We start from the raw sequence: 60,948 nt of genomic DNA, 5'->3' as shown, positions 1-60,948 counted from the left end.
GTCACATGAATTTTAGTGAAAAATCTTAGCTCTCAATCTGGGTGTTGTGGTACATTAGTCAGAAGGCTGAGACAGAAGGATCATGAATTTGAGGCCAGTTTGACTTATGGAACAGACTCTGTCTCAAAAACGACCCCCCCCCAAAAAAAAATAAAATGACTCTAAGGACTGTGTGTAAAGTATACAATACCTGTCTATATCATATTAATTTTTTTTAAGTGTTAACTCTGTGGTGAGCTACCTCTTCAGTTCTCAAAATCAAAGTCACTTCTTCAGAAGGAGCACCTCAAACACTCCAAGTGGTAAAGAAGCAAACCTTGTCATAACATCTGGAAGGGAACATTCCAGGCAGGCAATACAGAGAGGCAGGGCTACCTATGCTTCTTAAGTTACGGGGAGAACTTTGGCTTGTCTTTGAGACAGGAAGATGCTGGAGATTTTCACTTTCATTTTAACAGAACTATCTTTGCTGTTATGTTGGGAATGCACCTAAAAGAATACAAAGTAATGGTAGACAGCCAGTTTTTTGGAAGCTATAGCCAATTACTAGGTAAGAAGTAATGGGGACTGGAAACACGATACTAACAGTGGATAGGCTAAAGACTCACATTCAGGATGTGTCAAAGATTAAATCGGCAAGATTGCTGGTGGATTAAGTGTGGGATATAAGGAAAGAAATCAAGACTTTCCCTCAAGAACTCTGGTTGGATCAGTTGAAGGGGTACTGTGATAGGAATGAATGCAAAACCCACAGAACAGGGGAGGAGAGAATCTTAGGAACTCCATCTTGGACAGTGTATGTTGTGCACAGACCATGTGTTTTTCTGATCTAGGGCTAAATTCTATTCTCAATCCTAGCCCAGACAAACCTCTGGTGTAGAAAGCTAGATCCCGAATCCTAATATACGGCTATAGACTAATACCTACTTCATATAGACAAAACACCAGAAACCAAGATACTGTCAACAACCAGGTTCAGATTATTACTGCAAGCGATTGCACAATCCCATTTACCAGATGGGATCTTCTCCTATCCTGATTTTGGCTTGATTTTCCTGAACTTACACAATCCTCTGTATTTTTTATGATTCCCATGGCAACTTTAATGGTGTTAGTTTCCTCAAATCCTATTCTGGTTTTCCACCCTCTCACTAGTAGATCTAACTGCTATGTGCATGTCTCACATAGATCTTCTGTCTACACTGGGAAGAGTTTGATCGCCTATGTCCAGAGAAAGCATAGCATATGTCGACTCTAAGTCATCTCTCTAAGATTTATTGCAAGTAATGGAGAGATAGAGGGGGAAATCATGATTAAATGTTTGTGGTGGTTTGAATGAGAATGGGCTCATTCATATGTTTGAATACTTGGTCCCCAGTTTGTGGAGATGTTTGCAAAGGATTAGAAGGATTGTCTTGTTGGAGGTGGGGTTGCATTTTGAGGCTTCAAGGGCCTCTTGTTATTCCCAGGTCTGTTTCCCAGTTCTCTCTGCTTTCTGGTTTATGCATCTGGATGTGAGCTCTCAGCTGCAGTTTCAATGAGTTACAGTCCCTTCCCTGAAAACGAGGTGCTATTCCAACCACATTTCTCACCAGATCATTTAACTTTGCAAATGTGTTTTTTCTCAGTGATGTGAACTTATGATTAAATGTCAATTATCGGTAAGACGACCGGAAACAGATGACAAATCGGGCTTGGAATCCTCCAGAGCTTCGCTCTATGGCTCCTTCCCTTGAGACTCAAAAACCACAGGACGAGGTAGGTTTTTCGCCTCTGGAAACCGCTGAAGTCTTTCCCACAGAACACACCAATCTGATGCACAGTTGTTAAGGCCAAGGTGTTAGAGAAAGTCAGCAGGTTTTCCACTGCCGGTCCCCGACATCCTCGCAGTCTTTTGGCGGTGGAAAACCTCGAGCAGGCGAGAAGGCCCTAGAAAAACTACAATTCCCAGCAGACGCCGCGGCAGTGGGAGTCTCCCTGGCGCGGTCCAGACTCTATGAATGAAGTCGTCGCGAGGATTCTGGGAGAGGACAATGGCGGCGGCTGGGCTGCGGCCTGGGATGGGAAGGCTCCTTGAGACGGCGCCAGCCCTGGGGCCTTGGCCCCGGCTTTACAGCACGTCCCCGGCCCTCGCCGAGGTGCTACGGCTGCCGCAGAAACAGCTAACGAAAGTTCTGTACCCGCTGCGGGAGCTGGAGCAGCACCTCGTCTCGGACACCGGGCCGGGCCTGATCGAACAGAGGCTCTTCGACCCCAGCCTGGAGGACATGGCGAGGGCGGAGAGCGTCTTCGCGGCCACAGCCCGGAACCGCATCGAGTACCTGAGCTCGGCGGTCCGCCTAGACCACGCCCCGAGCCTGCAGCAGCCGGAGGTGAGAGAGCTTGAGTTCGCCCCTGCCCATGGCTTGTCACCCAACGTGAGGGGTTTAAAAAAAATAATAATCAAACCAACAGAAAGCTCGGTGTGGATGCACCACCGCTGTGTGCAAGTGCCCATGGAGGACCGCAGGGAGCCGCAACGTGGGTGCTGGGAATCGAACCTCGGTCCTCTGGAACAGCAGCCAGTGCCTTTTGTATTTCATGATTTGCCTGCATGCATGTCTGTGCACCACATGCTTGCTGTTGCCTTCAGAAGCCAGAAGAGGGCAATAGATCCCCCTGGAACTGGAGTTTCTGGCATTTGAAAGCGGCCATCTGGGCTGGAAATGGAACCCGAGTCCTCTCTGGCAGCAAGTGCACTTAACTACTGAACCATCTCTCCAACCCCGCAAATAGAACATTTAGTAAATAAACCACTCTTCAGTTCTCTAAGTTCTCCATTCTCCTTTCTGCCCCTCATACTAGGTGTGTTTCATAGGTCGGAGCAATGTTGGAAAATCCTCCTTGATAAAGGCCTTGTTTTCGCTGGCCCCTGATGTAGAAGTCAGAGTCTCAAAAAAACCGGTATGCTGGGTATCTGTTAAATTTTCTAAAATGAGACCTAAGTACTGGAAGGTGCAAGAGATCATAATTGCTAAGTTCCTAGAGAAGATATTTCTTTTAAACAAGTAATAAGGTAAGACATATCATTAGTGCCCATGTATTTCCTGGGGGGTAGGGGGGACCATATAGCTGAATTGACTGTAGAGGTCTTGCCAATATCTTGAGGAAAGCATCCTTTATCTAAATCTTCTCTAATTGCCAAATTAAGTATTTTATTGCTGTTTTCTGTTTTTTGTATATGTTAATGAGCATCTAGTTCTACATTGGTTGTAGGAAAAACAGGTTTAAAGTTACGTTATCCTCTGTAATCCTATACCTTCTCTACTTATACGCACTCGCATACATTTTGCATATATACTAGTCTTGCTTATTCTTTTACCCAAGGCCACTCTATTCTTGTTTTCATGGACACTCTGCTCTATAGGCTTCTGTCATTTCCCCCATCTACTTCCTTTGCAATTCTGCAGACTCAGCTGGAATCTAAAGTAGCCTTTTCGAAAAACTCACCCCTGGCTCCCCTTACCTTAGCATCTGTTGCAATGCTCCATGTCGCCTACCCCTTTCATTAAGTTTAAGCCCTTGCACGAAACCATGAGGTGTTTGCTCCCCACTCCATGTAGTAGATTCTCTGGCTTCATCACTATTGATTCCATTCCTTACACTTCATCTTCACTCCTCTTCTTCCTCACCAAATAAGCCAGCTAAACCAGGACTTCTAGATAGGATGGATTCCAGTCTTGTATAAGAGGACGGTGGATGAGGTTGGTTCTTTTCATTCTAGACTATAGAGTTCTAAACACACTTTCTAACAGATGGACAAATAAGTAACCAGGAACTTAATCATCATTTATAAAGACCCTCTCCTTTGATAGGGTCTTTTCTAAGATCCAAACAATTGGCTTTAAATTGTTTGTCTTCCTTTCCTGATTCCTAAGTGTTTTATGAACACAAAAGCATAGTAGCTGTATTTTATCTTTGCATCAATTTTATTGCACTCTATTTAATAATTGTGGTGTTGCACATTCTTTTAAAAAAATGTCTATGAGGACACTAAAACCCACTTAGAAAGCATCTTGGTTTAGTGAGTGAAACTCTCGTTTGCAGATAAGAACTGTCCAACCTTGGATATGGTGTTTTAAGAACCTGTGTGATGAGATAAACATTTGATCAGCACCCAGCTCATTACTCTGTGTATTTGTTCATCAGAGAACTGGCTAATGGCAGACATACAGCTTCAGTCTGGGTGACGTTCAGACGGCAAGATAGGAAAGATTCTGAAATAGTTTGTCGATGTCTTTTTAATATGAAATGTAAAGCTTTTAAGCCAAACGTATTTTATTAAAAAACAAATTGAAGAGATTTTAATTATTGGTGGCCACTAATCTTCACTTTTTTCCCTTTGCATTCATAATTATACTTCAACTTTTAATAAATATTTGTTGATTGAATAGAAACATTTCTGGTCATGAAATAAAGGACATATTTTAAGCCAGCTTTTTTTTTTTTTCCCATTTACTTTATCAGGGCCACACAAAGAAAATGAATTTTTTCAAAGTTGGAAAATATTTTACATTGGTGGACATGCCAGGTTATGGCTATAGAGCCCCGGAAGACTTTGTTGACATGGTAGAGACCTATCTAAAAGAACGGACGAAGTAAGAAAATTTCTTTCTTACAGTAGTTACACATTTAGTCCCAAAGCCTTTTTTAAATCAAGGGTATTCTACACATGGCAGACACTTCAGATTTATCAATTGACTTATTTGTAGGTGCATTTTATCCTCGTATTATTCTGCAATAATTGAGGACCAGGGTATACACCGCCTGTTTAGCTTTTGCCTATAGTTCAAGAAAATCTTAACTTCATTTATTTTCTCAAGGTGAAACTATAAAGAGTATTCAACAGTTAGTTCATTCATTTTTTTACAAAACCAAACTCTCAGCTGGCTAATTTTGAAAATTAAAATTGTTAGCTAATTGATTTAAGTAAAATTCAGTAAACTCTGTCTTCAAGTAGTTCACTCATCACAAACTCTAAAAATGTTGTCTTTATTTTTTTATCTCCATAAATAATCAAGCAATAATGTGTTTGAAGAATCACACAATCTAGAGGAAAATAATGTTAGGCTTCTGAAGTATATAAAAAATATTTATAGCAGGCAGTGGTGGTGCATTCCTTTAATCCTAGCAGAGGCAGGCAGATCTCTGAGTTTGAGGCTAGCCTGGTCTACAAAGAGACTTCCAGGATAGCCAGGGCCACATAGTAAAAGCCTGCCTTGAAAGAAACCAAAAAGAAAGAAAAGGAAAAAATATTCATTAAAAAAATAGACTAGGGATGTATCTCAGTAATAGAGTACTTGCCTAACTTGCTAAAGGCTCCAGATTTGATCTCAGCATCACAAATTAAATGTGTGTGTATACATATACATACATGTATGTATATGTATACATTTGTAGCTTTACATATAAAAGGTGCAAAATTAAAGTAATATTAAAATTATAATAAATTTGATTTTTGTCTCTTTTTCCACTAGACTTTTAAGTTCTTACAGGAGGGGTCTCATTTATCTTTCTGTCAAGACTCAGTCAGCTTAATATGTTCTTATTGAAATAAATTGGTATTTAGCAAATTTAGTTATTGAAAGTACAATAAACTGCATTGAGTCCTATTGGACCACAGGATGAAGTTCCTAGGAGAGAGATAGATGAATGAGTTTATCTTATATTGCCATTATTTTCTTTCTATTCTTACAGCTTGAAGAGAACATTTTTGTTAGTGGATAGTGTTGTTGGAATTACAAAGTTAGACAATATTGCCATAGAAATGTGTGAAGAATTTGCATTGCCTTACGTGGTAAGTGTTTCCTTAGCCTTACGGTGGCAATTAGAAATCACAGTTGGGATACGTATGCACATGTACTTGTTAGTAGTGAGCAGGTGTTTCCAGGAAGATAGAGGAGTCCCTGGGGAGAGGGTCCATAGAGAAGAATGCTTGCTACACAAGCATGGGGACCTGAGTTCTAGTCCTTAGCACCCACATGGGAAGCTCTGTGGTCACACGCATGCCCATAACCCTAGTGCTGTACAGATTGAAGACCAGAGGATCGCATGATTGCTGGCTACCAGCCCGGATCCACATTCAGGGAGAGGCCCTGGCTCAGAGGAAAATGGCAGGAGCGATGGAATAGACACATGCCCTCCTCTGGCCTCTGCAGGCAGACCCATGTGCACATGTGTACACACACACACACACACACACACACACACACACACACACAACACATAACACATGTATACATCACATATACACCAAAAAAAAATTAAAAATTAAAAGTGCCTTTAAGTTCTGTGATACTTTCTTATTTTTTTTCCTTCTTTCAGCTTTAATTTTTTAAATTTATGGAGAGGGAAGAAGGTGTGTGTGTGTGTGTGTGTGTGTGTGTGTGAGAGAGAGAGAGAGAGAGAGAGAGAGAGAGAGAGAGAGAGAGAGAGAGAAAGAAAACACACGTGTGTACACATACACATGCCTGTGTCACCTGTATGCAGATGCCTATGAAGGCCAGAAGAGGGCAGCAGATTTCTCTGAAACTGGAGTTAGAGGCGGTTGTGAGCCACCCACTGGGAGTGCTGGAAACTGAACTCAGGCCCTCTTAAAGAACAGTGTGTGCTCTTAACATATTGGAGCTATACAAGCTTTACCTTTACAGTCAGTTTCTTAAACTGTCCATCTAGTGTTCTGAAATGCCTTCCTTCCCAAGTTGTTTTTTATGGGAATACAAACATTTGTCCCAAACACGTTACTAGCTCTTGAACAGCAGCTCATGGTCTAGTACTTACGAAGATGTAACTAAAACTGCACCAGAAACTGAGACGATTCCAACATTTTTTTAAGAATATAAAAATTCTACACACAAGTAGAATTTTTATATTCTTTAAAAAATTATTTTCTGAGCTGGAGAGATGGCTCAGCTGTTGGGAGCCCTGGTATTCTTCCAGGGGACCTCGGTTTCATTTCCAGCACCCACTTGACTGCTCACAACTGTCTGTAACTCCAGTTCCAGAGGATCTGACACCCTCACACAGACATACATGCAGGCACATGAAATAAAAAAGATAACTAAAAATTTATTTTAGGAATATCTCATTAGATTTATTTTTTCTCTACTAGCATAAAATTGACCTACACCAAAATGCAGGTCAGTAGGTCAGTGTCCACATTAATTTTACTTTGTAATACTTCCAGATAGACTTTTAAAGTTTCTTTTTAAGGGAAGTGAAGAACTCAGTGACTGTAATTTACTTTTCAAAGAATGTCAGAAACCACTAAAGTGAAGCAGTGAAGTTGCATGGGAATAAAGCCATGCAACTTGGCAGCCGCTTTTGTTGTATTCTTGGAATTGTGACGTTCTTGGGATTTGCAGAAGTCCTAGGAAGTATTAGGGACACTGTCATAATGCATCAAGGAATTAGTATAAAAATGACTCAGTATTATCAAACTGGCTGTGAAGTACTAGTAGTCCTGATTGAGTATCCCAGGTACCACTTTGTGAATCATATATTTCCGTCAGTTCTAGCTGAAGGGAATACTTTCTTCTTTGGAAAAGGAATTAAGATATCAGCAATAATCCAAGTACCCAAGAAGGAGGGAAAAGGGCAAACAAAAAGATGACTTTAAATTTTAGCCTAGGGGAGTTATAGTTCAGTGCAATACCACTTGCCTGGCATGGATGAGCCCCACCACCAGCAGCTTCAAGTAAGAGTGTATTGGGTGTTTGAGGGTTTAATGTTCCCTGAGAGAACCTGATAGATTGAAATTTCACTTCTTCCTTGATTTGTAATCACCTGTAATCTGACCTTCCTCCACTACTTTGTAGTTGGGTGAGTAACAGTCTAGATTTACCGAGAATACAACCATAGCAGATATGGCCAACCGATCACCCAGTTTCTAATTTCCCTTTAGAGTGCTACATGTAGAATTGAACTTTGTTTCCAAAATTGTTACGTATTGGCAGCTTTATGTGGTTCAACCAAGTTATATTCACTTAAATATCTTAGACTATAAAATACATTTTAATCGCATAAAACAGCTGACGTCAGTTATAAATGTGGCTCAGTGGTTCTCACTGATCTTTAAAGTCCAAGGCATTATGGTCATGCACTAAAAGCATTGTTAAGTAGTGGACACACAGTGCACACTTCATATGTGACATATTTTAGCTCATCTCATCATCAGAGCAAATTATGTATGGCTTGTTTTTATTCTATAGATGAGATTGTAGATAGAGATTAAGAAATTCACATGAACCAACTCAACTGAACTGAAAAATTATAGTTAAAATGTGTAAAACTATATTGATAAATTTTATTTCTAATACTTAAATTATTTTCCTGTAGATGATATTAACAAAAATTGACAGATCTTCCAAGGGCTATCTTTTAAAACAAGTGCTTCAGATCCAGAAGTTCGTCAACACACAAACACAAGGCTGTTTTCCTCAGTTATTTCCTATAAGGTAAGAATCAAATTAAATTGCTCTAATAACATTGCATACTAAAAGACTGTACTAGGCAGATCTCTGTTGAGTTCAAGACCAGCCTGGTCTACAAAGCAAGTTCCAGGGCAGCAGTTCCAGGGCAGCCAGAACTGTTACACAGAAAAACCCTATCTTAAAAAGACAAAAAGGAAGGGAGGGAGGGAGGGAGGGAGGGAGGGAGGGAGGAAGGGAGGGAGGGAGGGAGGGAAAGAGAGAGAGAAAGGAAGGAAAGAAAGAAGAGAGAGAGAGAGAGAGAGAAAGGAAAAAAGCCTTCACTATGAAATCAGTGTTCCTTGATGGAGGTGCCACTTAGGAAACTGAATTTAGCTGTGTGTTCTCAGTACAGTCTGTTAGGACCTTATTCTGTCTCTTTTTTTCATGCTGGCTCTTCTTGTAGGTGCTTCCTCCTCTTTCTGCTTCAGCCTGGCTCAGCCCTAGGCCATGACCGAAATGAAAACTTGACAAAGCAGCTTTTACTTGTTGATTTAGCTATTGTGTGTGCGGGCACATTCATGCAGTGGTGGGCCTGTGGAGGGCAGAGGGCACCCTTTGGAGTCACTTCTTTCCCGTCTGTCACCTGGGGGATCTGCCACTTGAACGCTGGTTCTCAGGCTTTCAGTCAAGCCCGTCTACCTGATGAGCTGTCTCACCAGCCCGGCTCCTTAATTTCAGTGAGCACTACTTACCTTGTGGTAAAAAGCTCATTCAGGCCCTGACAGATCAGTTTGCCTAAAAATTGACAGGCTGTGTAGAGCTGAGTTCAAGACCGGCCTGGACTACATAGTAGGACCCTCTCCCTCAAAAAAAAAATTTAAAAATTTAATATAAAATAGACCTATATAAAGAAGAAAAATTATTTCAAGTTTGAATTAAAGTAAACAGACAGACTAGGTATTTTCTGAGCTGGTCAGTTTTGGGACACTCTGATAGGGTTTCATGAAAAACTTGGGTTTTTACTTCTATTGTGTATCTTGGGAATAGTAAGTAATGTGTACTGAGGTAGATGGAGCATCAATCTCTGGTTTCCTTGCCCTGACTTGTTTGTGGGGGGGCACCGTGGTAATTTGTGAGAAGATAAAAATCCTTGTAACCGTTTGGTGGAGGTAGACTGTCCCCTTAACTACATTAGTTGCATCAGTCTAGAGCAGATGGAAATTGAGATTATGAATGTGCCTTTCAGGATCCACCTCCTCCAAAATGCTCTTCTCGTTCACCTACATTCTGATCTATCCTGTTCCTTTGCCTTCATCCTACAAGTGCAGTGGAAATCCTGGAGGTGGGACTAACGTCCTAATTCCTCCAGAGCCCTTGGTGTTGTCCTAGAAAACAACCACTGACTTGAACTGTTTAGGAAGAAATAAAAGGGGTTTAAAAAACACACAAAGTTAAATTAGCAAATCATGGCTAATATATACCTATATTGGAAAAAAATGTCAATTTTAGTTACTATAAGCTGAGTTTGAATTAACAGCATGATGTTACAGGGAAAATTAATAATTTTGGGAGCTACATCAATGGAATTATGGAGTTCCAAAAAAGGGACTGATGAGGCAATAGCCCCACACTTTGTATACATATATCCCAAAAACGTGTCCTGTCAGATTGTGGCTTGACATTAACTAAAGCTATATAAAAACAGATGAGTTGGGGGAGGTGCTGCACATACAGCATTGATCTCCAGAGTAAACATGCCTGTTTCACATAGAAAGTTAAAGTGAGAAATGGCGTTACAGAGGATCTGCTGAAGTGGAAGGGCATGGGCCTTAGGGTCAGATAACATGTGGGTTTCTGTTAGAGGCTACCAGTTTTAAAGCAACTTGTTTTTTTCTGAGTCTATTTTCTCACTGGTAAATGCCACTAGAAGGATCATGTGTTGTGATTGATATATATACTTTAAATACATAATTTCATTTCTTGCCAGTCATCAGTGGCAGGGTTAGGCTTAAGAGCCACATGATTGGATTCCTGGTGTTTTATAAAGGCATTTGCTTTTTTAGACATGACAGCTTTCTCTGCTGCATGACCCTGACACACATAGTTACCACATGTAACCAAAGCCCTGCAGAAAGCCACCCAGCACTCAAAATTGAGACATGGAAGCCTATTATCCTGAAAGAAATTCACCATCCCTTTAACCCAGCAGTCATTCATAGGAATGTGCTCATGGCTCTCAAACCTTGGTAGACTTGTATACACCTGCTCACTTGCTTGTTAAAGCTCCAGACATTCCTTCAGAGGGAATTTGGCCTATTCACAATTGAGTGCTGTAAATAAGTCAGGTTTTATTTTATTTTCTTCCTATATTCTTTTTAGACAGTGGCTCTCAACCTTCCTAATGCTGCGGCCCTTTAATACAGTTCATGTTGTGGTGACCCCCAACCATAAAACTATTTTCATTGCTACTTCATAACTGTAATTTTGCTTCTGTTGTAAATTATAATGTAAATATTTTTTGGAGATAGAGGTTTGTCAAAGGGGTCAAGACCCACAGGTTGAGAACTGCTGTCTTAAGAGAAAGGTAAAGACACTTAGTCTGGAAAGATTTGGCTTTGAACCTATAGACAAAAATTAAGTGATAATTATGCATGAATTATCTTTATGCATGAACTCTGCCCCAATACGATAGAAAAGTATAAATGTGAAATGTCCATATAGATTAATATTATGAATGGTATATTTTATAAATGATATAGGAAAAATAGGTGAGTAGGCAGAGTCTAATTGCTTCTGTACTTTTGTGTAGTAAAATTCCAAGCAGATGAGAACTGACTCTGGGGACAGAATTGTGAGTTAACAGAAACATTGCACATTAATGCAGAGTGCCAGTTAGTGTGTGAGCCATCCAACTTCCATCTCTCCTTTAAATTATACATGCTTACTTCACTTGTAAAAGCCTTCAGAAGGCTGGTTTTGGCCTGGTAGTTTTAGCCAGAAAATCCAAACTGCTGTCCACATTAACAGAACTGGCAGCACCACAGGGAAAATTCCACCTTTTATAAAACCAGAGGATGTTCAGGCCTGAGAGACCACAGTTGTCCACTTCTGTTGACAGTCACACTGTGTGGTGATGATTATTTTTAAGCTCAGAATACTTCAAGATGTTTGAATTTTTATCACAAAAAGACCAAACTATATCAGGACTTACTCTGGAGAAGAGAAAGCAAGATGGAAGGTGTGGTAAAATGTTGAGAATCCTGAAAGAACTGGATCGGATGCTGTGGATCATCAGCACAGATGAGTGAGTCTGTTTAGATAGTGCAGAATACTGCCTGAAACTGACTAGAGAAGGAAGATACTGGATTGGATGCTGTGGATCATCACAGATGAGTGGGTCTGTTTTAGATAGTGCAGAATGCTGCCTGAAACAGAAGGGAGATAGGACAGACGAAAAGGCATTGCACTAACATGGCACCATAAGAGTTGGTTTAGAGAAAAAACAACTTTGCATAACATGAATTCAGTTCTGTTGTAAGGAGAAACATTCAGTTTTCTTCTCTTTTCCCAGTTCAGTGACCTATTCTGGAGTCCATCTGTTGAAATGCTTTATAGCAGATGTGACAGGAAGTCTTAAGTAAATGCTCCCAGGGTCGATGAAGGTTCAGCGTTCTTCATGTCAACTGGAGTTAAACATCTCGAAGAATTCCAATATTGTTTTAAATATTGTGCATCTCAACTTGCAGGAGAATCAGCAAGCTTTAAAACCTGCATCATCCTGAAGCAAAAATGAATTTGTTGAGGGTGAGGGTTATAATTAAATCATCATGTTCATTAGGACAGATGCTAGCTGCTTTTTCTATTTTAACAAACTGACAAGTCCAAGAGCATATAGAAATACATGAAGTGAGACTCTGTTACTACTATGTGGAGAGGTTTGTTATATTATTAATTTTTTGTCTTATAAAAAGTGTCTACCGTCTTTAATGTTGTAAATGTGAACTAGGTAAGGTGGGGGTGCCTTTCTGTAAAGCATGCATAGGTAAGTAGAAAAGTAAAGGACCTCATGTATGCTTCTAATTCTTCCTCTAGTCTTTATTTGAATATGAAAAAAATTCTCAAAATTTGCCAGTTTATGGAAACACCAGTCTTGTAGAATTGTTCACTGCCCTTTGGGTGAGCACAGGATTGATGATCAGAATCCAGGATACAGGTTCTCCTTCTAGTGTGTGTTACTACTTGGTCCTTGGGAAAATCACCTGGTGTTTGCTCCCTCGTTGGTGGCTATCAGCACCTTAGCTTTGAAAGCTAACGAGTTATGTGGATGACAGCTGTACATTTGCAAGCCCAAACCAGCCAGAGGACCGGCACAACTCATAGGCTTTTTCACCCTCCCACCCCGAAACAAGTAGCAGAGGTAAGAGGACCTAGCTTTAAGTGAGGAAATGGATTCGCAGTCGGGGACAGCTTGAATCACTGTACTGCAGAGTTAGAACGGGAAGGCTGGCTTTGCCCTGCAGCTCACAGGAGCAGACTTCTTATAGAGATCCACTCTTCATGCAGTATCTTGGTGTTTTCAAAGTGAGGCTGCTGTCAAGATGTTAGAGCTGCAGTAAGGCTGTACAACTTCGTGCCTTTTTAAAAACTCAATGGTAAATGTTTTCAGTTGCTTTATAATTGATAAAGTTAGTCTATTTTATCCTAATTAGCAGTATTTAAAGCCAAAAAAAATTAAAAATGGCTGAGGAGCCCCCATGGAACTGGAGCAGGCCCTCTGGATAAGTGAGACAGTTGATTAGCTTGAGTTGTTTGGGAAGCCCCCAGGCAGTAGAGCCGGGACCTGTCCTTGGTGCATGAGCTGGCTCTTTGAAGCCTGGGACCTATGCTGGGACACTTTGCTCAGCCTTGGTGTAGGGAGGGGACTGGACCTGCCTTGGCTGAGTCTACCAGGCTGGGCTGACTCCCCAGGGGAGACCTTGCCTTAGAGGAGGTGGGAATGGGGGGGTGGATTGGGGGGAAGGGCTGGGGGGTGGGAGGAGGGAGGACGGGGGAATCTGTGGCTGATATGTGAAATTAAGTTAATTTTAAAATAAAAATATTAAATAAAAAAATTTCACAAAGCAAAACATAGGTGTCAGAAGAATTACATTCAATGGCATCCTTCTGCCAGAAGCAGAGCTATCAAAGCTTCCCATGGTAGCATTCTTGTGAGGTGGTGAAGTAGAAGGAAAGCTTGCCCAGCATGCCTGGCCACCAGGACACTGGTGCTTGTGTTGAGGGACTTTGTGAGCAGCCTCAAGACATGGACCTGTAGTGCAAGAGAATATAGTTGAGTGGTGAAGCCATGGCCTAGCATAGATGACACACTAGGTTCCATTCCCACCCAAACACAAAATCTTGGGTTTTCTTTGAGACCAGAGGATAAAGCAGGTATACTCTTCCCAGGTGCACATACCTAAGTGCCAAGCAATTCCTGTAGCTTGTATAAGCCCAGAGGTTCACACTCACACATATATACACACTCATATGCTACATACACAGATCACACATCTTAAAAAGCCAGGACAGGTCCCCAGAGCAGAAGGCAAGGTCCAGCCCTACTCAACACTGGTTGACACAGTAGTGTCAGAGGATTTGAAAAGACAAGAGTTCTCATACACTGCACTTAAAAACAACTGGAACGCCTAATGCTCCTTTCAGCCTGTATCTGAGATGCTAAGAACTGCAAGTGTTTCAGATTACAGAATTTAGGATTATTTGCAGACTTTAATAGTAGAGTATCCCATATCCAAGAGTCCAAAATCAAAACTATTCCAAACTTGTAACTTTTTTGAGCCTCATGTTTGTGGTCAAAGTGTTTGAGAGCAGAAAGCAGTTGTACTCTAGTTGAAGTGAGTATGGAAAGTCCAGTTACACAGCCCACCATTCCCACCCTCAGGCCTTTGAGGCAAGTGTCCAGCTGTGCCCAGGCTTGCAGGCTTTAGGCTTGTGCTGTCATTGGACAGCTGGTCACTACAGAGGGCAAGGGGAGGACTCCTTTTTTCCTAAGAAGCTCCCTCTTTCTGGCCCGAGGGCCAAGTGGATTCTCCATAACCACCACTTCCGGGAGCAGTTGTACAGGTATGTCAAAAGTCAGGTGATGGCATTGATCCCAGGTTACAAATTTATGAAATTCCTTGCATACACTCACCCACTTCTTAGCTGCATTCCATAGAAACAAGAAAGAAGAAAACTCCAAAAGCCTTGTAATATACCCTCTTAAGAGTTACAGTGATAAAATGAAGATTCAATAGTTTTAACCATTCAAGTAATGGCAAATCTTTTGATAATGCATACACTGGCACACTGGCATACATATACATTGTATTCAAGAGAAGAACCTGGGCAGGTGAGATGGCCCGGTGAGTAAACACACATGCTGCTAAGCCTGACAATCTCAACTCCACCCTGGGACCTACAGATGGGAGGAGAGAACCAACTTTCACAAGTTACCCTCTGATGGCAACGCACATGTACACGTGCGCACGTGCATACACACACACACACACACACACACACACACACACACACACGCATACGCACGCACGCGCACTCACACACGCGCGCGCGCACACACGCACGCGCGTGCACACACACACACACACACCTTTATGGTGCTTCCTTGCTCCTCTCCAAACTTGCTCCGTTTACCCTCGGATACTTAAGATTTTCTGAACTCGGGATCTTAACTCCCTAGTAAATCCTAAACATCTAATTTTCAGAAACCCGAAACCTACTTGCTAGGTGTTACAGAGGGACAGTGACACGTTTCATCATATTTCACACCCTCCGGTCAAAGCCAAGTAAACACTAACTGAGGAACTGACAGAGCCGCTGCTGTAAACCTTTATTGAACTGGCGTGCACTCTGTGGAATGATGCCCAGAAGCAGCAGCTCCTGGCCCAAGCAGTGTTGCCAGCTCTCAGCAGTGCCACTTAAAGCAGCAGAACCCCGAACCAGCTTGTCATCTGCTCACAGTTTCACATACGCACATCTACACTCCCATCAAAGCAAAAATATCATCAATGTCATCTGCCTCTTGAGCAGCTTCTGGCACACTGTGTGTGTGTGTTTGTCTCTTTGTCCGCAAACCAGTTTCATTTCCACCGCCTGCTGTGAGATTCCTGTGGATCCCCGTCTCCTTTGTTTTTAGGACAGGCTTTGAAAGTCTTCTCAAGACCTGCTTTCTGTTGGGACAGACATCTGTCCTCGGAACTGCCCCATCTGCGAGGCTCCACTTAGCACTGGTGCCCCTGGTGCTCTTCAGAGTCCCTTCAGGGACCTGCTGGGTTTCCTTTAAAAGAGTTGACTGCAACTTTCTCTGCGGTTTCCTTTGTCTCGATAAAACTTTATGCTTTGATCTTTGTCTGGAAGGACACTTTGAAGTGCTGACAATGGAGCCTCGAAGAAGGCAGTTGCAAAGAGATGTTTTCATGCACTGTAGCTTCTTTGGTAAGCTAAAGGACAGAAGAGAAAAAGCTCAACTTACTCTGATGCCACAAAGTTCTCAAGCACTTTTAACTTCTCCACTGGTTTCCAACAGAAGTACGGTACAGTTATAAAAAGTACAGTTTGTTGTAAGTCCTGTGCCTGTGTGTATGTATAACCTCAAACATACCCAGTAAGGAAATGGGAGATCCAACCTAAGAGTGTGGTTTTCAGAGCCCGATTCCCTGATTCAGGATGCAGGCAAATGCGCCTCCATTTTGTCCTCAAAGTAATTCCCATAACTGCCCAGCAAGGTCACAAATGGTGAGACACCTCCACACTGGACAGCAGTGTGGAGAGCCAGGGCCTTTCCCTCACGCTGATAATCTGTTCCCAGGGTAAACAGGTGGAAATCACAAAATATCACAAATGGAAAGTGCTGCAGTCAGAATCCATTCCTAGCTAAGTTCATGTTGTGGCAGGAAATGAACAGAGGAAAGGAATCAAAGTGAAGAGGGGGCTTCTGGCGGAGACAAACTGACAGGTGTGAGATACCCCAAGTGTGAGTTGTACTGTACCCCCTTCAAGTCTGCAGCAGAACTCAGCTGATGAGTCTAGGCAGTTGCTTCACTACCTTATGGCTTATTCTGGCCTTGGTAAACTACTCGCTGTTGGTAAAGACTAACATAGCTCTATGTGCCTTACCCAATTCCCTTCATTCTTAAAAAAAAATAATCATCATCATTTGAGGAAACCCTGTCTAATAAGCAATTCATGACCATAAGCGGTGGCTTTTCACTGTGTAAAAAGTGGGTGCATCTCTGAATTGAAACCAAAAAAAAAAAAAAAAATAGAATCAGGAACCGAGCTGAGTTCTAGATGTCCAGTTCCAGTACGTGAGCAAAACCATCTCTTTATGTATGAAATGGGAATAAGAATGCCACCTTCCAGAGTACTGTGGACACGAAATGTTTTACAAAACGTACTACAGAAAAAAAATGTACTAATGAACAGCAACAGGGCAACATGGTCACTATATCATGAGAAGTAGAGGCTAACAGTTGAACCAATAAACCTGAGTTTGCTACCCCTCTTGCTAACCATTCACCGTTATGATTTGTTTCTTCACTCTTCTAAACTGTTCTTGGAGGTAAGAACCATGATAAACTGAACGCACCAATATGTGAACATCCAGCTGCTGTAAGCATCAAACCTGACCCTGACCCCTGCAGCCTGTGTGGGCCTCATAGGCAGAAGCAGTCACTTCTCGGACATCCTCACCCAGCTGTGCTGATGCTGTCCACAGAAGGGTGCCTCCCTCTAGAACATGAGCTCCCGAGGACTAAGACTGCTGCATGCTTTGAAGGCCACAGGCAATCTTAATGCGTTCTGAATGAACCAGCTGGAATGATGAGGTATAAATCAGTAAGTCCAGCAAACCGTTCGTTCACTTTCTTCCTCCTAACTGCCCTCACACCATGAGCACCATGTGAAACTGTTCTGAGTAGGTCCTATATTAGCACCCTGGGGGCTGCTAGCCATCCCAATTTAAACAAAGGAGGTAATGCACATCTGGGCACTTTCTTACCAAAGAGAGAAAGAATTTTTCTAACATAATTACCTATAACCCTGAGCTTCCACATGTCTAAGCCTGTTACTCTTAAGAAGTTTGCTGCCCAGATAGGTGGCCTGAGCCTTGAGCTTTTTGCTCCGGCACCACATGACTGCCATTTGGATTTCTTCAGAAAGCTGGGTGAAAGTCTTGGTCACCCGGATTCTCTGCACAATATTGTGAGCAGCCCGGGAAGTTCTCGTCAGCTTTCGAGAGGAAAGTTTGCTGGACTGAGAGCATTTCAACTCAAGGCTGGTCTCCTGAAATATAAAACGGTGAGAAAGATAAACTGAAAATGATACTGACTTGTAAATAAAGAACAAGAGTTTTAGAAAGCTAATTCATTTTTTTTAAAAAATTTCAAATAATTACGTCTTTTCTTTTTCTTTCTTTACTTCCTTCCTTCCTTCCTTCCTTCCTTCCTTTCTTCCTTCCTTTCTTTTTTGTAAAGAAACTCTTAATATATTGACCTGTCCTTTTTATCCATTCTCTTAACACTACTTTTTACCAAGGTTAAGTCCTATCTGCCTTTTCATTAAATGTACACAGAAAACCCAAAATAAAGCCAGGCAGTGTGGTAGCACACCTTTAATCCTAGCAGAGGCAGAGGTAGGCAGATCTCTTTGAGTTCAAGGAGTTCCAGGACAGCCAGGGCTATACAAGAGAAACCCTGTCTTGAAATACCAAAAAGAAAAGAAAGAAAGAAAGAAAACCCAAGATACTCTCACACACATATGTAACATACACAATAAAACTGATACCAGTCAAAGCCTAACGATGAAGGGAAAAAATCACAAGTCTTTCACAGACATCACTGGACTACCTTGTCTATTTGGGGGGTTGTTTTATTTTTTTACTTTATTTCTTTTATTGAAGATGTAACTTAGGACCGTGTGCATACTTGGCAAGTGGCCTGTATTCTGAGACAGGCTTCAACAAGTTCCCCAGGCTGATTTAAACTCACTCTAGTTCAGAGAGGCTTTGAACTTGCCATCCTCCTGCCTCAGCCTCCCGAGTAGCAGGATAACAAACCTGTGCCAGCAGGACTGCCCCAAACTACGGTTGTTTACCACTAATTTCTATCCCCCCAGGAACAATCCTCAAAATGGGTCATAAATGTTACAGAAAACATAAAGATGGGGAACCTTGGAAAGCGCCCGGCATGGTGGCCTGTCAGTTGGTGAACAAGATAAAACGATGGAGCGTGCAACCCTCCCAGGCTTGCGCCACTCTGACCAAAGATCTTTATTCAGTCTCTTCTACAGCAAGTCAAGTTTGGATTTTACTAGCTTTTTCTACTTTATGAAAACTATACCACCTACCAAGTCTACCTATCTTCCATTCAAAGCTTGCTTTCTTTCCAAATTTGTGGTGGCACACACTTTTAATCCCAGTACTCAAAAAGCAGAGACAGAAGGGTCTCTATGAGGTCAGCCTGCTGGTCTACATAGTGAGTTCCAGGCCAATCAGGGCTGCACAGTGAGATTCTGTCAAATAAGTAAATAAATTCCCACATTCAACAGGAACCTAAAGAAATAATTACAAAATTAAAGACCCTCTAGTATTGTTTTGTGATCAATAACTTGCTCTAAAAACAAGCTGAGCCTATGAATGCCAATTACAATATGGGAGCAATTACTCTTGAATAAGGAGGATGTTAATCAACCATATCAAGCCCAGCTCCCCTGTAAACTGGCTCTCAGGCTGCAGAGGTGGAAAGGCCCACAGACACCACAGTTCTTGAGACCAGAATTCAAAGATTCTCCCCAGGATGGCTGTAATAAGGAAATCATGTGGCCTGTATTCAAACCTGATCCATGTCACTTAACTATATGGCCTAAAGAACTCCGAGACTTTCTATGCCTCATTTTCCTCTGTTGAAATATAAAAGCCAGGGGCTGGAGAGATGGCTCAGAGGTTAAGAGCACTGGCTGCTCTTTCAGAGGTCCGGAGTCCAATTCCCATCAACCATATGGTGGCTCACAACCATCTATAGTTTGATCTTGTGCCCTCTTCTGACATGTAGGCAGAACACTATATACATAAATACATTTAAAAAACAGAAATAGGAAAGCAGTGATGCAAGCACCTACCTCACAGGGCTTTTCTAAGGATGATGGAAGTTAATACACATAAAGCATTTAAGATAGTGTCAGGTGCTCAAAGGACCTGCTATTATGTTTCCTCCTTCTGAACTCATCAATTAGGCAAGATCAAAATGCAAGCTGCCATCTGTGTTAAAAAGTTCAAAAAAGATCTATGGGTTCAGGGCTGAAGAGATGGCTCAGCAGTTAAGAGCACTGGCTGCTCTTCAGAGGTCCTGAGTTCAATTCCCAGCCACCACATGGTGGCTCACCACCATCTATAGTGGGATCTGATGCCCTCTTCTGTAATAAAGTTGTACATGCAGACAAAGCACTCATATCCATAAAATAAATAAATAAATCTTAAAAAAAAAAAAAACACGGGTTTTTGTGTGACATTTTGTTTGTGTTCTAACAAATAAAGCTTGCCGGGAGATCAGAGTGTGGAGCTAGCCACTAGTTAACCATAGAGGCCAGGCAGTGATGGCACATACTTTTAATCCCAGCACTTGGGATCTCATGCCTTTGATCCCAGTATTTGGGAGGCACACACACCTTTAATCTCAGCACTAGGGAGGAGGAAGCAGGAAGTGATATGCTGGGTGGAGAGAGGAATATAAGGCGGGAGGAGACAGGAGCTCGGCCCTTTCAGGCTGAGGAGTTGTTCCTTTGTCTCTCTGATCTTTCAGCATTTACCCTGAAATCTGGCTCTGGGTTTTTATTATTAAGACCAATTAGGATTCGCACTACAGGTTCTTCAAAATGAGTAAGAGTTCTTAAATAAAATGGGAGAAATAACCCCAAAAGGAAACCAGACAAAGGGCAATAAAAGTCAAGCAGTTACCGGGTGACGTACTTATCAGTCAGGAAGTCCAGAACAATTTTCCGACATTATTAAAAGGTACCAAGTTAAAGCTTGAACCCCAAAAGAATGGCTGGCACCTCAGGACAGAGGAGGAAGACAAAATGACTGTTACTAACAACATCTGCCATCAGTTAAATGCTTACCACACTCAAGAGTCCACCTAACACTTCACATGTACTGAAGCTAGCCCAAAGTTAGGAGTGTGGAGAGAAGCGAGGTATAGCGAGGTCAGAGAACTTAGAGATCACACAGCTGGGTGGGGCCAAGGCTCCAGCAACTACAAAGTCCATGCTCTTAAACTGCTCACCATCCGTACTTCAGATGGGCCATGCCATATGGTTACTTTAAAATTCCTATTGAAATTTAAAATGCCTACTGAAGCCCTTCTGAAAACATTCTATGAATTGGAATAACCAGGATATTTAAAAAAAAAATCCTGTCCTGTTCATTCAAAAGAACACACTGAGAACTGAGAACTAAGAATGCGACCAAGCTTATTAGAGGGAAGTCCTGCTCCGTCCGTAGTGAGGAGCTTCCTCTAAACTTATAGAAATGAAGAGCTGTGTTAGTTAAGGCAGACAGACCTGAGGAGCCTTGTTTCGCAGCCTTCTGCACAAAGCCCGCACGTCAAATCCCGATGGCTTTTCTGTGGAATTAAAAGAAGGAAAAGAAAAACTCAGCCATATGACTTTCAAACCGCCGACAAATTCTAAACTTTGTGACATTTCCTGCCAAGTTACTGCAAAGAAAACAAGAGAATAAAGCAAAGGCCCAGGAAGGAACTAGAAGCAAAGTCTTGAAAACGGGTGACATTCATACCTCCCTAAACATAATCAGTGACTTCAGTGAGATTCTGAACTTCTTTCTACGCAATGCATGACTGTACCGTGCTTTCAAAGGCTTATTTTAAAAGTATGTGTTTAAAAAAGAAGAGAATAAAAACAAATAAGTAAAATTTTAAAAGAAATGAGGGAGAGTTTGTACTTATCCAAGCAACTCACCGTTCTTGGTCTTCTTACTCATTTTCACTGGCTGTCCCAGGTCCACACTTCCCTGCAGGTTGCTCTTCGCTTGTTCAGATGTTTGGGAAATTCTATCTGAAGTGTCTTCATTGATCTTTGGTAGGTGTTCTTTCATTAAAAACAGTTTATTTAGCAACTTAGTTACTCCTTTAGTGGCAACAGGTGCCTGCATTTTCCCCTTAAAGAGTTCAGTGTAAGGTGGCCCCAGAAAGTCGGTAATATCAGAGGGAAAGGCAAAGTCTTTGAAGTAAGGCATGGGCTGAATCCTGGAGACCTCCTGAAGCAAACCAAACAGTGGCTCATATAAGGCAATCAGCCTCCTTAAAAGTCCCTTATGGAGAACCCTGGAAAGAAACAGAAGCTTAGGAATTAGCTAGATCGTCTGCAGATATGCAAGAAACACGAGATTCCAAACTGAAAATAAACAGCTACAAGCTCTGCCACTATACATTGAACAAAACCAAACAAAATGCCTATGGTGTGTATTTGCAAACTGCCAGGTTAATCCACCTGGAACCCAAAACTCCAAGTATTTGATGCTACACAAAGAGAACTTCCTAGAGACGTGTGTCAATGATGTGTACATAAAAACCCTACAGGTATTTTATTGAGATGAGATTTCAGGTGCATTTCAAGTTCTTCACATTTTTGTGTTTTTGGATTTCCAAGTATAAACCACTGTTTTAATCAGTAAAATGTAAATCTCTTTTCATTTCAGAAAATAGCAAAGTTAAACATTTTAAAACAACATGATTAGCAACCCTAGGTTGGTGGTATACACTTACAATACTTGAAGGCTAAGGTAAGAAAACATGAATCAGCCTGGGCTACATAGTAAAAGCCTCTCTTAATTTTTTTTATTAACAAAGTAATATTAGTAATTCAAATGCTGTTATTTCTAATTAAGAATAAGCAGAATAAAAAGATGACTGGAAATACAAATGAGATATCTGGGTTAATATATCAAAGCAAGGTTTATGTTTGAAGATAAAAAGAATCTTCTGGATTTGTGTTGACAGTTTTGCTACATTTAAGTAGGAGCTAATGATCCAACTCTGTGTCTTTATCCAGCAAACCTTTTTATGCTGCACAAACACACAAGAAAATGCCTTTGGGGGAGGGGGTTGGAGAGACAGGACAGCAGTTAAGAGCACTGGCTGCTCTTCCAAAGATCCTGAGTTCAATTCCCAGCAACCACATGGTGGCTCACAAATATCTATAATGGGAATCTGATGCCCTCTTGTGGCATAAAGGCATACATGCAGATAGAGCACAACACATACATAAAATAAATCTTAAAAAAGGAAAATGCCTTTTTTAGTGGGTATTACTATTTAGTATTACTAGTGTTACTTACATCAACCAAATAGGTTTCAAAAGCAGCCATGTGTTAGGCAAAAGAAAAGTCCAGAGCATACAAGCCAGGTCAAATTGTATTTCTAATTGCTACTAAAATTAGAAACCAGTTCAGAAAGGATCAAGATATGACTACCACAGGAACAGCAGCTTTTTCAAAAGCCTACCGCAATATTACTATAGCCACCATTATTATTATTACTATTACCATTATTAGTATTATTACTACTATTACTATTACTATAGTTCCTAGGTCCTAGGAATTCACTGATCGTGTGGTTACAGAAGCAAAGCCCACTCCTCTGGCATAACTACCAGCATTCAGCTTACAATCTGCAGATAAATTGTCCTGGGAAACCCACACCTTCAGCTCCCATGACCAACAGTGTGAAAGGAAACTGTGGGAACACTAACAAGAGATGAAACACAAAAGTAGAAACATAAACATACCATAACCTGCTCACCAGTCCAATCATCACCAGGTTCAAAATAATGAATTCCTGCAGTACCAAATGCTTCACGGTCAACCTGAAGAATCAGTTTAAGTTGGCAAAACAAAACCAAAGGAACTTGAGACTTATAAAATTATGAAAGAAATAAGTTAGAAGTACAGAAGACTTTGAAGGTATTAAAGCCCCTAGCCAAAAGGCAAAGCTTTCAGAATTCCCACAGGTTACCCCACCTTACAGCTCAGCTTTCGAACAGAAGCTAAATATACCCAGACAGCCCCCATTCCAAAGCAGGTGTTCCCATGGTCAAGGATACCGGAATGCCTTGCAGCAGCAGTCCAACAGGCGCAGTAACAACTTGCAGCCTCCCAAAACCTTCATCAGCACCACCTCCACCACCGGCTGGCTGGGGACTGCGTGGCTTTCGGTAACTCCAGGCTGAGTTTCACTTGACATAAACAGAAAAAGACATGACTTTCATTTTTAAACGCAACATTTCTAGAGTAGTATGCAAGTGGGGACTTGCTTTAGGCTCAGCCTGAGGTGGTTATGCCCACTAGCAACCCACTGTTCTTTCCCTGTCACCTACTGTGAGCCGCATTTCAGAGTCCCACCAGTCTCTCCCATCAGTGAACAGGTGCCCCTTAGCAAAACACAATGTATGTATCTTGGCATAGCTGATGATATCTCAACACCAAGCAGAGACTACCAAAGGCATCCTGACAAAGCAATGGGCCACCTACTTGGCAGACAACAACTGTGACAAGTCTTCAATTGAGCCCTCCAAATTCATGTTTTTCAAACGCTTTAAGCACTGTTCTACCTGAAGGAGGAAGATCAGCTTAAATTAGACTGTGTGTAATACAACAGTGTCGTAGATATGACCAAGAACTCAAAGAAAGCAAACTTCCCAGGTGGAAACATACCACAGAAGACCTTCTCATTTAAGGACAAGGAAACCCAAATCCCAAAGCAATGGCTTCTGCTCACGAATATGAATTTAACTAACCCAACAAATTTCTCAATTCAAGAAATTCCTATGTGCCAAGTATTCAAGTATGCTTATAAATATGTCTCAATATTATAATTTGTTGAGGGAACATATTTACAGTAGTGAATCTAGTAAAACAAGACAGCAAATTCTTGCCGGGCGGTGGTGGCGCACGCCTTTAATCCCAGCACTCAGGAGGCAGAGCCAGGAGGATCTCTGTGAGTTCGAGGCCAGCCTGGACTGCCAAGTGAGCTCCAGGAAAGGCGCAAAGCTACGCAGAGAAACCCTGTCTCGAAAAACCAAAAAAAAAAAAAAAAGACAGCAAATTCTTTACTGTTTCAACAGTCTGTAAACACCAGAAATGAGAAAAATGACTTAGTCATAGAACAAATCTATACTGAACTCCTTAACCACATGCAAGGAATGTTGGGAGATAACATGGTATACAATACATCCCAATTTCGAGTAATAAGGACAGATAACATAGAAAGTACTAACAATGCGAAAACAGGAATGCTTTATTGAAAATCGCAATCTCCCCTCTCTGCTTTTCCCTGTAGCACTTCTTACCGGCTGGCATAGCCAGTCATTGACCGATTGGCTGCCTGACTGCCCTGTTCTCCAAACTATACTTAAGCTCCCCGCGGACAATGTCCAGTTTGTTCACCCATGTAATCCAGTTCTTAGAACAGGGTTTAGTAGGCTCTCAGGGAAAAACAAGCCTTGTAGCATACAAAATGCCGTATAAACTCTCCGTCAGGAACGCCCACCAAGGGCCCTCCCTGGACTGCATCCACACTTCGAAGGATGTAAAGTTCCTGATGGGAACTGGTATTGGTAAGTAGCATATCTTACCAGAGCTACTTATACACTACTAAAAACCAAATCTACTTTAGCATAGTTCAAATCCTTAAATTCTCTGGGGCTGGCTCCTATCTTTCTAAGTCTGGATACCATCTTTGAAGATAGGTATTGACAGTCCAAGATGGTAATGTGCTTGGAAAGTACAGTGAGTGAAATATGGTTTGGGGTAAGGGAGGAAGGGAAAGGTAAAAACAGTTAAGAACTTCAGCAGAGAAGTTAGTAAACAAGTTTGCTCTTGGGTTAGAAGACCTGGGTAAAAGCTGCCCCAAAAAGACAATGTAGGAAAAGACCATGATCCTTTTTGAGAGCATCCTCATCCCTCGGGCCTTAAGCAATGGCAGTATATATAGCTAGCGAGCAAGAATGAGTCTGCGCAGTGAGAGACTATGTCTTTGTTATTGCTGCAGATCCAACACCAAGCACAGTGTCAACAGAGAACTTTGTGAAAAAATAAATACTGGAAAGATGGCTGTGACACACATGGGCAGCACTCTGAGCTTTGAGAGGGGACTTGCAGAATTAGCGAAGAGAGTATGTAAATGGCCCACACAGAACCCAGCTCCAGCAGCTCTCAGCCATGGAGTCCTGGAGTTGAAGATCATAATACTTTATCTCCAAAACTTGCATGAAACCACTTTACACCACAACTTACCCTAAACCCACTCACCCCAGCAGACTGCTGACTAGATTATGACCCCAGAAGACATAAACCACAACAATAAACCACAACTTTTCTTTTTTAAGATTTCAGGGCTCAAATTAGTTTACTCTTGAACTAGGCAAAGGCACTATTAAAGACTGTGCATACTGAAAAATCGGAAAGAATCAAAATATACTTTTTTTGGGTTTTTGGTTTGGTTTTTTGTTTTGTTGTTTTGTTTTTAGACAGGGTGTTTCTACATAGCTCTGGTTCTCCTGGAACTCACTACATAGACCAGGAAGGCCTCAAACTAACAGAGATCCACCTGTGTCTGTCTCCCAAGTGCTGGGATTAAAGTCACACACCAGCTTTGAAATATGCTTCCTGATCATAAATTACCTTTTGAAAATATCTTGGGAAAATAAAAGGCCAAAATATCCAACATGTAATTGTGTCTTATAAATTTATGAATCAAAATAATTTATGAACTTTCCATGAGTAACAAAATATAAGTGGCAGTGTGATCCTCATGTTCATCAGGACTGGGCTACGTATGGAGCACAGAGCTTCCCCTCACCTGTCGGAGAGCCAAATGGGGCTTGTGGTGGCCCAATCTGTTGTGATTGCTGTAGAGGACGGAGCATAACACGTCAACTTCCGCATCTAAGGTCCGGCTCCTGAGTGACCGTGTGACGAGACGGCACCTTTTCACGACAGCTGCAATGCAAATGTCTAAAGCAGAAACAGTTCAAACAAGACTCGGTATGCATTTCTACATTTACTGCATCAAATGCTGAAAGAAACATTCTGCTGTATCTGCCTTAAAGAAATCAAAACACAAATTAGCCTCAACTATAAAAAATGTAATAAAGGATTCCAAGTATGTAAGAAATTGGAAAATGGTGTCAGGTGAACAACAAGAACATCTGTTAAACATGAATGTGTATACATGTCCTTACATCACTTTTTGGCATGACTGTTGAGTACTATGACTACTCTACAGTCATTATTTGGTGGTGATCACTTACTTACATCACTTACACCCCAAATACACAAAAGCCAGGCACATGCTGCATGTCTCTAAAACCCTCACTTTGCTCTGCAGGTAAGCAAGACAGAATGGATGAAGTCACAGCCTTCAAAGTCAAAGGAACTGTATTTGGATACCACTTTCTGATAAGAATATATAATACACTCGGCCATCTACCTATGAGTGCCCTCTGTGCATTCAACCAACCTTACACTGAATATACTCCCCCACATTCCATCTGTAACGTATTTCAGTAGCAGTCACACTGTATACAATATCATAAACAATCTATAGATAGAGTGAATGCATACAGAAAGATGTGAGTAGATCATACTGCAAGTACTATCAATCATGTCAGAGACTTCAGCATGTGCCCAATTTTAAATAGAAGGATTCCTGGAACCAATCCCCCATGAATATCAATGGGAATCTACATTCAGAAAAGAGAAACCACCAGGACCACTGGAAGTTGTATTATGTAACTGAAGGGGTAATACTGATGTTTCCCATAAGCAGCTGTGAAGCAGGTGTAATGTGCCACCTGGTGGCTCAAAAAGGAAACACAAACACTCTAAGTGGAAAAATGTTCTCTGCCCCTCCCAACTATCTGGATTTTTGTTTTTGTTTAATTTTTTTGTTTGTTTGTTTGTTTGTTTTTCGAGACAGGGTTTCTCTGTGTAGTTTTGCTCCTTTCCTGGAACTCACTCTGTAGCCCAGGCTGGCCTCGAACTCACAGAGATTCGCCTGCCTCTGCCTCCCAAGTGCTGAGATTAAAGGCGTGCACTACCACCACCACTTCCTCCTCCTCCTCCTCCTCCTCCTCCTCCTCCTCCTCCACCACCACCACCACCACCACCACCACCACCACCACCACCACCACCACCACCACCCGGCCCTATCTGGAGAATTTAAATTAGCTACGAGTTGGTGAATTTTCCATAGCATTGTTTTTTGTTTGTTTGTTTGTTTTTTAATGTGATGTTTTAAACAGCATAGGAAAGATAGATGGGAAGAGAGGTGAGATGACATGATAGGTTGTATTTAACAATTTTGAGCAAATGTGTCTATTTAATATTAACGACAGCTGCTATCATTCGACTGCCATACCAGACAGAGTTACAAATGCTTCATGGTATCTACTCTTTCATTCCCCAGTACAGCCTCAAGACACTGGTACTATTTTTAATTTCCATTTTAGAGTGGGCTAAAACCCCAGTTTTAGAAATAACAAAATTTCTTAGCTGACAGTCACAGGACCGTTGGCAGCTTAAAAAAAAAAAGTTAGATATGCGGTAACCAAGACAACTACAGCGTTAATTTGGTAGCTAGGTCTCCTGGTCTGAACGTCCATTTGTGGTTAAACATTCTCCAGGCTACGGGTAGGCTGTTCACGCACTCAGGTTATCACTTCGCACACTTCAAAAGACCCCCTCACCCCATTACAGTATTTGCATTATGTTTTGATATTTTATTACATGTCTTTATTGAATGTGAGTCTCGCCTTCTCCCACGTGAATCCCGGGGATCGGTAAGCATGAAACTACCTTTTCGTCCCGCCCACCCAACAGAATTTTCTAAAAAAAAAAAAAGTCCTGTGAAGAAAGTCCTAGAAAAGATCCAGCCCATGATTTTGGGACAGGGTAGATATAATCACCTGATTCCATGAATACGCACCCTTCCACATCATTATATTAATTATAACTCACAACTCAGACCCCACTGAGCTGCCACCACCTCCCTCCCAACTCCTTGGGAGTTCTTGTTTTCTAAATAAACTGCTAAAACTGTCTCGGAACTGAAACTGTTTTCATCGAGAAGAACCGAGGGACCCGAGGACTCCCTTGCCCGGGCAAGGGAAAAAAATGAACTCTATTTTTGGGAAAAGCCCGAAGTCCGAGTGCAGGCTGCTTGGGGGACAGCCCCGATCCCGGGGGGGCAGCACAGGGTCCCTGGCAGCGTTTTGCACGCGCCGGGCCGGGGTTAGCCTTGCTTTCATGTTCCGGCTAAGACCCGCAGGAGCCCAGCGGCTTCACGGCCCCGGACGGACGCACACTTGCAGCCCGGACCTTCCGCCCGGGACGGCCCTTCCCGGCGTGCCCCGCGCTCAGGAAGTCCCACCCCCGCCCACCCCACGTGAGCCGGCCCGCTGGCTCCGGGAGACGTGCCGGCCCTCCACGCGCGCCTCGCTCACCGAGGGTGGCGCTGCGGTCCTGCACCGTCAGCGTGCTGCTGCTGCCCGCCTGCGGGATCCTCACGCGGTTCCACGGCTCCGCGCCCCGCCGCACCGCAGCGGCCATCCTGCGCGCCGCCCGAGGGCCTGGGACCGCCGAGCTGGGAGAGGCCGGTGGAGCGGCCTAGGCGGGAGAGGGAGGGAGGGAGGGAGGAAGTGGGGGGCGGGCCCGAGGTGTGTGGCCCGCCCAGGGGGCGGAGTTACGCCCGGGTCGGCCCTCCGGGAAAGGAGACAGGTAGTCGTTTTTTTTGGTTTTTTTTTTTGGTTTTTCGAGACAGGGTTTCTCTGGGTAGCTTTGCGCCTTTCCTGGATCTCACTTTGTAGCCCAGGCTGGCCTCGAACTCACAGAGATCCGCCTGCCTCTGCCTCCCGAGTGCTGGGATTAAAGGCGTGCGCCACCACCGCCCGGCGATGGGTAGTCTTAAGTTCCCTCCGGAGTATTCTGAGGCACACAGAAGTTTGGAACAATTTGGAAGCTAGGTTTTTTTACAGATGAGTCCGAGTGAGGCCCAGCCTTCAGCTCCGCCTCAGGTATTTTGAAAAGAAGAACCGGATTTATTAAATGTGGAGTTCGTAACGATTTATTTTGAGTAGTCAAGGAAGACTGACATACCTTGGCTATCAACCCCACTTTGATAATAACAGAGAGACCCAGAGGTTGTCTGGATTACCACCGTCGTTGTCTCGGACAAAGTATTCCAAGCTCTGCTGGTCATCATCTTGGTGATATCCTGATGATTGTTTATTCTCGGCTGTTGATATCATGTTATGTACTTAGGGTTCTTTTCACAATGTAGAGAGGAGCAGTTGGTGAGCATTAGAGACTGTTAGGTGACTTCATTCTGTCTTTGCTAGTTCTGTGATCCCAAAAAGCTGCTTCTCCAGACTTCAGTATGATTATGAGTAAAATAAAGACCTTCGTGGGTTATAGAATACATTAGAAGTGTACCTACTATACAAATATTTACTTACTAGACTTGTATTTAATGCAAGTAATCTTGCCTTACTGAAACATTTCTGTCCTCTGTGTACCTGGCAGATACTTGCTCTTCCATCTGGACCATCTCCCTGAAACAACCTCACTTCCTCAGTCACCGCAGGACCATTATCTTTGATAATTCTTCCTAAACACCTATCCTCACTCTATAACTACTTAGATGCCCATTTAATGCACTGCCATTGTGCCCTTTTGATGGCCTATTTTGACTCTTTGCCACAAATTTTTTTTTTTTTTGGTTTTTCAAGACAGGGTTTCTCTGTGTAGCTTTGCGCCTTTTCCTGGAACTCACTTGGTAGTCCAGGCTGGCCTCGAACTCACAGAGATCTGCCTGGCTCTGCCTCCCGAGTGCTGGGATTAAAGGCATGCGCCACCACCGCCCAGCTTCTTTGCCACAGATTTAACAGATTGAAGCAACACAAAGCTATTGGATTTATGGAAGATAAGAAATACTCTTTGGGGGTGGGGGGTTGTATGGTGCATGCACGTGTGCACGTGCCTATGTGGAGCTAACAGCAAAATTACAGTTATGAAGTAGCAATGAAAATAATTTTGTGGTTGGGGTCACCACAACATGAGGAACTGTATTAAAGGGTTGAAGCATTAGGGAGGCTAAGAACGACTGGGTTGGGTCTTCCTCTATAGCCATCCACCTTTGTTTTTGAGTCAGGTTCTCCCACTGATCCTGGACCTCAGTATTTGACTGCCAGTCCCCAGAAGCATCCCTCCATCCCCACCAACACCAGCTACAGTATGAACCACCATGCCCAGCTTTTCCTAGGGTAATGAGGAACCTCTGAACTGAGGTTCTTATGTTTGCACATCAAGCACTTTACCCACTGAGACATCTCCCCAGCTTCTGTTCAGTCTTACTGAAGTAAAATTGGCTGTTTAAAGGGCCATTTCCTTCTGAAGCCCCTAAAGAATGTGTTTCCTTGTTTTTTCCAACTTTTAGTGGTTGCCTCGTTCTCTGGCTCATGCCCACCTCTTCCATGTTCAAAGTCAGTACCATCTTGTAGTATCTTCCCCTGTTCAGAGGAGACAAGGAGAGATGGAGTCAAGGCCCTGAGTGCAAGAGTCCACTTGAAGGTTAAAAAGCCTTATTATCTGAGCCCGAAAGAAAAGTTAAGGTAGCTATATATATGGACATGTTTATGAGGCAGGGGTAGGAAGACATGAGGGAGCCTAAGAATGAGAGGTCTGTTCTCGTGAAGGAATTTCTGAGGTCATAATGAGGAGTGGAGACAAAGAGATGGTGTTTTATGAGCAATGCGTATTGAAAGCAGAGCTTCTAGGAACTGGGCATTTGGAAGAATCCCAGTGCAGGTTTTCAAGTCATGTATGGAAAATTTTTAGACTCCAGAGAAAGACTAACAGACACAGGTGACCATCAAACATGTGAAACCTTACATACCTCGGTAATCCAAGAAGTGCATACTGAAATATGCTTGGTTGAGCACGTGTAATCCTAGCATTCAGGAGACTGGGACAGGTGGGTCTCCTTAAGTTACAAACTGACCTACATAGCAAGACCCTGTCCCAAATTTAAAACAGAAAATAGGAACTAGTGATAACACTATATCCTCACAAGAAATCTGTTGTTTTCTAATAGTTCCGACAGTAAAATTTTCTTCCCTACGCCCTCCAAAAATCTTAACATTGGTGTCAAATGTGTAAAGCAAATATGTAGAACAGAATTGTAGTGGCTAAGGGTGATGGTAGGCCCTCCCATTAATAAGGTCTTCTACTCTCGCTCCTATGGGTGGTTCACAAGCCCATACTTAGGAATGGTTTGAAATCCTCTGGTATAAATAGACTGATGCGAGCAATTTTTATGCTACATTAAGGTGTGTGTGTGTGTGTGTGTGTGTGTGTGTGTGTGTGTGTGTGTGTGTGTTTCTTTCTTTCTTTTTTTTTTTATTCTATCCACTGTCTATGAGTGTTTTACCTGGTTATGTGTGGGGGGGGGTATATATATAGATATATAGATATGATGCCTGATGCCCACGAAGGTCAGAAGAGGCTGTCAGATCCTCTGGCACTGGAGTTACAGATGGTGGTGAGCCACCATGTGAGTGCTGGAAACTGAACCCAGACCCTCTGCAGAGCAGCCAGTCTTCCTACCCATTGAGCCATCTCTCCAGTCTCCTCAGGCATCTTTAAAATCAGTTTAGAAAGCTGATCTGTTGAAATTATACACTTATACATGATAGAATGCTCTGAAAAAATTCTAAAAAGGTATTAACAGTGATCAGTTTTTATCAGTAGGGCAGACTTTTTTCCTCTATGACTTTGTATTTTTTATTTTAACATAGAAATTGTTGTGTTGAGAAAAATGATGTTTTCATGCTAAAATACACCAGAGACAGAGTGTGTGGGTGAAAGGGGGCAGGAGAGCGAGGAAGTGCTCACAATAGCCAGTATAATTCAGAGGCACATACTTTATGACTCATTCATTGGCCTTTCAGCTCTGATCCCAAACTTGGGACTGTGATTCATGCTTTGGCCAGGTCGTTGTTAAACCACTGTGGGCCACTAGAGGGAGGGCGGCCACAAGAGGAGAGACGGTGCCCTCCCTCTTCAGCCCAGGTAGTGGTAGTTGGTCTCTGACTTTTAACAGATCCCAGAAACACCCCCAGTAGTGCCAGCAGTGCCTTCTCAGTGACCTGTGTCCCAATTCTGCGGGTATCTTCCTCTAAAAACCTACCTTCTGATAGCCCAAGTCTGTAGCAGGAATCTTAAAAGTTCTTATTAATAAAATCAATCCCGAGGCGAGTTATTGGGGTCCATGCTGGTAGATCAGAGAGACAGAACAAGCCACAGCTATCTCACCTCGCCGGATCCTCAGCTGGTCTTGTTTCCTCCGATTGGAAGCTTCTGTGTCCTCATCCCAATGGCTCTCAGATGAACTGCTGCTGGAAAGCCTGAAGCTTAACCAGCCACATGCTTAACCAGCCACATGCTTAACCAGCCAAATGCTTAACCAGCCAAATGCTTCTAGTTTCTGGTCCTCATGCCTTATATATCTTTCTGTTTTCTACCACCACTCCCTGGGATTAAAGGCTGGCTTTCTGGGATTAAAGGCGTGTGTCACCATGCTTGGCTATTTCCAATGTGGCCTTGAACTCACAGAGATCCAGAGGGATTTCTATCTCTGGAATGCTAGGATTAAAGGTGTGAGTGCCACCATTTTCTAGCCTTTGTATCTAGTGGCTGTCTGTTCTCTGACCCCAGATAAATTTATTAGAGTACACAATATTTTGGGGAACACAATACCACCACATCTCCTCTCTTTTTGTCTAAAATTAAAAAAGCTTATAACTAATACAAGAAAAACTATCTTCAATAAGTATATGCAATATACAGTCAAGATTACATTAACAATGTCTAGTCCATTAACATTTGACAGATCCAGACAAAAAACTCCATTATATATATTAACAATGTCCAGTCCAGTAACATCTGATAAACTCAGACCAAAAAATTTTCATTACTTATCTTATTTAAAACAAGTAGTTCCTTTTAAAAAGTAGATTCCATAATCTCCCTTTTTATCTTATTATATCCATATTCTCTCTTTTTTCTATTTATAATACATTCAGTAGTCTACCTTTTGTCATTTTTATATCTTCCCCTTTTTCTTCAGTGTAGATTCAATGATCTACCTATTTATCCTATTATTTCTTTATCTTTTTTCTCAGAGTAGATTCGATGATCTATCTCATACCTATATTCTCTTTTTCTTTTTGCTTTCTAGGGGTGAAGATATCTTTAGGGAATCTTAAAAAGAAAAAAATTAGGTTAATTGTCAAGTCCTGTATCATTTGTCCAGTCTCTGCATAAAAGGAAAGTTCAGGGCTTGTCACAAGTCCTTGCTCAAGTAGTCTGTCAGGCTGAGTCATCTCAAAATTGTCCTAAGCAGTTTGTAGTCCAAAGCAGATCTTTCAGCTTAATGGCTTTACCATAGTCCTTTTGAAGATTTCAAAGTTGCTGTTAGGTGTGGTCATGGTTCCATGCAAACTTTTTTTTTTTTTTTTTTTTTGTGCCTCCTCTGTGGTTTGGAGCAATCACAGTCTGATAAATGTCTGTCTCTCGAAACCATGAACATTCTTCCCTAGAACAGAAAATCTTCACAACAATTTCTCCCCACCATTTGTCTTGCCAAACTTTTCCAAACTGACCTTTGCCGATGTTTTCTTGTAACATGATGGTCCTGGCAATTCTTCTCTGAACCAGCAGCAGTAAACCCTTCGTCCCAGGTAGCAGCATCACCGCAGTCACCAACATGATGAGAAGGAGCTAGCAACGTGGAGCAGTAGCCACTGCTTCCATGGTCCCACCACTGTTTGTGGCTCAGTTCAAGCCAAAGCTTCTCCCAAGCCTCCTAGCCCGGCTCAAACTCGGGATCCTACTGCCTCTGTCTCCTTCAGCAAATCCTACCGGTGTGCGCCACCACAACCACCTGAGTGTAGCTTGGGCCTGAGCTGGGGCTCACAAGGCCACAGGCAAACAGCTTTTTCATGAATTCGTAACACGAATGTTGGGCGCCAGATGTAGCAGGAATCTTAAAAGTTCTTAATAAAATCAATCCCGAGGCGAGTTATTGGGGTCCATGCTGGTAGATCAGAGAGACAGAACAAGCCACAGCTATCTCACCTCGCCGGATCCTCAGCTGGTCTTGTCTCCTCAGACTGGAGGCCTCTGCCCTGGGGTTTCTTCCTTGCCCCCAGGGTTCACATCCTTCTCCAGCAACATTTGTCGAAAGGTCGCCACTTTCTCCTGAATCTGCTGTTCTTCGTACCCCTGCTCTTCCATCATCTCCTCCAGCTCGAGGCATCGCAGCTCCACGCGCCGCTTGCGCTCGTGGTCCTGGATGTCAGGATTAGGACGCTTCACCAGGGCAGCCTCCAGGCGCCGCAGTTCCTCCTCTCCCTTGTAGTCAGGCCGCTCACCACGGCGGCCCCGCACCAGGGACAGGTTGCGCTGGACGTAGCCGTTGGTGCCGCTGCCCCGGGGCGTCGGCAGCCCGATCCCGTTGTACATGGCCCTGTGCCCAGGGGGGCACCACCGCTCCCGCTGCCGCCGCCGCCGCCGCTGAGTCTACGAATCCCTCCGGGCCTGAAGCCGCCGCCGCCTCGCCGGTCCGCCTGCCGCCGCCGCCGCCGCCGCCGCCGCCGCCGCCGCCGCCGCCGCCGCCCGGTTTTTGGGCGCCAAATGTAGCAGGAATCTTAAAAGTTCTTATTAATAAAATCAAACCTGAGACGAGTTATTGGGGTCCATGCTGGTAGATCAGAGAGACAGAACAAGCCACAGCTACCTCACCTTGCCGGATCCTCAGCTGGTCTTGTCTCCTCAGACTGGAGGCCTCTGAGTCCTCATCCGGAATGGGTCTCAGCTGAACTGAACCAGCCAAATGCTTCTAGTTTCTGGTCCTCACGCCTTATATATCTTTTTGCTACCACCACTCCCTGGGATTAAAGGCTGGCTTTCTGGGACTAAAGGCGTGTCACCATGTTTGGCTATTTCCAATGTGGCCTTGAACTCACAGAGATCCAGAGGGATTTCTATCTCTGGAATGCTAGGATTAAAGGTGTGAGTGCCACCATTTTCTAGCCTTTGTATCTAGTGGCTGTCTGTTCTCTGAACCCAGATAAATTTATAGAGTACACAATATTTTGGGGAACACAATACCACCACAGCTTGTCAGAATTTTGAGCAGACCTGGACTCAGTACACAATTTTGTGGCTTGCAGAATTACAACCTAAATAGCATCTGTGTGCTAATAAGCCTCACATGTAAATGTGATTAGTTACAAGAAAGACTTTGAACTGTGGTATGGGGAGCTTCCACTGGGACTCAGGAAAAGCTGAGATCTCGGGACTCCTAGCTGCCTGTGTCTGAAGGGACTGACTCGAAGACCCCAGCTGCTTCTCATCATCCCTGGAACTTTATCTAGATGCAGGTCTGGTTTGTTCTGAGGGAACAAGTACAAAGTCTGGCAGAGAAGGAAGAAGTTTATACTCCACAGTAATTACAGAATCTTGCTCATTTTTAGTGATGGACACTCAAGTAACATTAAGTTTAAGGTCATCAGACCAGAGATGATAGATATAAAACAATGGACTCTGCAAAATGGACTGATATGGGAGAATCTTAAAGCTAGACGTTGTCTATGTTCTCTGCTGATTGAAGTGAACCAGCTGGAACCAATATTCAGTCAGGCTAACTGCCAGAATTGTCTGGGGATAATGCAGAGGGTAAGATCCAAAGGCTTAGAGGAATTGAAATATTGGAGCAGATATGTAATTTGTGGTCTGCCTACCCACCTCAACCCCAATGGTGTAGCCTCTAGGAGAGTTCAGCCACAACCCCCCTCCCCCGTGCTGAGGCACCTAGAAATGAGTTCATGAGAGGCTCACAGTGTCTTCTGTGATGGCCATCTTCTGTAGGTCAACTGATAGTAAGCTATACTGCCACTGAACCGAGTCCCCAGGTTTTGGTAGGAATAATAGGATCCCACATAGACAAAGGTAAATTGGCCGTGATTGACTATAAGAAACAAAGCTGCTGCATTGTTTTGATTAGCTGATTGATCAAAGTGTCCCCTTGGGGCTCAGCCATGGATGGAGCTTTCATCATACTCTACTGTCATATGGACAATTTCCAGGAATGAGGAAATAGATTCCCTCTCTTGTTGGAGAAAGAAGTAGACACATTGCTAAGCAGCATGTGCGCAGGGTGATGTGATCCATTCATTGGAGGCCATTGTTAACAAGTTACTATATAGCCTGGTAAAAGACTTTTCATGTTAGACATAAACCTGGGTGGGGCTCATGTGCCACATGCACTTCAGGATAACTGAGTATGGCCCAACACAAAACTGTAAACTTGCTTAAAACATTGTGAGATATTTTCGTGAATTTTATTTTATATTGTATTTATGTTTAACTCGATTGTGTGGTTCTCAAGTGTGAGCCTTGCAGGTAACAACTTTGTCTCAGAGGAAAAAAATGTAAAAGAAGTCTAGGGTCTAGGTCTGAGGCATGAGTCCCCATAGGCCCTGATCACATGGTTTTCCCAGGATCCTAAGGGAGATATTGATGAAATGTTGGGGTAATATAGAAGATGATAATGAAGAGGTGATTATTTCATTTGCTTTCTCTACCATAGGAATTCTTCTCCAGTTCAAATCATCTATCCTAACCCACTTCCATCTCAAAAACCCAAAGGTCATAGCACAAATGACTCTGAAGTCTTTAATCTAACATCTCCCTCTTTGACAATACCTTCCTACTTTTCTTCTCAAGGTATCCCTTTTAAACCTGACCCCTGTTCTCTCATTCCTGGGCACAAAGCTGTGCTGCCTTCTCCGGCCTGTCTTGGATTAAATGTGCCAAACCACAAAGATGCCATTTCAAGACAGACTTCTTAACAAGCAACTATAGGGAACTGTAGAGACAACTTAGCAACTAAGAATGCATACTGTGCTTGCAGAGGACCTGAGTTCAATTCTCTGCACCCATATCAGGGTCACAGCTTCCTGTAACTTCAGAACTGCACCCCTGTGCAATTACCCACACAGAAACATATATAGACAGAAGTTTTCCCGTGTCCCACATGGCCTTGCAGCTGCTTGGTCCCAAATAAACACACAGAGGCTTATATTAATTATAAACTGTATGGCCCATGGCTCAGGCTTCTTGCTAGCTAGCTCTTATAACTTAACCCATTCCTATTAATCTGTGTGTTGCCACATGGCCATGGCATTACTGGTCTGCTGGCATCTTGTTGCTCCTGACCCAACCTTTCTTCTCCCTCTCTGTATCTCTGCTTGGATTTCCTGCCTGCCTCTAAGCTGCCTTGCTATAGGCCAAAGTAGCTTATTTATTAGCCAATGAGAGCAACATATATTCACAGTGTACAGGAAGATATCCCACAGCACTTTTCCTTTTCTGTCTAATCAAAAAGGAAGGTTTTAACTTTAACATAGTAAAATTATATATATAACAAAACAGTTATCAAGCTAGAATTACAGTTATAATATCTAGTCTATTTGTATTTGGCCAAATTAAAGAAAATATTCTATCATCCTATATTTGTGAGTCTAAAGTTTTATATCTAATTTACCTTTTATCATAACTAAGGAAGACTATGATTATAACTATCTAGTCTTCAACTCCATCAAAGACCCCAGAAGTATATATTACCAAAGTAAACAGGAAGTGCATTGTAAGCAACTTCCAAAATTCTAGAAATAACAGAGATAGCTGGCTATCTGGGCAAGTCACCCAAAGTTTCTCTGTAACATCAACCTACAGGTCTAGAGTCTCTAGCAGACTTTTTAGTGAAGCAGGAAATTTGAAGGATTGTCTTGCCTATTGGCAAACAAAGTTCATCAGTTGCTTTCCTCTATGTCCTGCAGAATGTCTGGCAGTTTCTTCTGTGAAGCAGGAACCTGAAGGACCATCTCGCCCTGTTTAGACAAAGTTTAGTGGTCATTTTCCTATGGGTACTGTATGTCCAGTTTATATAACATACTGTTAAGCAGTCCAGGCAAAAGCAGTTTCTTGCCCAAATGGCCAGTTCTGCCAAGAAGATAAACTCCATATGGAATGTCTTCGCGATACCCATCTTCCTTTTTGAAGTAAATTGATACTGCCAGGAGCAGACATGTCTCATTGTCCAGAAAAGTCTAAGTTCTTAAAACATTTTAAATGCCATATTCTGTAGGTCTTTGAAGTGTTTGAGATTACTTACCCAATTGAAGTATATCTATGCATATGTAGAAAACTAACATGACTATGTTTCATTATCATAGATAATTAATTGTTAATCTATATTTCTTAATTATACATTACAATTTTAAATGAGTTGCATAAACATAATACCTTAAACAAGAGTAGAAATATATATACAGTATAACAAAATTAACTTTAAATTTGTACCAATGAACTAAAATCCATAGCTATGTAAAACTTTGAAAAAAGTTGTTGCTCTTTAAAAGTAGATTCAATAACCTACCCTTTCATCCTATTATATCTATATCCCCTTTTCTTCTTTAGAAAGCTATTGCATTTATAATCAATCTGCTTTAAATAAAAATAAACATTCATAAACAATATTTTGGGAAATTGAGTGTAGCTTCCCATACTACTTTCTGCTGACTAGGGGAACTGGCAATCTTACAGGGATCCTGAGAAAATTAAGAATTATAGTTAAATCTTGGCTGTAATAGTCTGTGAGGCAGTATCATCTCAGCTAGTTGCCTTGAAGCTGTTTTGGATATTGGATCATTTGGGCCATGGCTGTCATCAGAGATCTTTCAGGGGGTCTTGGTTGACAAAACCATGTTAGTCTGGAAGCATTCCACAGGTTCTCATCTTCTGTGGAAACAAAAGCAGAACCTCTTTTCCAAAGCAACATATCCTTAGACCCTAATTTGGTAGTCAAGATACCTTTAAAATATATATTGGTTTAACTTAGCAGGGTTTACAAACGAATGTCTCATAGCAGTCAAAATTTTAAAGATAACACAATAATACATATAATCCAGATTTTCTGTGCATTTTCCATCCTCATGTGTATCATTTTCTTTATATTATTTTATTTCCCTTTCTACGGACTTTATTTTATTATTTTAAAACTCTATATTTCCTTTTTATGACTGTCTATACCTTCTCTTTACTCTCCCAAGCCTACATATATTTTTAAACATATATTGTACCATTTAGAAGTTTTTTCTGTCTGAATCTGTCGTATTGTGTGTCTGCAATCCTTTTCTGACCAGAAGAGATTTTAAACTGTTAAACTGTGTGGCTAGGATGAAAGCAGCAGCCCTGGCTGCTGACTCTGCCCCTGTCAGCTTCCCAACATGGCAGAGGTATGTTTACCGCCTGCTCTGGGAACCATGCTTACCGCTGACTCTGAGAAGCTGTGGGTCTATGCCTCCGTCAAGCAGCATGTAGCCCAGAAACCTTTTTTTTTTTTTCCTGTACTAACAAAAACTAAACCCACCATGCAGAGTGCTGCACAGCTTGGCTGTCCTGGATCTCACCTAGTAGACCAGGCTGGCCTTCAACTTAGAGATCAGGGTTTCTCTGCAGCCTTGGCTGTTCTGGATCTCACCTAGTAGACCAAGTTGGCCTTGAACTTGGAGATCTGCCTGCCTTTGCCTCCTGAGTGCTGGAATAAGGGCATGGACACCTGTTTTTTTTTTTTTTTTTAAAAAAAATCTTACATCTTACCAAGTCTGAGTCACTATTCCTAGATCTTTTGTCTGTATGTTCTTAATATTATAGTTTCTAAAGTCTTTCTTGGAAGGGAGGGGGAAAGAGTGAGATCATTGTTTTTGGGGAAAGGCTAACTAATAAACATACTAAGAGAGAATAGAGACATTAAAAGTTGCACTTTGTGGAAGCTAGAGAGATGGCTCAGTGGATAAGAGTATGTACTGCTCTTTCAGAGAACCCATGTTCAGTTTCCAGCACCCACGGCAGGTGACTCACAACTGCATGTAACTCCGGATCCAGGACCTCTAAAGGCACCTGCAGGTGTGTGTGTGTGTGTGTGTGTGTGTGGTTGTTGGTGCTGATAATGGATTTAATTTTCCAGAGTTAATTTCTGAGTCTGATATTCATTCAATAAACCCTTCAGGTCTATGTAATATATTAATTATATAATTATATAAAATTCTTTAGTTAGTTGATAGCCTATAGTAGTGTATCTACCTGTATTTTCAACATTGCTGAATATTAATCAATTAGTAAAACTTTTTTCAAGATTTATTTTATGTATAATGAATGCTTTCCCTACATGTATGTGTGTGTGTGTGTATATATATATATATATATATATATATATATATATATATGTATACCATGAACATGCCTGATGCCAATATAAGGTCAGATGAGAGCCACCTGATACCCTGAAACTGGAGTCAAGGGCAGTTGTGAGTCCCCATGTGGGTGCTGGGAAGCAAACCCAGGTCTTCTGCAAAGGAAGTTAAGTGCTCCTAACCACTGAACTGTCTGTCACTCCTGCCCCTGTAAAACTAATTTTAATTTGGGGTGGGGAGGAAACCAATGGTATCTGAACTGTCCTTAGTTCTCACATTTCAAAATATATCTCAACAGGAGACGATTATTCATATGGTATTAGGCCTGACTATAATTTATTTTCCTGAGGGAACGTCTGCCCTAGAATGAAGTTTCCAAATTGCTGCCATGCACAGACTTGCTGTCTTGATTCTTTCCGGTCTGTAAACTCTAGTTCAGATGTTCCTTGTTCTGCCCCAGAGTGAAAACTGTCTCTGAACTCCCACCTCCCTCTGCCTCCACCTCACTCTATCCGGTCCTGTCTGCCTTGTCCCTAAGACTCCTCTGCCATGAGCTAAGTACCTACATGCAGGTGAGGTTCTCTCCTGCCTCGCGGTGTCTGGCTCCTTTGCAAGCATTCATTGAATCTATACTGGATTGACTCACGATAAAAAGCCTTCCAACAACTAGCCTCACCTTAGAAGTTTCGTAATAAAAAAGATAGTTCTAGAAGTGATCGGAAAGCATTTGAAGGGCCAGCAAACCGATCCAGTGTGTCAATGCCTCATACTGTAGCCTCCAACAATTCCATCATCATAAAAATTATTGTATAAATCATAAAACGTATCCTCAAGTAGACATTAATTGAAAGTGCTTGCTTCTGTCTGAATGTAGTTTTTTTGAGAATCTTATCATTTTCAGACTTCTTTTAAAAAGATCACATTTTTTTTCCAAATGTTAATTTACATTCAGAAGTGCCAAGGGGACAGCATCTTGCTTGATTGGAGGGACTCCTAAATATATGATATGAAGATTTGTTTCATTGAATCCCTGAAGTGGATCTTGGTTTACAATTTGACCCAAAGTACAGAGCTAAGGATGTGTGTAGCCCGATGCTAGGGTTCTTGCCTAACATGCCCAAGTGTCTGGGTTAAAGGTCAACCAAGGCTGGGAGGCCTGGACCATTTCCTGAGTAGAATGGATTTCTCTTTTTGAAACGATTGAAAGACAATCCTACAAGAATCTTGATAATTATCCCAAGATACATCAAATAACATCTGAAGTTAAGGATGCAGAGGCTAGAAAGGTAACTCAGCAGCTAAGAGTGTGTACCACTCTTGGTGAGGACCAAGGTTTGGTTCCCAGCACCCACTCCTGTGGCTCACAACCACCTGCAAATTTAGCTCCAGAAGGTCAGGTGCCCCAGGCCTGTCCAGGCACAAGGCATGGTACACACACACACACACACACACACACACACACACACACACACACACACACACACACCAATTTTTAAAAAAGAAGAAAGGGAGGCAGAAAAGCAGAGTGAAAGAAAAGAAAGAGAAATGAGACCCCAGCAATGCTAAGACATTAGACTCTCATAGCATAACCAACTGTTCAAACTCCATTAGTTTAATATGGGTTTCTTTCATAATATTTAGATTCGAGTTTTAGCGTAACAGAAGAGCTTTAAAGGCCATTACTCCCTGTGGGTCTTTATGTAACACCTTACATTTACTTAAGAAAGAAGTCCTCAGTTCCGGCTGGCAAAGTAACTACCTTTTCCTCTAGAGGGCAGCATAAGGCTGTGCCTGGATTACCGTCTAACTGGGTCACTGTGGCCTCAGAAGCCATAAAGAAGAATTGACTAATCCTCACTCTGAGACCTAAGACAGGATGAAGACAAGTCCATTTACCTCTACCAGAGAGGATGCTGGTAGTCAAAAGACTGTCCCACAGGCAAAATAGATTTCAAGGCTTGGCCTAGAAGAGGAAGAGGTCTTGAGACCAATGGTCTAGTTTTAGAGTGTTTTCATCTTAATGTGTTCTCAAGGAGCAGAATCTCCTGACCTGGCCGGCCACTGGTGGCGGCACACCGCTTTTATCCCAGAACTCAGGAGACAGAGGCGGGCGGATCTCTTGAGTGCGGGGCCAACCTGGTCTACAGAGTGAGTTCCAGGACAGCCAGGACTGTTACATAGAGAAACCCTGTGGGTGGGGTTAATGATCAGATAATTGGATGTATTTTCTCAACATTAAAGTCTAAATGCCCAGAAATTGGACCTGGAAAAAATGGAATCATTATTTCCACTCTTTCACAGCCTTGAGGCAGAATCTCCTAGTCAAATTTCCAAGGTGCAAAAGCATTGAGTGGCTTGTTTTGCTTTCTTCTCCATTGCCAGTTACCTCCCGAGAGCTGGGCATGGATCAGTAAAATCCCTCCGCTAAGGCTGCCAGCAAGTCTGTGCCTGATTTGGCGGGTTTCTGAAAGGTACTCAGAACTTCCTCTCACCAGGGCCTCTCTAATGGAACATAACACCCTAGAACTAAGCCAGGGACAAAGCCAAGCCACATTTGCTGAACCAGGGAGCCATCTTTTCTGCCCAAGAAGCTGTGACTAGAATCTTTAAAGTGCTTGCTATGGGGACTCAAAATGAACAAGGGAGACATGACCCCCGTAGTCTCATTTCCAGGAGACCACTATCTGTACACACACACACACACACACACACACACACACACACACACACACACGCATTGAGGAAACAGATTTCAGCAAAGTCGTGTTCCTAAAAGCTTTCTCTATTATGTCAATATTTATGGCTAATAATTCTCATAAAATATACTATGGAAAAATCACCTTAGTGAAAATTTTGCCTTGGGAGTAATGAAAAAATGGGATCAGCACAGTAGGCATACATATTCAAATAATAGCAAAGTGCTATCATGATAAAGCCAACACAGAGTTGTTATACCTAGATTGAAAACCTGCTTTAGTCATGCAGGAACTATGAGAAAAGAATGCTTCATTTCTTGTTCTATTCCCCAATAGCTAGAACATGTCACTGGTCAGTTAATTTCTGCCAAGTGAAGAAAATAGTTAAGAAGTGTACCACAGGAACTGGAGAAATGGCTCGGTAGTTAAGAGCATGTGCCAGGTGCTTGTGGTGCACACCTTCAACCCTACCTAGCACTAGGCAGGCAGAGGCAGATGGATCTCTGTAAGCTTAGGCCAGCCTGGTCTACATAGGACAGCCAGGGCTACAAAGAGAAACCCTGTCTCAAAAACCAAACAAACAAACAAAAGAGCATGTTTTGCTTTTGCAAGAGAACTTGGGTTCAGTTCCCAGTACCCATGTCAGTGGATCACACTAGTTTCAAAGGATTGGATGTCCTCTTCTGGCCGCCACAGGTACTGTATACTTGTGAGGCACATACACACTCATACGCATAAAATATAAGCAAACCCTTTATTTTTTATTTTTTATTTTTTTTTTGTCGGAGCTGAGGACCGAACCCAGGGCTTTGTGCTTGCTAGGCAAGCACTCTACCACTGAGCTAAATCCCAAACCCCTGCAAACCCTTTTTTAAAAATGTACCTTATCAGAGACTCTTAGCATGCCCACTTCCTGATTTTCTCTCTCTCCTCTCCCAGAATTGCACTAGACAATGAATTCTTCAGAGCAACACTAGCTGAAACAGTCAACTTGAATACAGGAGTCACGTTGTATGCAACTCCACAGCCATGATAACAGGAGGGAGGGGCAAAATGCTAATGCTAGCAGAGCATATGGGCACCAGTACTGACTGGAAATCAGCAAAATATCCATCTAATTCTGTCTGGGGTAAGGTTGCCAGATTCAACAGCAACAGCAAAAACCCCGAAACTACAGGGTATTCAGTTAGATTTGAATTTCAAGTAATTGGAAGTAGCCTGAGATAAACTTACACTGCTAAAATATTATGTTTCTGAAATTTAAAACTGAACTGCATCCTGTATTTTAACTGGCACCCTCAGTCTGGGATATACACTTTCTAAGCAGAAGCGGGGAGGATTTTCTGACTTTTTAATGGCAGTCTCTCTTCCTCTGTGGTTCTGAGGCTGCATCATTTCAATTTCATAGTCTCCATGGCATTGTAGTGTAAGTAAGAGTCAGTTACATTGTGTCCCTGTAATTATGCCACAAAGAACTCTAATGCTCCCCAAGTTCAAAGTTTTGATTTGGTTTTCCTTTCCAAGAGTGTGTGTTGAAAACAACTGATATTTTTATTTTGTTGATTTGTTTTGGTATGTTGAGGCAGGGTCTCTCTAGGCCCCCGTTCACAAAGACTCTGTATCCAGCCAAGAGCTGCTGGGATGACAGGCATTTGCCGTCACACCCAGCCTGATACGTTTGCTTTAAACGCTCAGCTGATGCCAACAGCAGGTCCTGATGTTTCGAATGGCCAGTGGCACTCAGTCTCTCCAGAGCAGGCTGAGCCCAGGGCTCCCGGCTGAAGGGGCAGCATCTGTGTCGCATGATACCTTTCTTCCAAGGCGTTGGATGCATCAGCTGTACTCCTCTTTCTCTGCTTGTGCAGACATCGCTACCTGCCTTTGGCTAGGAAATGCACAAAAGGGATACCCACCCTAGGAACACTGGGTCTGAGAGAGACTGGTTTTTAGGGTTGGGTGGAGTTGTAGTGACCCAAATCCAGAGTGTAGCCAGCTCACCTGCCATGTTGGCTTTCTGCTTGGGGGTGCCCTGTCTGGACTGCTTGCTTATAAGGTATTTCCTGGACTTTGCGCGTGGTGGCCTCCTAGAAGCAGAGGTGGCAGCAGAACTATTGAGGATGAACCCCAAAGGGCCAGGATATAATGCTGTTGGTGCTACCGGAGCAGAGGGGCTGTGGATCCAGACCCACTGGGCTGGGGAGGGGCTGGGAACCTCTTCAAAACCTGTGAGCTCCTAATTCTTTTCCGGGGACACGGGGACCTTCTAATCTTGTCTGTGAGACATGAACTACCAGACCCAGCTCCTGGGGACCCTGACCAAGAATTTATTCTCTTTCCCATCCCCTCTGGCTCCTCTGGACAACATTGGTAAATTGATTTTGGACCATTTCTGGGTTAGGTGTCACCCCAAGTTCATTTGTTTGTTTGTTTGTTTTTGTTTTTGTTTTTTTCGAGACAGGGTTTCTCTGTGTAGTTTTGGAGCCTGTCCTGGATCTCACTCTGTAGACCAGGCTGGCCTCAAACTCACAGAGATCCACCTAGCTCTGCCTCCCTAGTGCTGGGATTAAAGGCATGGGCCACCACTGCCCAGTCCGAGTTCACATTTTTGAGGCCACAAGTGACAGGCTTTAGTAGTTTGTTGTTGTTCTTTTGTTGTTTCTAAATCTGAACAAAGTATAAATCTGGTAACCCTCTCCTACACTTTAGGAAATACTTGTTGAGTAGATATCTTTGTTTAGAAGGTTAAAAATGGGCTTAGAGGCCTTGTGTTTTCTAGGTCCCTTCCAACTAATTTAAATTTACCATCTTTATCACAGAGTGGCTTTAGCACCGTGAGGGAAGGCAGCTATGGTTTATAATGGACAAGATGGTGAGGACTCACTTTTTCCTACATCAGTGTGACTCAGGAATCCTGATCCCCAGCCTTCTGCTCACACATATCCAGAGCCAGTCCTTCCTAGGCCCAGAAGGCTGCAGCTTAACACGTGTGATCCTGGTTACACTCGCTCCATGTTGAGCTCAGCCCTGTTTCCCCCCGTCAGCTTTGCCAGAAGCTCTGGACAGACACCCTGTGCCTTGGGAGGAGGTAAGGGCGGAGGAGTTCTAAGGCAAAGAGAGCTAGCTAGGACCAGGAGAGGATGTCACCTTTCTATTGGAGATTTTTTTCATTTTTCAAGACAGAGTCTCTCTACAGAGTCCTGGAACTCATTCTGTAGACCAGGCTGGCCTCGAACTCACAGAGATCTACCTGCCTCTGCCTCCTGAGTGCTGGGATTAAAGGCATGCACTACCACGTCCGGCTCTATCGGAGAATTTTTGTTCCAATGACCTCAACACTTACTTAAATTTTTTTTTTGGTTAAGATTTATTTTATTGTTTGCGTAACATCTGTCCAGGATCTTCTGGCTTTCAGAGTCTCCATTGAGAAGTTAGGTGTTATTCTGATGGGTCTGCCTTTATATGTTATTTGGTCTTTTCCTTTGCAGCTCTTAATGCATTTTCTTTATTCTGTAGGTTTAGTGGTTTGATTGTTATGCGGTGAAGGGACTTCTTTTTTGGGTCCAGATGTTATGTAGACACTAAGAGACTGTGGATGTCAACCCAGACTATTATACCCAGCAAAACTCTCAATCACCATAGATGGAGTAAACAAAATATTCCCTGATAAAACCAGATTTAAACAATACCTATCCACAAATCCAGCCCTACAGAAAGCACTCGAAGGAAAAATCCAACCCAAGGAAGTTAGATGCACCCATGAAAACACAGGCAATAGATAATCTCACACCAACAAATCCCAAAGAAGGGAAAGACACAACACTACCACCAAAAATAACAGGAATCCCTTAATATCAATGGACTCAATTTGTCTATAAAAAGACACAGGCTAACAGAATGGATATGAAAACAGGATCCATGCTTCTGCTGCATACAAGAAACACATTCAACTTCAAAGGCAGACATTACCTTAGAGTAAAGGGCTAGGAAAAGTCTTTCCAGTCAGATGGACTTAAGAAGCAAGCTGGTGTAGCTATCCTAATATCTAACTAAATAGATTGCAAACTAAAATTAATGAAAAGAGATCAAGAAGGACATTACATATTCATCACAGGAAAAATCCTTCAAGATGAAGTCTCAATTCTGAACATGTATGTCCCAAATACAAGGGCACACACATATGTAAAAGAAACATTACTAAAGCTTATATCGCACATCAAACCCCACACACTAATAGTGGGAGACTTCAACTTCTCACTCTCACCGATGGACAGGACTGCCAGACTCTGTTAAGTAACAGAGAATAAGGGAACTAACAGACATTAGATATCTTGATAGAAGGAGACATTATGGGATAAGGGAGAAACTTGGAGCTAGAGAAATTCCCCAGGAATCCACAAGGATGACCCCAGCTTAGACTACTAGCAATAGTGGTGAGGGTACCTGAACTGGCTTACCAGGGTAATCAGATTGGTGACTACCCTAACTATCATCATAGAGCCTTCATCCAGTAACTGATGGAAGCAGATGTAGAGATCCACAACCAAGCACCAGGTCGAGCTCCAGGAGTCCAGTCAAAGAGAGGGAACAGGGATTATATGAGCAAGGGGGGTTCAAGATCACGATAGGGAAATCCACAGAGACAACTGAATCAAGCTCAAAGGAACTCACGAACTTCAGACTGACAGCTGTGGAACCTGCATGGGACCAGACTAGGCCATCTGCAAGGAGACAGTTGTGTAACTGGGTCTGTTTGAGGGGCCCCTGGCAGTGTGATCAGGATCTATCCCTGGTGCATGAGCCGGCTTTCTGGATTCCATTACCTATGGTGGGACACCTTGTTCACCCTTGATGCATCGGGGAGGGGCTTGGTCCTAACTCAACTGAATGTACCAGGCTTAGCTGTCCCCCCATGGGAGAACTTACCCTGTTGGAGGAGGGGGTGGGGGGGCAAGAAGGAGGGGGATGAAAGGAGAAGCTGTGGTTGGTATGTAAAATAAATAAAAAGAAATTTTAAAAGATTTATTTGTGTATGTGTGTAGCATGTTTATACAGGTCCTCATAGAGGCCAGAAGAGGGTGTCATATCCTCTAAAGCTACAGTTACAGTAGGTTGTGAGCTGCCCGGCATGGGTGCTGGGAACTGAATCCAGGTCTTCTATAGGAGCTGCAAGCGCTCTTAACCAGTGCTTAAGCTGCAAGAACCTTACAAAGAAATGCTGAAATGCTCTTTTGTCACTTGCTAGAATTATTACTTTTAATAAAATAATGAAACCAATTAAATTAATTATTTTTTTAACCTTTCCAGAAAGTTCCCTTATATATCGTTTTTTTAATTTTGGGGGTTTTTGTTTGTTTTTGAATTAACACCTATCTTTCCAACCTTCTTTTTCTTTTCTTCTACTTCTTGTTTCTCTATTTCTGTGAAGAGTTTCTAAACCCTGGTGCCACTTGTATTTTAACGGGATAATTCTTTGTTTTGAGGGGTTGTCCTGTTCATGGAAGGACATATAACAGCCTTTCTGGCTTTTACCCCGGCTGTGACAGTTTAAAAACACCCGGAGACACTGTCAAAAGTCCCACGAGGGACGAAGTTGACCTCGCCATGAAGCCACAGCCGTGCAAAGCCACCTCCATGGATAACTGCCACGGGGTCTATGCAGCAGCTTCTGCCCTGAGCACATCTGTCTGTGCCCTCCCCTCCTGACACACGTACTCACATTTCACTCATCAGAAGCACAGTGCTTTCCACCTTCCGCTGACACGCTCGTGCTTTATACTGTACATCCTAAACCAAGTGCTGACCTGTATCTTTCCTTGCACGCATGCCGACTCGGTCCTTCTGCCCTCCTCAAGCTGCTGCAGGCACGGTGTGTGTCTTCACTTGCGTTAGTAGCGCTCGCGCGTGACTTTGCGATCGAGAATGGATTCACACTTACTCCCACAGAGCCTGTGCATTCCAACAATCCCCAGCGTGTTCTCGTGTGTGTGTGTGTGTGTGTGTGTGTGTGTGTGTGTCTGTCTGTCTGTCTGTCTGTCTGTCTGTCTATATTTGTGTGTGTGTATTTGTGTCTGTGTGCATGTCCTAACAAACATACACAGTACTCAGCTCTGAAGTAAATGTTTTTGTTGAAGCAGAAGCCAAAGCCTTTCGTTCTGCACTGGCTGTGCTTTCTAAGAACTATGTGAATTTTAGAACTCATCAAGTAAACCAATTTTAGCTAGTTTAGTCTGCACTCTTTTTCTCCAGCAGATCTATATTCTTTCCTATTTTTCCAAACGTGCCTGTTATAGCCCATCTTGATACCATTGTGGAAATAGTTTATCTCTATTCAGATCTAGTTCAAATACTACCTCCACCTATTACAACACTCCCACATACACACACAAATGGGATCTCTTTCTTCTGGAAGCATATTGGTTTTTTTCCTTTTATCTTTGCCAAGTCCTTATTGTTTTTATCTTCAATTTCAGTTCTACTCTTTGCCTCAAAAACCTGCTCTTCCTCTTCTTCTTACAGCTCTTGACTTAAGGGTGAGAACTGGCCAAACCATAGAAAGATCAGATGTTGCTTTAAAAATACTCAGTTAATACTTAGGGCAAGTGTAGGTAAATACAGAAAGGCCCTGATTGTGACTCACAGGGTAAAGCATTGGAAAGTTCTGTTAACTCACATAAACTAGGAAAAAGAAAGATATACCTACCATCAGGCATTCTCAGTAGCCAACAGGCAGAAGAAACCCTTGTTTTTATAATACCAACAAAGCAGGAACCATTCAGTTACCCAAAACAGGGTTTAGGACCCAATTGGAAAAAGGCCAAAGGAGATAGAGAGAAGCAAGGAATAAAGAATGCCATCAGATCCTGAGTCTGAGTGCTGGGATGAAGCTTATTATCCACCAAAGTGTAAGAGTCTAAGGCAGGCCAGTCAGTGGTGACGCAAGCTTTTAATCCCAGCACTCGGGAAGCAGAGGCAGGCGGATCTCTGTGAGTTCGAGGCCAGCCTAGTCTACAAAGCGAGTTCCAGGAAAAGCGCAAAGCTACACAGAGACCCTGTCTCGAAAAAACAACAACAACAAAACAAACAAACAAATAGAGTCTACGGCAGAACACACTGAGTTCTGCATTTGAGCTGCCCAGAGCTACCTCCGTGGAAGATCACAGACCCTGCTGGAGAAGTGTTGTGGAATAGTCTTTCTGTACACTGTGAAGATGTGTCACTAGAAGAACTGGTTTAATAAAAAGCCGAACAGCCAATAGCTAGGCAGGATTCGGGGAGCAGAGAGGACACTGGGAGGAAGAGGAGACACCAGAGGACAAAGCAAGCAGCATGGGCATTACAAAGCATAGGTAATCAAGCCACTTAAAAAGAACGTAGACTAAAAGATATGGCTTAATTTAAGTTATAAGAGCTAGTTGGTTAGATCTAGGTGGCGGTGGCACACACCTTTAATCCCAGCACTCAGAGAGGCAGAGCCAGGTGGATCTCTATGAGTTCAAGGCCATCCTGGGCTACAGAGTGAGATCCAGGACAGGCACCAAAACTACACAGAGAAACCCTGTCTCAAAAAAAAAAAAAAAAAGCTAGTTAGAAACAAGCCTATTGGCCAAGCTTTCATAATTAATAGTGAGTCTGTGTCCTGATTTGGGAACTGGATGGTGGGACAGGGAGGACTTGTTTTAGAGTGGAGTGCTCAGAGAGGCTGGAGGAGAGAGGCCTGGCTTGAGAGTCCAGAGCTTAGGTCAAGAGACCATACAGGACACCCTTGGGGTAGGGTTGACCTGAAAGAGTAGGAGCAGAAGGGGGGCGGGGCGCGGCGCGGCTGGGACCACAGAGCTGTGGAAGGCATGGGATAAGCGCAGTTCAAGAACTGTGCATTTTAAAGATTTAAATGACATGGATGGGAATGGAAGCTGGAGACGAGTCAGTAGACCTGTTGGTCTGTAGGTTCTTTGGGGAGTTGAGATTCCATGAGGGGGAGGAGGGGCTGGAGGCCAAAGTGTTAGATGACACAGAGTGAAGAAGAAGGATCAAGGAAAGTACAGCAGAGCCCATTTCCTTAGTGTGTGAGTGAGAAGGCTGTAGGCACCCCCGTAGCTTCAGGGGAGAGCAGGGGTGGGAAGCTTATGTTTGTTTTGAGTTTGCGCAAGACTGGAAGATATTTGTTGACAGAAGGAAAGGAGATGGAAAGCCGAAGAGTTTGAAGCTGTGAGACAGAAAAATGTAATAAGCAAAGCTTCTAGAAGGGGAGGTGGGACCAGGCTCCCTGAGGAAGGGCTGCTTTTAGAAGGAGTAAGGGCATCTTCCTCTGTGAGAGAAGGGAAGAAGGGGTTGGGAGTGAGGAATGATGGAACTAATACAAAGATGGAGTACCCCACCTCATATGTGACCACACCCTTGAACTAGAGGTCAAGGTCTGTTTCCGTGTGTGTGCTGAAGCCACAGTGTTGGTAAAGCTGACTCTCCACCAGGCTAATCCTGAAGCAAATGTCTCAGGGAATTATTCAGAGATGATTTAAAGGACCCCAAACAAAAATGAGACTTTAGGATTCCCTTCAGGTGACTCAATTTTTTCCTGAAAACAACAAAGAACAAACAAAACAAAACAAAAAAACTGCTGTGGAATATTCCTCTTGTACACCAGAAAGATTTTGTCACTCGAATTGGTTTAATAAAATGCTGATTGGACAATTGATAGGCAGGAAGTATAGGCGGGGTGACCACACTAATGATGATGATGATGATGATGACGGGAAGGAGAAAGGTGGAGTCAGGAGTCACCAGCCAGACAGAGGAGCAGGAGATGAGCGTGCCATGTTAATAAAGGTACTGCCGTGTGGCAGAGCGTAAATAAGGAAGATGGGTGAACTTAAGTTGTAAGAGCTAGTTAGTAATAAGCCTGAGCCACTGCCCGAGCTTTTATAAATCATATAAGCCTCTGTGTGTTTATTTGGGTGAGGAAACTTCCGATTACAAAAACACCTGATCATCCTTTAGCACCGGACTCAAATATTCCTCCTTCTTACTCTCAGACAGAAAGCGAACTATGAGAGTCATTCCCCATCACCACCTGCACTCACGCCTTTATAATCTTTTTTAAAAGTTTACTTTGCTTTCTGTCTACTTACTCTCCCGTTGGTCCTTGAGTTTCTCCAAATTCTCAGTATCTGGCTCCACAGCTAACCTGTGTGTAGCTGCTCAAATAGTGAGTGAATGAACGAAAGGATAAACACACGGGTGAATGTTGTTTTTTTGCTGGTAGAAGCTGCTTTCTGCTTAGGGTGCCATTCCCTAGAGCAGAGCATCCCGAAGAGAGGCCGGGCCTCTTCTCTGGCAACACTAAAATGAGAAAAGCTGTACATGCGGGCACACTCGACGTGCAGATGAGAGCAAGCACAGCCCGGCATCGAGTGCATGACACAAAAGTCTTCCTCCAGAGTTGTCTGCGGTTCTGAAGAGCAGGAAGAGTGGGAGGCCAGGGGTGAGTGAAAAAAGTAACAGGCCCAAAGACGATTTTAAACTGGGACTACACTGACTTCCTAAACCAGAGAGTGTGTGGTCCAGAAGGCAGAGCCCTGAAGACGCACTTACGGTAAAAGAACCCTCATGATTTTTTTTTTTTTTAAGAATGTCTGTTCTGAATCTGTCTCTCTAGTATAATCTTGCCTTGAAAAGCCACAACTCTGTAAAATCCTGTTTCAGGTGGAACTCAGTGAACTTACTATAAACAAATAATATCCAGCAGCACCATGGATCCAGTCTGCTAGACCCCTGCTTTGTATTACCCTTCTTTCTTTCTTTTTCTTTTTTTCCTTTTTCTTTCTTTCTTTCTTTCTTTCTTTCTTTCTTTCTTTCTTTCTTTCTTTCTTTCTTTCTTTCTTTCTTTCTTTCTTTCTTTCTTTCTTTTTTTTTTGTGACTGGGTTTCTCGTAGCCTTAGCTGTCCTGGAACTCTCTCTCTGTTGACCAGGCTGGCCTTGAACTCACAGAGAACCTCCTGCCTCTGCCTCCCAAGTGCTGGGATTAAAAGCGTGTGCCACCACAACCAGCTACCCGCTACCCTTCTTTCTCTACTCCCTGTGGGTGGGTATGATTAGCCCTGCTCAACACCTGAGGAAACAGGGACAAGGGTCAAGATTTTTTGTTTTATAGCCAGGGTCTCATATAGTTTAAGTTCACCTCAAACTTGATACATAGCCATGGGTGACCTTGAACTCCTTTCCCTCCTGCCTCTAAGGCTCCAGTGCTGGGGTCACAGGCATGCACTACCAGGCCTGATTAATGCCATGCTGGGGACCCAACCAAGGGCTTTCTTCAAGATGGCCAAGTACTCTACCAATTGAGATCCATCCCCAGCCCAGTCAGGCTAAGACTAAAGATGGAGTCCTTCTGTTTCTAACCTCAAAGGCCACGTTTATGCCTCTGTCATGCAGATGCTCCACCAAGTGTGATCAGAGAAGGGCAGTGGGGGGGGGGCACAAGGCCAAGTCCAGCTTCATAGGTACGCTACCTGATAAGACAAATGGGCCACATTTAGAAAGGGCAGGAAGGCTTGGCGCTTGGCTAATATTCTATTTCTGTCTTGGAATTATTTTATACAGAGATGGGATTTCTCTGTATAAACCAGGCTGTCCTGGAACTCACTCGGTAGTCCAGGCTGGCCTCAAACTCAAAGATCCACCTGCCTCTGCCTCCCAAGTGCTGGAATTAAAGGCGTGTGCCGCAACAACCAGCTATGTCTTAGAATTCTTTTTTTTTTTTTTTTTTTTTTTTTTTTTTTTTTTTTTTTTTTTTTATGTGCATTAGTGTTTTGCCATGGGAAGTTTCAGGCCTGGGTCCTCCAGAAAAATCAGTCAGTGCTCGTAACCGCTGAGCCTTCTCTCCAGCCCCTGGAATTCTTAATAATTTAACAAAGGGTCTTGAATTTTCATCTGACACTAGGTCCTTGCAAAATAGGTAGTATTGCATGGCGTCCTAGTCTACTGAGTTGGAAAAACTTTAAAAGGCCATCCACTCTACCCCATTCATCCTACAAACGAGGAAAGTGAGTCACAGGGAAGGAAGGTGGGACCTTTCGTCACACAGCTCACTAACAGCTGAGCATCCGTGGACGCCAGTACCCCTGGGCTTCTCTTTACTTCCCACTCCATCTTCTCAAGAGCCTTGACAGTTGGAGGGAATTTTCCCCTTAGCTGTAGGAGCTTACTTATCTCTAATATCAAAATATCAGTTATGGCAAACTAAGCCAACCCACTTTGTCAAGGCAAATGGCCCTAGATTTTAATAAAACAAGTACAGATTGACCTGAACATGATTCCAGAAAAACCACAATGTCTTCTTTGTGGTGAATAAGACCTTTAGCTGAGTGTATTATCGATTGTCTCTTTCCTCTATAAACCTCCCAACATGCATTTCTTACCCTGGCCAAGGCTGGCTCATCTGGAGTCAGGCAGGGAGTCATTACCAGGGCAGCCATGGGGAGGTCAGGCTCAAAGCTGACCCAGACAGGAGAAGCGTAGCTACTGATACCCCATCAAGTCTCTTTACAAGTCCCCTTAGCTCCATCTCCAGAGGCTAAAACGGGTAACCAAACATTTATGAGAGTTTATGCTCACCTCTTTTGAAACTAAATATATGGAAGTTACAGTCGTGAAGGTTTCTAGGTTAGAGAATACACATTTTACCCATAGATCAGTGTACCTCTTGGCCTTCTTCAAACAAGTTCCTTTCTGTAGCAGATGGAGACCATGACAGAAGAACGTACCTGGTCAAATGCAGAGAACCGCTCACTATGGGCTGCCCAACTCCAGCTGATACATATACAACACAAACCCTATACCTAAGGCTCAGGGAACATCATGGAAGAGATGGTGGAAATATTGTAAGAGCTGTCTGCTGTGAGATTGTTTCTTCTAGATAGGACAGGGAAGCCACACCCATGACATGTGAACAATACAGCTGCCTAACCAAGACCTGACAACACCAACTGACATGTTAACATGAGTGGTGGAAGCTTTACAAGTTCCCACCATTAGAAGAGCGACAGGAAATTAACTGATGGGGAGAATCCATCTTCTTTAGGATTATCAAATACTAAGCGCCAGCCCTAAAAACATATACTTATGAGCAACACTAAACAATACTAATACACATTGGCCTCAGATACACCTTATAGCCAGAAGTGAGACGTGTTAGATGGTTTTTAAAGATCACCTGTGCCCACCACAGGCTTAAGGAGATACCATTGACAAGGACGTGTGACCAAGGAAGACCCGGCTGTACCTTTAAAGACCTTCTCAGGTCTCCTGCAGTTAGGGAAAGTTTTGTTCTCTAGAAACTGTAAGAACAGCTTCCATTTTTAAGCTCGGCAACATGGGATGACCACATACAGCATAAAACACCACAAGGGTGGAAAGCTTGACCTCTGCTGTTCCCAAATATGACCCAAGTACACGAACAGCGTTTGGCAGTGAGTGCTCAGTTAATACTTCCTGGGAGGCTGAGTGGTACACCTGACTTGAAGTAGTGTTGGTTCTTCCTATGGATACCGTGATTTTAGACCAACAGAAGATGAGAAAATGTGTTTCCTTAGGCCAGATTCTCCACTTACCAAGTATTAACTTTTGGAGAGAGATGGATACATTTGTATATGTGTATGAGTGTATATACATGTATATGTACATATACATGTATATGTTGCCAGGTATATGAATACTTGTATACAAACATTTGTTTTATATATATACATATATATGTATATGTGTATATATATATATATATACTCACATATATATGTGTGTAGGTATATTTTCATGTAAGATGAATAAAAGAGAAGTGGATGAAATGTATATGTACTCTTTATTGCTGAAACCAAGACCTGTCTGTCACTCAGACCACACCTGCCTTCCCTCATGGAACTCCGCTGTCTGCTTGTACTCACAACAACAGTGGGCGCCATTCAGCCATCAAAAGGAAGAGGGCAGCTGTGGACCACAAAGACTTTGGTGACTAGAGGAAGTAAGCAGGAGTGAGGTTAACTCCTGGAAAAAATGGATTCAACAACCAGCCCGGACTGTATAATCACCTGTGACAAGAAAAGCCACACTGTCAAAAGTGAAGGGACTTTGAAATCTACAGCTCCGTGGGCTCTGGAGAAAGAAGTTTGAAGAAATTACAGCTGATGACAGAAACAGACAGTCTGCACCCTTCTAGACGGTGTATTGGTTCAATATTAGGAGTGGGTGGGAAGGAAGCATGCTAATGAAAAAGGCTGAGAGGTGAGAAATCAGCAATAGCCCTTGAGAACACTGTGACCTGTCTATACAAAAGTAAAATAAAACTTCCACCATCAGTGTGTGTTGCTGTGAGATGTTCTGTATGTCCTGTAGGAGCCTGTTCTTGGGTTCCTCGTGGCTTTACCCAGCAGGTCCGCATAGAGGATGATTAGGACCACGGGCCTGAGTGCAGGTGTCTGAGATGGTCTGCACTTGGCTGTGCTGGGGGATGGTCTGTATGTCAAGTTGCTCTGATTGGTCAATAAATAAAACCTGATTGGCCGTGGCTAGGCAGGAAGTATAGGCGGGACTAACAGAGAGGAGAAATAAAAGAACAGGAAGGCAGAAGGAGTCACTGCCAGCCGCCTGCCAGGACAAGCAGTATGTGAAGACGCTGGTAAGCCACGAGCTAAGTGGCAAGGTATAGATTTGTGGAAATGGATTAATTTAAGCTATGAAAACAGTTAGCAAGAAGCCTGCCGCGGCCATACAGTTTGTAAGCAAAATAAGTCTCTGTGTTTACTTGTTTGGGTCTGAGTGGCTGTGGGACTGGCGGGTGATAAAGATTTGTCCTGACTGTGGGCCAGGCAGGAAAACTCTAGCTACAGTGTGTGTGTGTGTGTGTGTGTGTGTGTGTGTGTGTGTGTGTGTGTGTGTGTGTAATGGTACACTGTGGAAAACCGAGGACAACTCACAGGGTGCATGTTTTCCTTCTACCCTATGGTTCCTGGGGATGGACTCAGGGTGTCATGCTGGACCATGAGTATGTTTCCCAGCTGAACCACCTCGCCAGTCTTTTGTAGTAATTATTGGTGCGCATGAACAAGCTTGGGTCAAACCTCCAGATTGCTGCTGCTGGTTTTCAATTTCCTTAGCATCAAACACTGTGTGCCACTGTTTCAAAAACTGGCTTCACTAGTATCATCCCTTTGATTAGTAAATAATGAGTTTATGTTAATAGAAAATACTTGAGTGCCTAAGAGATGGCTCTGTGGTAAAGGTGCTTGCCACTAAGCCTGACAAGCTAGAGAGGATCTCCAGGACCCAGATGGCAGAAGGAGAGAACCAGTTATCACAAGTTGTCCTCTGAACTCTGTAGGAGTACCGTGGCACATGTTCAACTCCCCCACACACACACACAGACACAAAATAAATGTCAAAATTGTTTTAATTTACAAAAATAAATATTTCAGAACAGTCACACACTGCTTAGCTGTAGGGACACATCCTAAGAAATGCTTCCTCGGTGATTTTATTATGTGACTATCATAGACATCACAGGCAGTCTCCTGAACTTTCATCAAGTATTTTCATTCTTTTGATGATTGTTCTTGGCCCTAAATTTGGCCAGTGGGGGCTCTTTTGAACTGAGTTTCTATTTCCTTTGAATGTGGACCTATTATTCTCTGAACACTTTATTTTCTGTCACAGGATGGTCTAGACTCAGCTTGATCTCTCCTCACCCTTGTCCCACACCAGTGAGAAGGGAGCCCTGGCTCCTTTTAATGAAGGATAAATGGAAAGCCAGCCTCTGGGGACTGAACATGTTTAGTGCCGTAGGGATCTGTAGCTATCTCTGCGCCTATCATTGCTCATGCTTTAACATCCTCAGCCTCACCCCAAACTTCCCAGCTTTTCTTCCTTCCATCTTTGTAAATACCATTTCAGATGGTGAAAAACATTGACCTTCCGGTCTCCAGCACATCTACCAATTTTCTCAGCTGACTGACTTATTTTCCAAATACAACCAATCCCCCACCTCCAGTTGCTTCTCCTCCCTGATGCCTCTGTATCTTCTCCATGTTCCTGACACTCACCCATCATCATCATCACAACACCCCCCCTCCACACAGCCCTGCTTCCATTCGTGAAAGAAGGCAAAGGAAAGGAACTCTATTTGGTGACTTTCCCCAAGTGGTTCCGTGTATGTGAGTAAATTTGCACATCACTGGACTAGACAATATTTACAGGTGAGCCTGAAGTCTAAACTATCCAACTCACTACATGACATTGTCTTGAAGCATCTTTTGTTGTTGTTTCGGGGATCCTGTGGTTAAAAGATTCCTGGAAAGGGCAGAAAGTCATACATTTCAGGAAAAAGACATGTTTATATTGTCACAATAAATTACTGTGTATTGGGATGTTTAAAAGACATACCTTTATTTTTCACAGTTTTGAATAGTAGAAAGCACAGAACAAGGTGAGGGCAGATCCAGTGTCTGCTAAGGACTAGCTTCCTGCTTTGCAGAAGATCGTCTTTTTTGTATATTAAGTTTTTATTATCCTACATTGATTATACATAATAATGGGTTTGATCATGACATTTTCACAATATATATCCCTTTTGACTTTCTTGTCTGTGTGTGTGTGTGTGTGTGTGTGTGTGTGTCTATTTGTTTGTTGGTTGGTGGGTTGGTTGGTGACCTCGAGAGTTTATAGGAACTTGATAGGAGGCTATTACAGGAACGTGGTCACAACTTACCAGTGGCTACACCACTGAAGAAAATGTCTCTCCCTCCTGCATCGTCTATCAACTGCCTAAAATACTTAGAAAGGGACCAGACCTCGTGAGTCACTCGCATTCCATGATAACACCGATGCCTCTGTGCAGGTGTAGCACTAGTAGCCACAGCTCCAGGGTTAAACAACTGTCACGTGCCTGGAAGACGGTTCCGCAGCACTCTCCCCCTCCCTCCATCGCTTACATTCTTTCCACCCCTCCTTCTGCAGTGTTTCTTGAGCCTTAGAGGGGATGATATGGGTCCTCATTTATGACTGAGCATTCAACAGTCACTTATTCTCAGAGTTTTGATCAGTTATAAACCACTGCCTAGGGGAAAAAAGAAGTTTCTCTGTCTAAAGCCAATAGCACCACTAATACATGGGCATAAAAATAAATATTTAGCTGGGCATGGTGCATGCCTTTAATCCCAGCTGGTAAAGGGGAGGCAGAGGCAGGTGGGTTTCTGTGAGTTTGAGGCCAGCCTGCTTTACAAAGAGAGTTCCAGGACAGCCAGGGCTGTTGCACAGAGAAACCCTGTTTTGAAAGAAACAAAATAAATAAATAAATAAATGTTTAGAAGTCAGATTGACAGGTCAATGCTATCACCATTTAGCAATACAACAGAAATAGTTTCCCAACTAGGGCTTATTACATAACCAGATTTACAATAACAGATACAAATTCCCTCCTGTGCATCAGGTTCCAGATCCAATCAGAAAGCAGTTGGTCCCCAAATAGTCTTACTATTGTACCAGTGAATACACCTTGCCTGACCAGAAGGTTTTGTTGCATACATGATCCACAAGTTAGTAAAACATTTCTCTCCCAGAGCTAGTGATAGGAAGAAGGTTCTGGCTTGATTTCCCTGTGTCCTGCCACTGAAGCATGTGGGAGATCGTCTTCATGTTCCTTCCTCACGTGATGAAGATTAGAGAGAGGGAGAAGAGAGAGAGGGAGATGTCTAGAGAGAAAACATATGGAGTCTTTTCTCATGGGGCACTAATCTCATTCAAAAGAGCCCACACTCGTGATCTTATTACTTTCCCAAGACTTTGCTTCCTATACCATCAAATAAGGGCTTAAAATTCCAACATATAAATTTAAGGACACAAACATTGATTCCACAGTAAATAGCAAAAGAGCAGAAACAACAGCTGCTGAGAGAAACTGCATCATTTTGCTTCGGGCTGACCCTAGCCATGCCTTCTCAAGTCTTGTGTGCCTCTTTAGAGTATGTGTGTGAGTTACTGCTCCCCAAGCTAAGCCACAGTCAACTTTATTTGACTCCTAGTCTATTAAGAACACAACTAATTTACGACTTCATTGAAAGCTTCCCTCAAAATCTAATGATATTCTTGTACTTTTCCATTTTGGAGAGCGAACTGCATTCCAGGGAGTGAACACACCCAGCAGATTCAGTTTTGTCTCATCCCAACCTTGGCCCATCATCTGCTCTTGGACCCCTACTCCGTAGCCTCATGAGTGTCTTTATTTAGTCTTTACCGCATGGCTAGGTAAGAACCATAAATCCAACACTAAAGTCCACAGAGCAGAACTAGCAGGTAGAGCCACAGCCATCCACCTG

The 60,948-nt window shown here is 42.9% G+C and overlaps 2 protein-coding genes and 1 pseudogene across 5 annotated transcripts; 1 reads left to right on the top strand and 2 right to left on the bottom strand.

Annotated features, from left to right (window-relative positions):
* Window positions 1–2,004: 2,004 nt before the first annotated feature.
* Gtpbp8 (GTP binding protein 8) lies at window positions 2,005–12,530 on the top strand. The gene is made up of 6 exons (XM_006975775.4): window positions 2,005–2,372; window positions 2,845–2,943; window positions 4,507–4,637; window positions 5,737–5,836; window positions 8,377–8,495; window positions 12,022–12,530. The coding sequence occupies exons 1-6, from the start codon at window positions 2,034–2,036 to the stop codon at window positions 12,089–12,091; spliced, it is 858 nt and encodes a 285-aa protein (XP_006975837.1). The 5' UTR covers window positions 2,005–2,033; the 3' UTR covers window positions 12,092–12,530.
* A 2,789-nt stretch (window positions 12,531–15,319) lies between these two features.
* On the bottom strand, window positions 15,320–29,207 carry Rmp64 (ribonuclease MRP subunit p64). 4 transcript variants are annotated; one of them, XM_006975774.4, is made up of 9 exons: window positions 29,022–29,207; window positions 26,378–26,532; window positions 24,049–24,128; window positions 23,622–23,753; window positions 23,307–23,384; window positions 21,480–21,844; window positions 21,063–21,124; window positions 17,539–17,789; window positions 15,320–15,946 (listed from the first exon to the last, which is right to left on the bottom strand). In XM_006975774.4, the coding sequence occupies exons 1-9, from the start codon at window positions 29,125–29,127 to the stop codon at window positions 15,484–15,486; spliced, it is 1,692 nt and encodes a 563-aa protein (XP_006975836.1). In that variant the 5' UTR covers window positions 29,128–29,207; the 3' UTR covers window positions 15,320–15,483. The 4 variants fall into 4 exon arrangements, with proteins under 4 accessions (XP_006975836.1, XP_042115278.1, XP_015850173.1 ...); XM_042259344.2 differs by lacking the exon at window positions 29,022–29,207 and adding an exon at window positions 28,485–28,956; XM_015994687.3 differs by lacking the exon at window positions 24,049–24,128 and having other exon boundaries at window positions 29,022–29,161.
* Window positions 29,208–34,709: 5,502 nt separating this feature from the next.
* LOC102921620 (serine/arginine repetitive matrix protein 2 pseudogene) lies at window positions 34,710–35,146 on the bottom strand (annotated as a pseudogene).
* Between the last annotated feature and the right edge of the window lie 25,802 nt (window positions 35,147–60,948).

This window comes from Peromyscus maniculatus, chromosome 12 (genome assembly GCF_049852395.1).
Source record: "Peromyscus maniculatus bairdii isolate BWxNUB_F1_BW_parent chromosome 12, HU_Pman_BW_mat_3.1, whole genome shotgun sequence".
Classification (NCBI taxonomy): Eukaryota; Metazoa; Chordata; class Mammalia; order Rodentia; family Cricetidae; genus Peromyscus; species Peromyscus maniculatus.
Note: the sequence above shows the minus strand (reverse complement) of the source record. Positions and strands in the feature narration are given on the sequence as shown.

Coding starts and splice junctions, on each gene's coding strand:
- Rmp64 (XM_006975774.4), bottom strand. CDS start 29,127: ATGGCCGCTGCGGTGCGGCGGGGCGCGGAGCCGTGGAACCGCGTGAGG. Junction 21,125..21,479: donor GAGTAAGAAGACCAAGAACG/GTGAGTTGCTTG, acceptor TTAATTCCACAG/AAAAGCCATCGGGATTTGAC. Junction 17,790..21,062: donor TGCGAAACAAGGCTCCTCAG/GTCTGTCTGCCT, acceptor TTTATATTTCAG/GAGACCAGCCTTGAGTTGAA.
- Gtpbp8 (XM_006975775.4), top strand. CDS start 2,034: ATGGCGGCGGCTGGGCTGCGGCCTGGGATGGGAAGGCTCCTTGAGACG. Junction 2,944..4,506: donor TCAGAGTCTCAAAAAAACCG/GTATGCTGGGTA, acceptor TTACTTTATCAG/GGCCACACAAAGAAAATGAA. Junction 8,496..12,021: donor CCTCAGTTATTTCCTATAAG/GTAAGAATCAAA, acceptor CTCTTTTCCCAG/TTCAGTGACCTATTCTGGAG.